Genomic DNA, 62717 nt, shown 5'->3' with positions numbered 1-62717 from the left:
TATCATTTTCCAATTTATTATCATGATTATTATTATTGTTTGAGTTCTACGTGTTATATTCGGTCTGCCTCTGAGTCTGCGTCTGTATCTCTGTCTGTCTATGGTGTCACCCCGTCTGTTTGTGAATCTGTCTGTTTAGTTCAATGTCTTGTCTGGTTCCATGTGTCTGAGTTTCCTGTTTTATTGTGAAGGTCTGTGTCGTATGTGAGTGTGCTCTGTTTACGTTTCCCCTGTCTCGTCAGCTGTGATTTCTCCCCGGTGTGTTCCCGTGATTACTGCCATCTGTGTATTTAAGCCCTGTGTTTCTCTGTGTCAGTGTTGCATCGTACCCTCAACTTGCTGTGTGTTTGTAATGTCCTGTCCTACAGCACCTCGGTTTAGAGTTTTGTTTTTGTAAGTTTTATTTCGTGAATCATTCCTCCAGCAATAAAGCTGCGTTTTCAGTTTATTCCCATCTCCAAGAGTCCTGCAATTTTGGGTCCACCACTTCTGCTTGCCTGCCACACAGCCAACCATGACATGGGTGAAGAAGTAATTTATGTAGTCTGCCACTTCATGAATTGTCTGCCTTCAGCATTAGCATTCTTCTTTTTTTGCCAGTCTTTATTAGCTAGGTTATTACTCTGCATATCCAGTGTCTCATATGTAACTGCAGGCGACAGCTACAGCTGGGTGGACCGAAATTTAATGAGAAGATGTAGTGATAAGTAAAATTTGTAGAGAAGTTTCAGTTTCAGCATGCTAACAGCTAATAAGCTCAATTTAGAACTGAGAACACACTCTGTATAAAGAGCAGAAAATACAAGTGTCAACACAGGCTTTCTATGTGAAAGTTGAGTAACTCCACCAGTTGAGGCTCATTAACCCTAAAGAGAGCTAAGCAGCCCCCTAGTGGACACCAGTATGGCATTTTCTATCTTATTTTGTAGTAACAATTAAAAAAAATTCATGCAACATAGAATTTGTACCCGGAATCAGAACAAGCTGTAAAATCTGGACAGACAGTATTTTTAATGATGGCTACACATATCTTGTTGCATCCTTTCATGTTTTGTAATTTGCTTGTTCCTTTTCTTATCTGTCCCCCTTCCTCCATTGTGTTTGACATTCTCTGTATTTGTGGTTACAGGCCTGACCAACCTGCTGTGTTTGTCTGTTGTTTCTTTTCGCACCAACTAGTCCGGTTGGTGGTCAGTGGGGTCAGGAGGGGTCACTCCTGGTAAAAGTCTGTTACGCCACTGTCAGTGGAAGCTCAAAGGGACTATTTGGATTTCTCTCCAAGGTCTCTAATCGACCTGGCTTCCTTTTCCTTGGAATTTGTGAGGCACATAATGTCAGCATGCAAATTTGACACAGAGACAGTTTAAAGTGACTTTCTGTCTTACTTCAACCTTCATTCTTCTTCTTCTTACTTATAATTCACATTTTGAGGTGAAGGCCAGAGCTGAATTTAGAGCCAGTTGTGTGATGGATGTGTTTTTCTTTTCACTTTTTTTGCTTTGTTATATTGTACCATGTTTTGATTAGACTTATTGTTCAACTTATTGTACATTCACTTTCTGTTACACATCATAGTTATGTTACAACTATTCTTCACATCTGTTATATTATGTGGGACTACCTTTAGCATCAACCCTCATTTTTAAAGTAAAAATGCTTTTACTTTCTTTTCTATTTTCTTTTGTGATGTATAACCTCTATGTTAAAGGTTTAATTCACTCTTTTTGCACTTGCAGAGTCAATATTGCAGAGCCATATTATTGCATGTGAGGTGTTTGCTATTTTGGACACTTGCATTTGCTCTGAGCTAAGCCTGCATATCTTCTTCTTGTGTTGATTTTACTAAACATTGCTTCAGGATATATCTGACATGAGTTTCATTGTAAACATTTGCTATTCCCCTTGCTGGATCCCGGTTTGGTTAAGACCGATGGCTTTGTTTGTTAGTATTTGGATGAATGAGTCATATCATGTTCTGGTCACAACTCGATGTTAAACTTTCAGTGTTAGGACTTCTGAATTCAAGAAATCAGTCCATGCAGGCAAGTGAAGAACTCATGTAAAACTTTTGTTAACATCTGTATTACTGACCACGAGGTTTATGCGGCTCTTTAAAAAGTCATGGCTTAAATAAAAGAACTTCTCTTCTATTTCAATACTTTGTTCGTTTTAGTATCAGAATATTTCAGTAGAGAACCTTTCCTTTTTTGTACTTGCACAGTGGATGTGTTTGAAAGGTCTACACAGACATATTAGTAAAAAGCACCGTCTGCTCTGTCTTGAAATTACTTTCTTCCCTTTTTACATATGAAGTCAAAGAGAAAATTGCTTTTTTAAAGGGCAGTTGAAATGCTTGAATAAGACCACGCCATTGTCGTCTGCTTATCTTTTCAAATGTATTTATTTCTTGTAAAATATCCAGCTTATTATTGTACGATCCAGCAGATCATCATCTATACATCGACTTTATCGATTCTTATGAGTCCAGTTTTGAGGTCTCATTGGCTCAAGTCAAATCCACATGTTGATACTTTTTGTTTCATATTAAAAAATTTAGGTAGATAATCGCTTCTTCCTCTTTTTGTCATTATTCCTCGGATTGGCTGTAGAAGTGCATCATCTCTGCCCTCTCTTCATTGTATCCGTGGGAGTGTTCCTGCTCATTGCCTCCTCTTCCTCTGTCCTCCTGGCAGTGAATCCCCAGCCTCTTCTGCAGCTTCGCCTCCTGGAGGCGGAGCTCCATAGAGTCCACCAGGTCGTAGATGTTATCCAGGGACCACATAGGTGATGGAAACCATGTTTTGGGGTCACCATCCTTCCCCACAACCACCATGCTGAAATAGTCCTTATCGATCTTTAGCTGTTCCCTCATATTGTTGACCAAGTCAGGCGTCAATGACTCAACCTCAGTCTGACTGCGACCTGGGGGAAGGAATGGAAGTCATTTAAATTACACAAAACAGTGAAAAGCGAAAGAAACGAAAACTAGGATAACCCAGATACTTTCAGATTAGATAAAATATTATGACAGCTCAACCTTAAAACCACAGTCAAAACAAAACTTTCGAAAGCATTTCCTCTAGGCTCCAAAAGGGAGAGAGTCCCATATACTTCTATGTTGAAATGCTCGACTTTACAGCAAAAATAAACTTTTACTACCTGGAACAGAAACTTTTTCGTCCTCTGCAGCTAAATTTCCCCTTTGTGTCATCTGTGCTGACATTGATTTTATTTTTGCATTTTTAAAGGAAACATACAAAAAGGAGTCAAAAAATTAATCAAAAGCGCATTTTTGTTTTTGTGCAGCATGTATTGCTATTTATCCATTGGGATCATTTTTGGTCAGCTGTATAGATCTCTTTGCTATAATGAAGGGGGAACTCCAGGCATCAAGGGCCGGTGTCCTGCAGGTTTTAGATGTGTCCTTGATCCAACACAGCTGATTAAAATGGCTAAATTTCTTCCTTAACATGGCTTGAAGTTCTCCAGAGGCCTGGTAACTAACCAATCATTTGATTCAAGTGTGTTGACCCAGGGTGAGATCTAAAACCTGCAGGACACTGGCACTTCAGGCCTAGAGTTCCCTACCACTGATGTAGACTACACCTGCCAACTGCATCTCCATCTCTGTGCAGGCCAAACCACATATCTACATGTGGCAAAAGGTTAGCAGTAGTGACAGCATGATAGAATATAAATACTGAGTGTGTCTTCCTCAGCTACAGGCTTCCTTTGGTTGACAGATGTAGCCTTTTGCAGTCCACAAAACCTGTGAGATCATGCAAGCCACATCAATCTTTTTTCTTTTTTTTTTAAACAAAGAATGCTCTTAAACCAAAATGTTTATTAAACTACCTACCTTAAAATATACAATATTACTAATGATTTCAAACGTGTATGCTCCATTACGTCTCATACACCTGGAATGCCCCACATTACCATGACGTACCATTTAAGGGAAATAACTCAACAGTTCCTGATGCTTTTTCTTCTGTTCCTATCAGCTTTAGCATGGCAAAGTGACGAATACCTGAGAAAAACACAAGAGAAGGTACATTTAGACTCATTAAAAGGGACACATTCAGCACAGATAATCAAAACGATCCTTTTTTATAAAGACAAAGAAATGATTTTTGTGTCGATGAACCTATTTAGCTAAGTGCCTGTCTAGCTATGGTTATATATTTCAAATAATATGGCTCTTGTACCACACAATTTTATAAATGCATAACATTTTTAATACACTAATATTCATATTATAATATTCATTGTTTGATTCTGTCATGATCCGTACAGTTTTGTTTAATGGTATGCTTTTTCAGGTCCGAATTTCACAACCATGACAAATCTACCCATGTCTGACTTCTGGCTTCCTTGTAACACTTCCTTGTTACCGCGGGTCTTTTAAAACACGTACCCAGGGGACATTCCTGTCCTCTGACAGCAGAGAGCTGCTGCTGAAACAAATAGTCATCCTCAGAGGGAGCAGAGATGAGCAGCAGTCTCCTTTTAGAAATGAACCTAGAAATGAAAAATATAGATTTAAACTTGGATACCTGTCAGTTTCATTCAGTCATTAGACCACCTTCTATAAAATGGAAGACCATAGATTCAATCATACTTTTACTCAGTTTTCAAATTTGAATTATGCTACACTTTATATCATGATTTGTGTTAATAAAATAGAAACAAACATAAACTTACACAGGAATCAATAAAGACGAATATGAAGAATAATTACACGATTTAAGATAAAGATAGGAGATTGGACTGTGAAAGCTTCAGAGATCCACGCTCCACTAAAAAAAGGTCGCATTAACCACATGGGTTTTTTCACTGTTGATAATTTAAGGTGACGGAGAGATTAAAATATGCTGACCCTGTTTACAGCAATCTTCAAATTTATTTTGAGCTTGTTTTGTTCTTAGTGGATGGTGCTCACTGCAATAAAAACAGATTAGTTATATTACCTGAGCAGTGGGTTTTCTACTACAGGCTGTCCCATGTCTTTAGAGCACGCTGGTGGATTCTTTCTTTCCTTCTCTTTTTCTCGGTTCCTCGAGGGAAAGTTGTCAATGTAGTCAAACAAAGCCTGGCTTGATGGTGGAGCCTCAAAGACTCTCTGGGGGGGAAGGATAAGAGCAGGTGAGGGATTAGATCTTTAGTCTTTATGGGCATACATAAGCAACTAAACAACAAGGAAAATGTATTGCGATACAACTGTATTATTTACAATTTTTTTCTTTTTTGGTGAATGTCAAAGTTATTAAGTGACCAACACTTGGTCACATAATAAAGTTGTTCCCGATTACTTTAAGTGTTGCTGGAGTCATCAGAACTTTGTCTTCTCCATGCACCCTGGAAGTAGGTGAAGTTGTGCCAGAAATATTTGTTGCTATGAACATCAAAGTCCCATCTTTACCTGGTTAAATAATGGGTTCCTCGATGGGTTACTTTAAGTTCAAATATTGCAATGGTTTTGAAATATGAGTGTGTTGTCCTTTTAATCGCTAAACTTATCTGCTATCAGAAAGCCAAATAAGCAAGAAAAGGCCAAACTTGGAAAGCTCAGGTGAGATTTTCTTACACTGGCCTTGATGTCATAATCTGTGACAGTCATTGAAAAGAGGTCGGGCGACGACAGGCCGAGCTCTGCCCTCAGCAGAGAGATGGCCCCTAAATCCAAGAAGTGCTCTGCTTGGCCACTGAGTGGAGGCTCTGAATCTGGAGAACACACATACAAAGGATATAAATCAATGTGTGCACACACAGATGTTAGAGAAAATACCAAGTACACGTTACAGTGCATGCAACAAAAACAGTAATTATAACCACTATATCCCAAATCAGTGTCTCTGAACGATGTGTGAACTTGAAGACAGTGAGTACACAGGGCTTTTGTTTGGCTGTGTATATTCACCAAGTCCTCTTGTGGAAAGGGACTACTGTGTTAACTGTTAAAATGTAACTACTGAAGTATCACAGTGTAAAGGTTAAACTAAACATTTACTACATTCCGCAGTGCAAAATTAAACTGTTACTTCCTGGTACACAAGTTCAGAGAACTATTACATTTTGCTTAGCAGTAAACCTGAGCTGTTTATGTTATTCTGACTAAACCACTTCATTTTTATTATTGTGTATTGCTATATGCTTTATTAGATACTATCTGCTTTTTTATGGCTGATGGGAACTGTGTATTGTATGGGTTAGTTCCCTGATGATGAATTCCACTGACTTTGTTGTGCTCTTGATTTTGTATTCAGCGTCATACTGAGGCTGAACTTTGTAGTTTTGAGTTAAATGTCTCAACGCACATTGACTGGATTAGGCTAGCATTAAATTTGGTTCAGTAAGGCGCCCGCTCACACAGGTCTACAGATCAGCCTCCAGATAAAAATGTGCATTCTCTAATCACTTAATGCATGTTTAAATATTCAGTCCTGCAGGTCTATAGATTGACGGTGACCCTCTGGCATATATATTTTTCCTGGGGAAAATATATATTCCCTGACTGGTTGGCAAGTGGTTGCAATCGCTTGGTGACGTTGGTGGCAAAGAGGAATATGGTGCTGCACCAAAACTCTCCTTATGATTTCTTTGGTTGATAACAGTTTGCATTGAAGATGTTGTCATTGCAGCAACTCTACTACCAACCACAGTGATCACAAGGAGGTTTTAGTTTCAGCACCTTCTGTACAACTTCTAGCAACCACTCTCGACCCAATCATGGAATACACATTTTTCCCGGAGGACGGGAGGTTGCTATGCCACGTCTCTAGGCCTATGTGACTGAGGGATAATTTATGTCCCTCTGAAGTTGAACTGCCTTACTTTACCTTCAACCATATGTTATTAATAAATGATATACTGATATGGTGACATATGGGAGTTAGGCTAAAATATTAATCGAAGGCTCAAAACAACAGTTCTTCAAAAACAAGTCCACAAACAATTGTGTTCAAAAGTTTACATACATTCATCATGGCCATGAATGTCATGGCAGTTGAGGGCTTTTCAGCGTAACTGGTGCTGAAGGTTCTACATTGTCTTAACTTGACAAGGCCAAGACCTATTAGGTTCTTGATTGACTACAACTAGTAGTTTCTCTTTTCCAGAATAAAAAGAATTTGTTTGATGCCATTAATTGGATTCACCAATATTCAGAACAATGAGAAAGTCCAACGAACTCAGTCAAGATTAAAGAAAGACAATAGGAGACTTAAATTAAAACCTTTTGAAGCCATTTCTAAACAACTGCAGATTCCAAGATAATTAACTTAAATGACTGTAAGTATGTGCCATCACTATGTGGAAGAAGACCCAAACTGTCACCCTCAATAACTGAAAACATCCATCCATCCATTCGCTTCCGCTTATCCTTTTCAGGGTCGCGGGGGGCGCTGGAGCCTATCCCAGCTGTCATAGGGCGAGAGGCAGGGTACATCCTGGACAGGTCGCCAGTCTGTCGCAGGGCTAACACATAGGGACAGACAACCATTCGCACTCACATTCACTCGCACATTCACACAATGGCAATTTGGATTATCCAATTAACCTATCCCCACAAGTTGCATGTCTTTGGACGGTGGGAGGAAGCCGGAGTACCCGGAGAGAACCCACGCAAACACGGGGAGAACATGCAAACTCCACACAGAAAGACCCCGGCCTGATGGTGGAATTGAACTCAGGACCTTCTTGCTGTGCGGCAACAGTGCTAACCACCATGCCACCGTGCTGCCTTTATCACATGATAAATGTTTTTATTTACACGTAATCCACGTTGAGAAATGGGGACGAGACAAACCAGAAAGAAGCAGACCAACACCAACAACCTCCTGTGAGTTTTGTAGGTTATTCCAGGCCATTCCTCACTTTGTACTCATGAGTGTCTGTGCTGTGCTGTTTGAAGAGCAAGCCCCATAGAAAACAAAAACAAAAAAACAAAAAACTGAAATATCAGAATGACTATGACATTCATGCGCAGGGTTAGTGTGTATAAAAACAGACTTCAGACCAAAGGTTAAAATTAATTTATTAATAATCCATGTCTGTACACGCATAAGGCGTATACCAAGATGGCTATCTCTTTACTAACAACCTTAAGGCTTATAAACAGTCTGTGTATTTTACCGTTAGCTATTGTTAGCATGCTAAAATAGCTGGCAATAGGTCAACACCCACGGACAGTTTTGTTACTGTTCAGTTTCTAGGAAGCACTATATTTGCCTTTGGTTGCATGTTAGTAAAAAACAAAACAAAACCAAATACGTGTTGGTTCAGTGAACCCTGAGAGGATTTGTAGTTTTAAAAGCATTCATGAAGAGAACCTAAACAAATGTTGAAATGCAAATACATAACTGGCAACAAAAGGTAAAAACCCTTCCTACCTAGGTGGTAGTGCTGAATTATAAGTGTGCCATCACTTCCCTGTCCAGTAATGGTTGCCACTGTGATCTTCCTTATAGCGAGTTCACAGCGATACTTCTCATTCTCCTCAGTCTGCTGGATATACAGTGTTGCCTCTCTGTTGGGTGTTGAGATCACCTTGTATGAGGCAAAACAAAAACATGAAAATTGGTTCAGGTACAGCCGTGAAAACACATGATTTAAATTCATTAACAATCTGGAGGCAAAGAGAAGTGCAACGATTAGACAAAAGGTCTTACCATCAACCTTCTTGTCCCCTTTAAACTGTCCAAAAACTCCTTCAGCGCTGTTTTATCCTTCTCACTTGCCTCTCTGTTGGACTTTTTCCCCCTTCCTTTTCTTTTCTTTCCTTTTTTCCCTTTGCCTATTTTCTTAGACCTCTGTTTTTCCTTTTTGTTCCCCTTTCCACTCTGACCAGTTTTATTTCCATTATTTTTCTCTACATTTCTTTTCTTTCCTTCTTCCACAGATGGATGAGTGCTGCAATACAATATATAAAAAAGTCACTTTGATGTCCATCCAGCACTAAAAACAGTATTTATGTGCTGTAAGCAGAAGAGGAGGCAAGAAATACCAGATGTGAACACAAATCAAAACATTCAAAGGCATACTCTTCACTCTGTTTCAAAGTCTAACAAAACATACTAACTTAAAAAGACATTACCTGTTTTTCTTTACTTCCTCATTGCTCCTTGAAACAGATGGAAGACTGTTCACCCTTGTTTTCTCCTGTACTTTAGAATTGATGGGATCATTGTTGCTCGAAGGCTTTCTCATTGTAGACGGCTTACGAATTACAAACCTCGACCGACCACTCAGTATATCCTGGATCTTACTCCTCAGAGCAGCTTTTTTGTCCAAAGGTGGTCTTCTTTGTAATGGCACCACAGAAGTCACATTTCCTCTCCTCTGAGGACTAAGTGTCATCTTTTTTCTTTTTTTCACAATCTTCTTTTTGGTGGTTTTACATCTAAAACATGGCATAGAAAACAAAAAATTCACATGTGTGTTCACTTGGAAAACTATGAAATCTTTATCTGTTTTTAATCATCATTTTTTTTAAACTGATGAACGTAAGTGTCAGGGATTGTAAAAAAAAAAAAAATACAATAAAATAAAATGAGGGGGAGTTGTTTAGCAGGAAGTCTGGTGAGCAGATACTGCCCATGGAATAACGTCCTGTTCATGTCATGGTCCTGCGACCATGACTCAGTGACTTTGTGTTTGTGTTCTTTATTGTTATTATTCTCTTTATTATTCATGGGCTGTTTTGGGATGGTTTGTGTTTTGGGATTTTAGATACTGGGTTCTGGGTTTGTGCTCCCTCTATTGGTCCCTGGTGTTAGTGTTCCCCTGTCTCGTCAGGTTAATCAGGTCCAGCTGTTTCCCCCCACCTGTGTGTGATTTCCCAGTGTCTCTCTGTGTACTTATAGTGTGTGTTTTCCTCTGCTCCTCGTCGCGTCGTCTGTGTTCATACCCTGTGAAATCCTCTGCGTGCTCTCCCTGCTGTTCTCCCTTCATGTTCAGGTTTGCCACTCCTTTGTGTAGTTTCTCCCAGTTTAGTTCGTCCTTAGTTCAGTTTTGCCATCTCCCTTTTATGTTTGGTATTGTCAATAAATCACCCTTCACGTCTAAAATAGTGCTGCGTTTGAGTCCTCCTTCCACTCTTCACACGGCCGCTGACCCGGACCGTGACAGTTCACCAATGAATCGCTTCACTTGTTCCCCATCGCTTTGTCAGTTGCTGCATTTGATATTCAATATTCTGGTTGTGTAGATTAGTCTTGCATATTTTCCAACCTTATTAGTCCATAGTATCCTTCTTTCCCATTGGTAATTAATTCAGTCTCTCAGAAGTGAGTTTGACTTAAGCTAGTGCCCAACTGCTTATAGGTGAGTTATAGTTTCTGTGTTCTTGAGTCTGCTAGAGACTACTCTGATCTGAGTGACGTCAATTTCATCATCAGACGGTGAAAGCAAGGCGGTCATACACTTAAGTGACCGGATAAACTAATGAGACTTTTCTTTACCTGCATCAACTACTCAGCAGCCTCCAGGTGGAAGGAGGACAACCGTTACTCAGTCTCTGTAACTGCTAGTCTTATTTGTGTGCGTACGCCATATAATGGTCTAAAGATCTCTGAAACTCTTGTATATAATTGTTTTGCACTGGGTACAAATATCCTTGCACATTTTGTGACTCTTCTGTACTTATTGTTTCTGAATTCACTGCAGGAGCCTGTCTAGGACTGTTTGGCAAACTTCCTGACACGTTCCTCTCAAAGCTCAGAAATATTACATTAATTTAATTTGTGATGTTGACTTGACCATAGATGTGCATGTCAGAGTAAATTGTTGTCTGACTCTCTCTGCTAGCCCTGCAATATACTGGTAACATGTCCAGGGTATATCCTGGCTGTCACTCCATGACCGCTGGGATAGGCTCCAGACCTCTATGACCCTGAACTGTGTAAGTGGAAGAAAATGAATTATTGATGCTAAACAGGACAAACATTTCACGGTGTACAGCTGAAAAGGAAGCATGATCATCATATATAGGACCTTTAAAATTAGTCATCACATAAAAATAAAAGTAAGGTAGTGAAACCTGAGGTGAGATCCTTTTCTGGTCATCTTCTCCAGCTTCCTCATGGGGAACTGATCGATGACCTCCAAAACGGCCTCGACACGCACCGGATAAGGGAAGCGCTCGCTGACCCGTAGGTTCTTCTTTATAACCAGCATGGTGAACTTTTGCTCCTGACATGATTGGTGTTCAACACAAATCAGAAACACATCAACTAGTAAACCACCAAGAAGCATTTCAGTTTAAAAAAGAATTAAAAACGCAATAACTTTTTTATATGTTGCCAAGAGTTTGAAATGAAGCACACTGGTTACTTGGCTGGTAAGCTCCAGGTAGTGCAGCAGTTTGGTAACCGTGTCGGGGTCCAGGTTCTCGACTGTGGCATCTCCTTGAAAAGTTGTTTTCTGGATCCGTCCCTCCATCATAGCATTCTGAATGATAGTTACAATGTACGTATCTCTTTCTGCTAAATGGCAGTTCAGGCCTTTCTGAGTAAGGCAGAGAAAGAAACAATCAAATAAAACAAGTAAAAATTGATGGATAAGCAGCTAGTTTAAATTTTTTTTTAAATCTGAAAAAAGAGTAAATAATGTGTATGTATCAGAATAAATTGCAGAGAAGTACTTGCTCCATTTCTTCTAGCTGTTTCTCCATCATACGAAGATATTGGTCACTGTGGGATGGAGCTGTTATCACCCACAGACGCTTTTTACCTGCAAGGGAAAATCGGTGACTGTAGGGACATAAGAACAGGAACATCTGCTGGTCAATTAATTCCTCTTACCTGCAAAGTCAGCCAGGAAATCCATCTCTGGAGCCAAGCTTGATGATGACTCTCCAACTTTTCTGTTATATCCATCTTCTCTGCTTTCTTCCAGCCCTAATCCATGTTCAATTCCAGGAGGAAGGTCTGAGTAGTCTCCCCAGTCTCGTACATTTGGGTCCAACAGTTCCTTTGGCTTACCGTCACCGAAGCCCTGCCATGCAGCCAGCAAACCCAGGTTGTTGAGGCTCCACAAAGCTGCAATCAGCAACAGATAGTGTGAGGTAAAAAACTGAGGCATCTTCACTGATGTTGCAAATAAATTGGTCTGGCGATCAGCTGGAACTGCTTAGCAGCTCATAAATCCTCATCTGAAGTAAAAATACATATGTGCAGTGTTGCTTTCACCACCGCCTGTTTAGAAGTGATGTGCAGTTATTTTAAAAAAGGGGGAAAAAAAGTATCCAGTTAATAAAACAATAGCCTGAATCCCAGTTCAACGCTCCACTGAAGGCTTTATGGTGAAAAACAGGTGGATCCAACCTGGAATCTGTAAAGGAAAGGGAAAAGCAAAGACTATCGTGGTGTTAACGTCTCTCTGCAGCAGAGAAACTGACTCGAGAGACACTCCTCTCCTTACACACAGACACACACTCCTGGATCGAATTAAACCCCAGACCCTTTAACAGGAAACTCCTGGAATTTTCTGCAACTTCAAAGCATTTTCTCCCAGAAAACTCTCTCTCCCTCTCTGTCCCACACACTACCATACTATTACACACACACCCCACAAAAAATAGTCATTGTTGCATAATTGGCGCCACACATTGTCTTTGGTTTGAATCTCTTCACCAGATGAAATTTCATTGTATTCAGCATGTTTGATTTACACATATGTCACTATCTGTCAGACAAAAGGATGAACTTTAATCACAAACTTTGTTACCGCACACATGATTTGTGAGAGGTGATTTCCTGGGGTTTTCCCAGGAAAAGGGCAAAGACAGTGAAGGTCATAAACTTTGGGAAGTTCAGGCAGTTCAGACCAAAGCCATTTGTTCAGGAGAGTCAAAGCTTTTAAGTGATGGGAAATGGCAATTACCATAAATAACCAAGACCACACTGCAGATGCCGATGTCTAGAAAAGGTCACACCAGTTCAAAATTGTCAATCTGAGACAAATGTCCTCACAGGGCAAGAGCCTTCTGTCAGGTAAAGGCACTCATCTTTCTCCAACCTCACAAAGCTTAAAAACAACAAAGCTAGATAGCTTACAACCACCTTCCTCTCATTAAAACCTCCAAATCTGACTTGAAATAGCTGCAATTTGAACCTATAAACCCCCAGATCTCTTCAAATGCAAACATAATCACTGAAATGGTGACAGAAATTCTGTTTTGCAGAATATTTAGAGCATTCTTAGTAGTGATCTTAGTAATTATTGTTATGTTCACTAACTGGGCAGTTTTTATTAGGTAAACATTGCTACTACTGGGTTGAACACCTTTTAATTCTTTGTGGTGTAGATTCAACAAGGCGTTGGAGTTTTTTTGGTCCACATTGACATGACTGGCATGCTATTACATGGCCAACAGCTTAAACTGACAGGGTGGATCCATGCTTTTCAGGCTGTTTATGCCAGATTCAGATCCTACCATATGAATGTTCCAGTAGAAATGGAGCCTCATCAGAACAGGTAGTCTTTCCAGTCTTCTGTTGCCTAAATACAGTGATAACCATGTGATGTGACTGGCTGATTAGATATTTGCATTAAAAGAGGTTGAACAGGTTTCCCTAATAAAAGTGACTATAAATGGCTTACTCTAGAATTATTGCCCTTATTCTATAAAACAAGCAAATATTTCATGTTTTGTACGATAAATCAAATGCAATTTTTTATATTATATAAATAAAGTATCCACATAAGTATGAAAACTGCACATTGTTAGTATTTTATATGTAATTTCATTTGTAACAAATCATTAGTGGATCTACTGCACATAGCAAGGAAGTGCAACAGGTAGAATTTTTTGTCAGATGGACTGAAAAACACATGCTTTGAAGAGTTATGACTTTTTAAATATTCTTGCACAAGTTTCTTTGCCTCAAAAATGGAATTTAGTGAGAATAGGGACAAAATAAAGACAATGGAAGAATGCAGGCTGTCAGTGCAATTAGAAGAGCTGTCTGTAGGGTGAAATGAAATACAATGAGAACCAGGTGCAGCCACAATGCATCCCGCTCTGTGGTCCTGATAAAGAGAACCAGATGATCACTGTGTATGAGAAATAGAGGATTTGTTCTGTTTACATGTGCTGTGCTTTAAGTGAATGAATGTGAGAGAAAAGAAGCTAAGAATAGCATAAACAAAGACACATAAAGAAGCTGCTATCTTGTTGTTTAAGTGTCAAAACAGGTCGTGTATCAGTTTTTGTAATAATGATACACAGTTAAAAGGTAAAAACAGTAAGAATTCACCTCCCCGTTAGCACAACAATGTGATTTTTCATAGCAAATACATCATTTAAGAGACAATCATGATGTCAGATTTCATTTCAGACAGTGTACCAGCTTACATTTACCATGATGAGAGATCTTTGGGTTAAGACCAAGAATAACAGAGTGAAAGCCTCCTTCCGCTGACTTCACAGCACCATTCATATTACACTTTGCACGAGAACGCTGAATTTCATACAGCTGTGCAGTCTCCAACATACCAAATGAAGCCCAGGTGTTGAGTTTAGTGTTTTATATGTAAGATTACAATGACATGCTAACATAATCAAATGCACAACAGCCTCAGGTCAGTATGAGGTCGCACATGATGACATCACAAGGGGGAGGACACGTATAACATCAGTCTCCAAATCATAAACACAGACAAAAGATTTAAATTTGTACAAATATATTTGTATGCATAGTAAATTGAGATAACTGACCTGCCACGATGAACAAAAAAACTCCAGGGACCCCCAACCTTCTGGTGACCACAAAAAACTTGTTCTAATCTGAATAGAAGAGTATTTTGGAGTCTGGATTGTGAAAAACATTGTCAGCTAGGTTTACTGAAAAGATAAACAACTCAAGGTAAACACCTTAAAAAAGCCCCTCACTAATATTGACCAAATCCTATGAATTGGACCTCTGTGTCTACCTTTGTGACATCATGAATTTTTTGTTTTGCTTATATGATGCCTAGTAGAGCCACAGAGAGGGTCACCTTAAAGCAAGGACATCCTAGTTATTAACAGTGGGCATGCCAAGTATGCAAAGTGCACAGCTGACTTTGTGACTATGTGAGACTGTTACATGTGCACAAATTAATGCACATGAATCGCACACAATTAAATCAACCTCAGTGCAAGTCTCAGCCCTGAAAGTTGGCCCTAAGTATATTTTTTTTAATCCAGGTCCCCAAGTAAGCATCTGTAGACCCATGCAAAAGTGAATTTTGTAATGTTTACTCCAAATGTAGATGGGGCTTCTCATAGCTCAGAATGAATCTTTCTGGGGTAACCTGAGATATAAGCACATGTGGGTCCTCATACATTGCATTTTTCAGTGCTTTGAAAAAATATCCGACCTCTTCCTGCTTTTTATTTGCAGAAAGGAAGGGGTATATACTTTTTCACAGCACTGAGCATGCATTAATGAAACACAGCTGGCAATAGCCTATTTTTTTTGGCTCAGTGCTACTTTGGGGAGACCAAGAATTCCTCTGTGCAGGAACAAAAAGAATGAGAGTATTGGCTGCGGGCTGCTTTATCCACGAAATGAAAGCAAATGCGAATAGCAACACAAAAACTGTACAGTAAACTCTATGAATCAAGCGGAGCCTCATATTTAGTAAACTGTAGTAGAGCGCGCCTCAGTGGGGCCATGCAGAGTTGCACCTTCAACGTTTTTTTATGCATTTTTCAGGTACATTACAGAAATGTGCTCATTAGTCTTTTCCAGCACATGGAAAGGCTTCACCATAACTTTTCGTCTGATTTAAGGCTGTTAAGGCTGTAAATCTGATGACATATAATATGTGGAAAAGTTATCATAAAGCATAAAAGGAAACGTTGACAAGACAGAGAAACGGCACTGACAGTAACAGCGCAACATGCGCCGCCTGATATCCTCTGACGCATCTCCCGTGGTCCAATCACGTCTCTGTGCCGGCCGCTTCTCCTCACTCCTTCCGGGTCGTCGCAAAGTTCGCCTGTGCTGCACAGAGCCGGGGACTGTCTTCAAAGGTCAGTCGAGTTATCAATCGTTAACCTCTCCACTCTCGCTTTCCACCATACATTTGTTTCGGTTTGCATTTCTGCGAGTGTGCGAGGGGCCTTTTTGACTCACACGTCGCCTACATGTATGAATCAGAACCATATGACTTTGTATGCAAGCTAGCGCGCTTTATGTTAGCTCGGGTTAGCTTCCTTACCCCCCTCCCCCCGTTATATATTTTGTCACGGGTATAGACAAAAAGAAGCGAGCAGCCCGCCTGGATTGTGAGCGTGTTGTCTCTTGAGTCGCAGGGGAAGCTGTGTGAGAGCTGGCCCGCCTGAAATGCGTTTAATGCACCAGCTTTTATGCTCCAGATTCTTTGAATGACACCGCTGTGTTGTTGTTATTGTAAGGAAGCCATTGATATGTGGTTTTGTTTTACTGGTGACTCACGAGGTGGTGGAAAGGTTAACGGTGCTCAGAGCGGGTTAAGCATAGAACACAAAGCAGCAGACCCAAGCAGCTTGATGATGATGTTGGTGGTTATTTTTATGTATCTTTAGCTAACTGTTAGCTGAAACTCAATGACGTGGTAGTTACAGGTTAAAAAAAACAAACAAACCCTCAACTACTGCCTTTAAATGATCCACAATTAACTTTTATCGACCTTTATTCGTGTTGTTATTTATTTATTAATTCATACACGTAGTTCAGTTTGCGTTTATGTTGCCACGTTTCATTCAGGCCTGTTTAACTTCAGCCTTGGTTTACTGAGGACTGCTCAGCTTTTGTGCTCCAACTGAATGCCTGAAAAATCAATAATAATGATGATAATAATACTACTAAAAATGTCTAGCATGAATATCCAAACAGTGTATGCACATCCAAGGCTGTACACTGAGAGATCCCATTGTTAATGAGCTTCTTAATTATCAGTAAACATCAAATGACTGTTTTTTGTTTATGAAGTTGTACAGTTTGGTTTTCTTGGGTAGTTTTTGAATATTGTTGGTCATATGTGGCCTGTTACATTTTCACTACTGTTTAACTCTAGATTGAGAGCTTAATTCAATAATGAAATAACAATAAATAACTTAATTTAAAATGTTTGCAGGCATATTCATTAATGTGCCTACGCTATGATTGTATGACTGTATTTAGATTTAATGATGTATTGATTGCTGTTTATAATTTATCACTTGTGTTTTTTGTGTACTAAGACATTGTTATTAGCTCTTTAAACTTTTTACAAAAAAATTACGAACAGCTCAATTAATAGCATTGATTGCAGTTTACACAGTAACTATATTTTCCACTCACAAAGGTGTAGCAGCAAATAATATGATTTTTTTTGCTTGACAAATTACTTGAAATATTGAGGATTCCTCAGTTCATTGAGTCCCTTGAACGCCACTCTCTGCACTAATGATTGGTGCATGTTTTTAACCTTTACTCAAGACATAAAAAGTGGCACAGTAGAGCTTGTAGCCAGTGCGGTCTAGTTTGAACCCTTCTGCACCAGCCTCCTCTCCTAGTTTATCCCAGTCATATTATCTTCTTTTAAAGCAAACATACTACGCCACATATGCTGTTTACTGCCTTTGAATCATTTGGTTTGTTGCAATTAAAATAAGTGATTGTAGTTCTCTGTGGCTTTATTAGTGCACAGTTAGGTTGATATGCGATCAAACAACGCACTCATAATAAGGTGCTGAATTTTAGTGCAGCTATGTGACCTGTTGCATAAACAGCGGTCACTTGCATGTCCTTGATGTGCAAGGGAAGGACAGTTTTCTGTGAAAGGATTTGGCATGTGTGTAGTTGGATTCTAGTTCTGGGATCGAGAAAAATATTCAACATGCTTATTTTTTCCTCTCACTTCAACATAGTTTCATCCTGCAGTTCTTCTTAACCTCTAACCACCCTCCCCTCTCTCTCTTTTCATGTCTCCTCCCAGGAGGGCTGTTGTCTGTCCTCTATAGCTCCTCCTGCAGTGTGAGTGTCAGGTGTGTGTGCGTGCACCATGGCTAGCCTCCTCCGAGTTGTGGCAGCCAGCTGCTCAGCGCCTGTGTTCAGCGGGGTTTCTGCTGTAAAGCTGCAGAGTGGCCGTACCATCAAGTCAACATGTCTGCGTTTTTTTAGGACCCATCAAGCCCTCGGGCGATGTGCTAGTCCAGGTAAGGCACTGCACAGTGAGGAGCGTAAGTTAAAGAATCATTAATGCTATAATCAGTGTGGTGTGACTCTTTGTTTTATTGACTGTCTTCGTAATCCATAAAATGGGCAAGGTGACCCAGGCCTGGAACAGTGTTTTATTGCTAGGTGTAAGCTTTTGTGACCTAGTGTTCCTATATAAGAATAATGCCATGAAATTCACAATTATGTATGATTGGTCATTCTTTAATAGCAGGCTGGGTTTTTCTGCTGTTTCATTGAGACATGTCTTTGAGATATAGGTAGATATTTAACCGCTGATAGCCACAGGAGCAACACCACCTGTAGCATCCATGTCTTTTCTCAGTGTCAGGTGTACAGCATGAGTGTTACAGGTGTCTGCTACGCATTATATAAAACAGATAGAGGGTTATTCAGTTCACCTTAATCACTGTTGCAGCATTCTATTCATGCATTCTTGCATGCTTGTTTTGAAGGTCAGTGTTATGAAATAGTTAATCCAGAGGACAAACTTCAGTCTCATCCAGCAGTTTTTCAGTTTGGAGTTTTGCTTTAGAGTCGGTGTTGCATACTGTTTAAATATCATATAGTGCATAACCCAGTTTCAGGGACATTCTCAGTTTGAAGGCTCTGAGGCAGCAGGTGTGATGACTGTGAAGCCAGTACCAGCTGGTTAGAGGAGCTTTATGTCTGCGTGTGCTGGTTTCCTTTGCTTCATGGTGACATGGGTTGATTTTCTACAGTTCAACTCGCTCCAGTAACAGCTGGCAGCGTTTATTCTGGACACACAAGTGTCAGATTATGATCTCATGTAGGAGGGGCACACATGCTTACGTGTGATTATGCTTTGACCTCCAGAGAACCTATATACTCACAGCATAACCTGAAAGCATGTGTTTACGTGAGACGGGTTTTGTTCTTTAAAGTGGACAAGATCAGACTTTGCTGCATGTTGTGTATGGTGTTGGCATAACTTGCAAGCAAGCTTACAGACATAACTGACTGTGGGATTAGAGTTAGCAAATGAGCACAGCATGATGCTTCTGACTTCTTTTGTAAAATTGTCAGAGAACTGCTTCAGCACTAATCTAAAAAAATAAAAATCACCGTAATCTTATTTGTAAGTTTTTATCTCAGCCCAATCAATGATTATAATGTCCCTGTATAATAAAAGGCTGGTTTGCCGTACGTCTAAGCATCCCCTCCTTTGAAACAACCCAGGTCTGTCAGCCTCTCAGCATTTCCTCTTGTCCTCATTTCCAAGAAAATCGGCACAGTGTAAACATGTTTATTTAAAAACAACAATCACGTGCCTCTGAGGGTCTGCCCTTTTCAATGTTTCATTCATAGGGGAAGGTGTCGAGGCTGCAGGCTCAGGGTTTCAGTCGTGGAAGCTTTCATTGCTCTCACAGTAACGTAATAAGTTATCTTCAACTCATAAGACTATCTTCACTTGTCTTGTCTCTTGTGTCTGCACCGGGTCTTCCGAGCACGTCTATGTTGCAAGTGTTGTTGATATGTGAAGGGATTAACACGGATCACTTTGATCATCATCATCGATCTATCCGTATGTTTGCAATCGGACTACATTAGTTTAGTTTGTTGAAAATGTCACGTTACATATGCGGTAATTGATTAGGTCTTTAGCAAAAAAAGGTAATCAACAGCCCTTGGTCACTGCTTTTAGTGAATGGATTTATCTGCTTTTGTCTACTCAGCGTGCTTATTCAGTAATCCTAATTTTTGCCGGAAGGCTACCTGAGAGCATTTTATTTTGGTAGATAGGGTTCTTATATCAGTACTGACCTTTGATTTATAGACCATATTCACATGGTTGGCTCAGAAAAATAAATTCTGAGCCGTCTTGTGCTGCAACGCTTCCTGTAAAAGTGGCCATAGGATGGGTCACTGCAGCAGCAGGAGCAAAAAAGAGTAAAGGTTCATGTGTATGGGTTGAGGAGGCAGCAGGAAGGAACTGCAGTGGAATTTCCCATAGGAGCCAATAAAGCATGCGCCTGCCTGTCACTTGAAAAAGAAAGTATTATAAAAAGACTCTGACGTTTTCAGTTTGTTCTTTCTGTTGTTTTCTTTTCAGTTTCTCTTTTGCTACTAATTTATCCCTTGTTATTCTCTCATATCATACTCCCCTTTTTATGTCACCATTTGAATCAGTAAATGATTTGATTAGTAAATGAGAGATTCAAAATAACTGCAAAACTGATGAATTTACCAGCAGTCCAAGCTGTAGTTTGTGTTTACTGCTAATTTGCAAATGTCACATGAAGAGAAAAATCTTATCAGGAATGCAAACAAAGGCCGTTATTTATATGTTTATGGTAAACTCAGCTAAGTTGTCCTTTCATGTAGTAGTAGCAAAGATCCATAGCATAAGCAAAATGTTGTGGCTTGTTTATTGTCACTATATCTTTCTGCTGTTTTGGAACATGGCATCTTCAGTCGTACAAACCCAGAAACACACTGCACATTTCTACCATCTTTCTTCATTAAGGATTCAATATTTATTTATTTCACCTTAGCTTTTGTAGCTCATTAAAAAATTTCCTTCAGTTTGTGAGTTTCACCAGATCATTTTCCCCTCTCTAGGTATTCCATACAAACAACTCACAGTCGGCGTTCCCAAAGAAATTTTCCAGAATGAACGCAGAGTGGCGCTATCGCCTGCCGGCGTCCAGGCACTCATTAAACAGGGTTTCAATGTTGTTGTGGAGTCTGGAGCTGGAGAGTCTTCCAAGTTCGGTGATGAACAGTACGCCCAGGCTGGAGCAACAATTAAAGACCTCAAAGATGTCTTAGCCTCTGATGTGGTGGTTAAGGTAAGTCTTAAATAAAGAGAGGGTGTGTTGTGTAGAGAGGGAAGAGGAGGCCACAAAAGGCGGTTGAATGAAACCTGTGCCAGAAATGTATCACTATCTGACTGACTGGTTAAGAAGAGGTAATGAAGGATAATAGAAGGAAGTGGGGGAAAGGAAGGAAGTCATAGTTTTGATGATGACAGCAGCTTTTGGCGTGATGTGTGTCTTGTGGTGTAAGTGTAGGAGGATGTGGAGGGATGACAGAGTATGTGAATGCAGGGAAAAAAAACATGTCACTATCCCAAAACAATTAAACTGTCTGTCTTCACGTCAGACATGGTGGTTGAGGATGAGAAAAAGGCAGCGATTCTAAGAAAATGAGAAGCAGCTTCATGCTTTTACAGGTTCTTATTTGATAATCATTTATAATTAAAGGTTTGTTATTTTATAATCTAAACTAATATGAAAGTGGAAAAATGTCAGAGAGAAGTGAAGGTTGCTGTGGATGACTTACTTTAAACACAACCTACTGGATCCTTACTTCCTTGGATACTATACGTACCAGTATGGACCTGAGTTTTAGTACATTGGTCACTCATGAAAGAGCCTTGGTAACTGTAATATACTACTGATGAAACCAGTGGGTGAGTCTGGACTGGAACTGATGGTGTTAACTTCATAGCATAAAAAAAGTCAGAACTAAAAAACACTAAAACTAAAACACTGCACTGTAGTTGGCTGATGTCGAAGAAAAGGTAGAAATATACATATCTATAAAAATATAGGAAACACTTGCAGTACTCTATAGTAGCTTTGATATATACTCTGGGATAAACTGATCTCGATAAGATCTGATCAGTTATTTCTGGTCACACTACGTTCGTTTTGAACTATGTGAGCTTTGTCTGCTTCCAGGTCCGTGCTCCTATTTTCAACCCTGCTCTGGGTGTGCATGAGGTGGATATGATGAAGGATGCATCTACTTTGATCAGCTTCATCTATCCAGCTCAGAACCCTGAGCTGATGGACATGCTGTCCAAGAAGAAAGCAACTGTCCTGGCTATGGACCAGGTGCCCAGAGTCACCATTGCCCAGGGTTACGATGCACTGAGCTCCATGGCAAACATCGCAGGGTATGTTCACGGTGCCTTCAAGGCATGTATTGTTGACTGCTTGCGTCCAGTTGAATGATCTGCTCCTGTCTTCCTGTACTCTTGTCTTATAAACAAAATGTTGAATTACAGACCCAGACCAGAAAAAGGAAAACATTTCTTCAGATGTTTTAGCAACTGCTCAATTTTTCTTTCTTTTTTGCATGTAGCACATCTATATTCATTGTTTTCTTTGTTATGAATTCCCTGTCTTTTCAGGTACAAGGCAGTGGTGCTGGCAGCTAACAGCTTTGGACGGTTTTTCACTGGACAAATTACAGCAGCCGGGAAAGTGCCTCCTGCAAAGGTGTGTAGTCTGAGTCCGTGTACTTTTGGAGGTAGCATTTCTTTTATTTAGAAGGTATGCGTCTGTGAATGTGACTCTGCCAGTTTTAACTTTAAGCATGGGCCATAACTCTGGTCATCCTTAACTAGTATTTGTACGCCTTCTTTAATAGGTGCTCATCATTGGAGGTGGCGTGGCTGGGTTGGCAGCAGCGGGCACCGCCAGAGCCATGGGAGCCATTGTCAGAGGATTTGATACGAGGTTAGAAAAGTTATTGACTGTAAAATATTATTTGTTATTGTTTTTTGTTCACCAGCTAATATAGTCAGTATTATTAATTTAGTGTAGAACTAGCGGCTACAATGGCAACATCTAATATCGCAGTTAATCACAGCGACAAAGGCGTTGTGTCTCCTTTGGCTTTTTCACAATAAAAGCTGTCTTTGGCAGTTGAACACTTTGAAGCAGCAGCAGTAAAAAGCTAAGAGAAAAGTGAAGGAAATGTGCAGTAATGATGTAAAAAATGGGATAAAATTATGACGCATGCCTTCTTTCCTTTGAGTTCCTTATACCTGCTATACATGGAAAATTCAAAGAAAACAAGGGCTTTGTAAATGTAAGGGCCTTCATCCCTTCATATACTATACCGTTCAGTTTTATAAAGTTAATTCTACAGTCATGCTAATTTTCTGTGTGCAGTGAACTTGCTGTCCTATAGATTTTATTTTACAGCAGTTAAAGTCAGCAACCAGATCTCGGACTTGTCTAAGGAGCTTGGAAAGAAAAGCGTCTGGACTTCTTTGAGTTGCTTGAAGAGAAAGAAGTCCAGACGCTTTTCATTCCAAGCTCCTTAGACTACGATGACCTGGATGACTGAAAACAATCACAGACAGATCTCTGACTATTTGCAGACTTTGTAGACCTAACAGATAAAGTCAAAATTAAAGCCACTATTAAGCCAGATTCAGTCTGCAATCTGTCTGCGATTGATTGGGGTCCAGCTGGCATACTCTGTTTGTGATAATATAGTGATTAGCTGTGATAAATTCAGTCACAACCTCATCAATAATGGGGACGTAGTTGGTGCAGTCGGTAACCATCTGAGTCACGTTCCCTACTGCAAAAACATGCCAACGATTGCATCTGAGAATGGCTGAGTTGTGCTCATTAAGGGTGTTGTATGCTTAACGTCTGGTTGACCAGCTTGTCGCCACAGCTACTGCACAAAATTCAGTGCAATCACTAGACAACCACCAATTTTGTTTTTCCTAGTCACAAGGTTGGCTTCCTATTTTTACTCTAGTGTGACTGAGACATTAACACATGTTATTGCTGTAACACAGTATTCACAGTGTGTTTCTCTTCAAGTTTTATGGACATACAGTGTTTCTCATATTGTACCACATAATCATTTTTAGAAGTGATTATTCTTCTGATATTTTCATGATTATTGTTTTTCTTTATTGAATGTAGTGCTTGTTATCTCTCATATCCCAACTTGATATCTTGATTTGGGTGACAGTTACTTTATTTTCATGCACAAAGTGGAAAATAAAGTTCTCTGATTTCAGAAGGCAGAACTGCTAAATGTTTGGGACTTTTTCCTTTAACAGAGCACAGGAAGGATGGTATTTCCTTCAGTAAATGGTTACCAAATAGTTTTCCATTAAATAATATATTAATCTTTGCAGTTTTTATCACACGTGTAATGTGCTCTCATCTGAGATTTCGAAATTACTAGTAACCTCTCATTTTCCTCTCTCCTAGAGCTGCAGCTTTGGAGCAGTTTAAATCTCTGGGTGCAGAACCACTGGAGGTGGACATTAAGGAGTCAGGAGAAGGCCAGGGAGGCTACGCCAAGGAAATGTCTAAGGAGTTTATAGAGGCAGAGATGAAGCTGTTTGCTAAGCAGTGTCAGGACGTGGACATTGTCATCAGCACTGCTCTTATCCCTGGTATGCAGAGAAGCGCAGTGTCAGGCAGAATAAGAATGTTGGCTGTGGCCACGAGCCCTGTCCTCAGCATCAAGGTTGCATAAAGAGATTTCTCTCCATTTGAAATAGGATTTGAGATGTGTATTCTCGTCTCAACTCTTAGAAAAGTGCCCATTAGCTCCAATAATCTTTTGGTTTTAACAATTTTTAAATGTAGTGTGGGCACAGTAAGCTTAACTGCAGTGACTATGAGTTACTTGCTGGGTTATACTTTGAGATTGAGGTTCCATTGAGGCTGATGTGATATGATACTTTGTAAATGTGGGCACATTTTAATCATCTTTCCAGTGATGCATTAATAGCCTAGTCTTTCTGTTTTAACAATGCAGGTAGGCGGGCACCCATCCTAATCACCAAGCCAATGGTAGAAAGTATGAAAGATGGCTCGGTGGTGGTGGACCTGGCTGCCGAGGCAGGTGGAAACATTGAAACCACAGAACCTGGAGAGCTGTCTGTATACAAGGTCAGTGCATACACTCTTCAGACGTTCTCACACTTAAACAAAAGGAAGTTTTTGTTTGGTTTTCTTTAATTGATTGGCTTGGTTTAATTTTTTTAAATATTAATTTTTTTGTTACAGGGCGTGACCCATGTTGGCTACACAGACCTACCCAGCCGTTTACCAACTCAGTCCAGCACTTTGTATTCCAACAACATCACCAAGTTGATCCGGGCGATCAGCCCTGACAAGGAGAACTTTTACTTTAATGTCAAGGACGAGTTCGACTATGGGACCATGGATCACGTTGTCAGAGGATCTGTTGTCATGGAGGTATGAGGTCTTGTGCAGTCCAAAGCCAAACGTGCTGGTATCGCCAATGTGATCTTTGGCTGGGTGGACATTTTCTGCCTTTTCTCTGGCTGTCCTTACCTAATATTTTCTAGCTGTTCTTTACTGGTCCTTTCCATCCATCCATCCATCTGCACATGTTGTAGGATCATGTCTCAGTCACTAGATGTCACTCTTAGCATGCATTCTTCTTGCATCATAGTCTCTATAGAGCTGCAAATGAAGCAGTGTCCTCTCATTACACCAAACCCCAAGGCAAATTAAATCTTTATGCCACATGATATACTCTAATTTCTATGTTATTTAAATATTGCAGTCAGAGGTTCTCATTTTTGCTTTGTCTAATGATTTACAAGCAACGCTACCATCAAGTTTATTTTTCACCTCCTGTTTATGGAATTCTTCTAAGAATTTTAGGTTAAGCAAAGTTAATGCAATAATCAGCTGAAATATTGACTACAATATGGATGTCCGTATGCAAACCACACTACAGCTGCTGCAGATTTCTTCAATCCATGTTTTTTAGCACAGGAAAAGAGAGATAAGAGATTATTTTGCTTATATTAGTCTGTAATCTTATTCACTTCTTCAAAAGAGCAGATTTCAGAGATGAATTAACTCATATAGTAATGGTCTTACAAATGCTGCTGAAACACAGCAATTTTTTATTGTACCTGTCCATTAGCTTGCCTCATTGATCTGAACAGTTAAAAGGGTAAAGATTGACCATTCGTGAGGGGGGTCAGGGTAGAGCTGCTATCCCTCCACATCGAAAGGAGTCAGTTAAGCTGGCCTTGGGCATCTTACTGGGATGCCTCCTGTTATCACCATCAGTGAGGTCTTTGCTTGGACTGCTTTCATGATAAGTGTCATATATTAAATTCATAACTTTGCACCGTTTTTTTTTTTTTTTTTAAATCAGACAAAGATCATCACCAGCTGAGCCATAAAAATGGTTTGCTCTTTTTGTTTCTCTATTTGTCACCTCCAGAAAGGAAAGAACCTGTTCCCCGCTCCTCAGCCTCTCAACGTGCCCGTCGCAGCGCCTCCTAAAACGAAGAGCGTCCAGGAACTGGAGGCAGAGAAGGCTGCACAGATTTCCCCTTTCAGGGCCACACTCACCAGCGCTGGGGTTTACACTGGAGGTTGGTTGTTGCAGATAACTGTGGGTGTACCATTAAATTTAGATTTAGGGTGGAGTAATTCAACTAAAGTGTTCTTTAACACAGTTTACTCTCATATATTTTAACTGTCATCAAAGGGTCTTAGGGGAGGTCGAGGTCTTTCAGCTTTTTGTTAACAGTTGGAATGTGTACAGGAGGCGAGAAGTGACAGACGCAGGTTACAGATGCACACACCGGCACCCTGTTAGTGTCAGGAAGTGTGCATTGTAAAAACAGCATCACGCTGAGTGTTGGTTTGAAGTAGAGCTGTGGTGAGGTGTTCCTATGGTGCCTCTGTGTCAGTGCAGCACATGTAGTGGATGCGGTTCACACATTGTTTAGGTGCTTGAGTAGTTTCCTACTTAACACCAACACACAACTACTGATGTTAGCTCCTCTTAATCAGTGTGGACTGCCTGTAAATACCCATTTATCTGCAGCCATTTAGATCATCATGGATGTGCATTCAGTGTGTAAAAGAATAGTCGCCAAAGTAATAAAATAAACTTGTCTGCTAAAGTGAAGGGAATTAGGACAACATGGGTGGTCAAGTGCCCACCACATATGCGCCCTTTATTTTTCCAGTTACGTATATTTGAGATTAAAATGAAGACAGAACTGTTTTCTTAGACTTCAGCTCCAACATAAACCAGTCCTGACAGTTTCAGCTCCTTCTATAGAATATTCCAGGAAAAAGAGCCAGCACATTTAAAACACTTTCTCCACCTAATTCTGTGAATAATAAATAGGAGCTTCTCAGTAGGCATACATTTTGCATTTCACTCTTAATGTGTCCTTCAGCTGTGCAGTCAGAGCTACTCTACTTCTTTTATTTCCTTAACTTCTCTTCTCTCTGTGCCAGGCATCGCCACCCTGCTTGGTCTGGGCCTGTCAGCTCCCAACGCTGCCTTCACTCAGATGGTCACCACCTTTGGTCTGGCTGGCATCGTGGGATACCACACAGTGTGGGGAGTCACTCCTGCTTTGCACTCTCCTCTCATGTCTGTCACCAACGCCATCTCAGGTCAGTTATTTGCGATGTGTCTCATTACAGTTTGTGAGTTAAACTTCCCATAACGGAAGTCATTTTTCTGTCTAGTATGAATGAAGTCATCGTTTCTCCCCATCTGTGTAAGCACAAATCACAGATCCACACAGTGCCTGATTTATAGCCGCGTGATACACATTTATCACGTTTACATTTCTAAGAATAATTGTAATTACAGACATGAATATTGATGTTTCCTTATTCAGTCTGAATCACACGAACCGGTAATTTTATGCACTTCTTGACTGGACGCTGGATGTTTTAACTAATAAAAAAAGAACTTTTTTGAAAGTTTGACTTTAAGCTGTTTAACCAAAATTATTAATCATGTGTACTCACAAGTGTCATTAATCCCCACTGACACCCGTACATCTTTACTGTCCAGCAGAGTAGAATTTACTGAAACACAACATCCTCTACCTCGTGGTATATAGATATAGAATAGCAATACATTAATTAAAAAAAAATAATAATAATAATAATATATATATATATATATATATTTTTATAAGCATTAACCTTAATCTTTGATCGATCACACCCAGCTGGCTGCTGTAACCCTGCTGTTGCCTTTTTGCCCTTCGTTCTAAAACTTTCAGGATCGAGTTCTTATTGCGGCTGCTGCTTAACACAGAAGGGTTAAGAGGTTAGAGAGGTAAATGGTACGTGTGTGTTCTCACAGCTTTGATCACTCCACAGCTACACACTGAGGTAGGAAGTAACACGCCGTTGGTGATCTCTGAGGGTCAGGGAAGTCTTTTGCTCGTTTACTCGTGTGCACAGCCGGACATCAGAGCTCGCCTGCAGAGCCAAGCAGTGTAATATCTAAGAGATAGTTTTCACTTTCTTTGAAATTTTATTAGCGACACCTATATATCATTTACCCTTCTGTGAAGTTTGTCCAGTGCTGTCTTAAATGAGATGGCTCGAAAAGGCACATGGGGTTCATGGGGTTCGTCGCTTAATATTGGTAGAACTTGATAGATTTCCCGAAACGTTTTTTTGTTTTTTGTTTTTCTTTCCATCTTGTCTGCTCCCTTCACCTCCTTTCCCCTCTCACCTTCCTCTTTGTCCAGGTATTTTTTTCCTCTCATATTTGGCAGGGACTCACTGGCTTTTTTAAAAACCTCTGTCACTGACTGTGGTTATGGAAACAGTGAAACCTGCAGAATTGTTGTTGTTGTGCCAGGCATCATAAAGACACACACACACAATAACTTACAGACATTAGGGAATCATGTTGGAATTTAGGGTTGCAATGAGGGACAGTTTTATTCTTTTCAGGACATTATTGTGTTACAGCCAGTAGTGACTCCGACTGGTGGGTCATCTTAGATTCTTCAGATACTGGTTTCACATCCAGTGGCTCATTGAAATGTATCTTCATATCTGGTGACTTATAATAAGGCTTTAATCTACTTGAGAGCCCTGATTTACTGCCTGAAACCTAATGTTTGATACATAGACACACACACAGGGCGTTAGGCCACCCAGTGCAGACATCTGTTGATACCTTACAGTTTGCATGTGTCCACTGATGCCTATTGGCTTGCTTTTGGGCTTATCCGTTCATTAAGTTGGACAGGAATGTCTTTGATCTCCACCTACAAGATGTAACTGCATCTGTTTTCTTTTCTTTAAAAAATAAAAAATCAAATTCTCATTTTCCCCCCTTTTTCCATTGTTAGTGACTAGTTGCAAGGAGTTAACTAGTTATTTGCTGTCCTCCTAGTGACTGATCAGTTTATTCTGTAGGTCCAGTTTAGTTTTATTTATTTAGAAGTATTTCAGAACAATTAGCTCAAGGTGCTTTCTATATTAGAGAGAAAACCCCAGCAGTCACATGCACAAGCCCTTGGAGATGGTGGGAATGAAGAACTCCCTTTTAATAGGAAATCTCCAACCAAAACAGGCCTAATGGCACTTTTATCCTCGCTGTTAACCCCATCTTGTTTGTTTCTCCTGTGAATACTGCAGCAGCGGCTTGTGTGTCATTGGCGAGCATAAAAAGACGTCGGTTTTATCATAACAGTGGCACACAAGGCGACCAACATGGCGGGTATACTGGAGTCTTAAGGAGGGGCACATTCTTGCCATGACTAATTACAGCATGGACTTTTTTTTTTATTGTGCAGCTCAGTTCCTGTTGACAAGTGGCAACATTGCTTTTGTTTGTTTTTTTGTTTTGGTTTTTTCAGTCAGGTTGCATTTGCACACATTATTCATTGATCAGGAGCAGAAAGAAGTAAAGACCGTAGTGCCCTAATGTAACTCTTTGTTGAGTCGTCAAGGCTTCTAACATCAACATATATATGTTGACATTAGCTGTAGGTAAAACAAAAACAACACACACAAAAAACCTCCCCTGAGAAAATGCAAAAAAAATCCCATTCAGATTACGTTTAGGAAGTGGGCCCACCTGGTAATTTTATTTAACCATTTAACCATAACAGATACCCATCTATATGGCAAACAAAAGGACAATAAACATTAAAATGAGTATGTGACCTAAAAAAAAAAGTAGAAAGAGGGAAGGAAACTTGAAGAATAAGCTTGAAATAATCAAGGCCATGCTTAATACGCTGCAACTTAAAAGCTAAAAGTTTGTTTGTTATCAAATTTAAAGCAAAGTTGGAATTCTAAGGACATTTTTAGATATTAAAAAAAAGAAAATACAGTTAAAAAAGGCTGTTAGTTAAAAGAGGTGAAAGCCAAAGAAAAATGTAACACACCTACTGGACGTATATACTTGCATCTCAAGAAATTTGCATGTGGTATAAAAAAGTTTAAAACTATTTGGTTGTTAAATTTAAATAGTACCAACTTCAATGTATTATGTAACTGTTGCTTGTTAAAACCTCAGTATTCAAATTTGACTTGCTTACATTGTATTAGTATCTGTCGGTCTAGTTCAGCACACGCAACCACATTCATGCAGAAGACCGCTGACTTGACAGATGATTGTTATCAACGACCAGTGTCGAGGCTGGCTGTTTGCAGAATGCTGTAGTAAGCAAATTAATGGAAAACTGACTGGATCAGCGTGGTTGGAAAATGTGGACAGTTACAGGGATCATCACTAGGTTACATACGTAAATACAGAACATGGATTCAGTTTGTGTGAGATGTATACAGAGTGCATACGGTCACTTTGTTCATGAGAGTGTAACATTAATCATTATTAAAAGAAGATTGATTAGTGGCACCCTGACTCATTTTTTGCTGGTTTCTGTGGGGTGATTAAAAACCAACTTTAAAGTATTAATGCTCCAGGTTATCCTGCAACAGTGGTTTCTATTTGCGACAGCTAATTTAAAATGAGGTTGTATTTACATAAATACAAGTGGCGAAAGAGTGTTTGGCAGCTTTAAAAGTTGAAGCCGACATACAGGCGTGTTTATAAAGCTGCATTTTGTCTGAGAAAAAAGGAGGTCAGACTTCCTTTTTTCCTCATTTGAAAGTCCAATCTAACACTGTTGACTTCAAACACACAAACACACACACTACCTGTTAGTCAACCAAAATAGCACACAGTCACAAGCCCATGTGAATGCAGGCTCCAATGGTAGTTGTGCATTGCATCCTACTGCCTGTAAATCATTACAGGACTGATGTTATCGAGGTTTCCTGAGTCTCTTTTGGTAAAAACGCACACACTCTTTTCCTTTCCATCCATTTTTTTTATCTCCGTATCTTTTTCCTATCTGGAAAACAAACAGTATTCCGAGGAAACTGTCTGATTAAACCAAATCTAATAAGTGTCAAGATTAACTTTTTATTTTTTCGACAACTGAATTCATGTTTTGAAGTTCTGTGCTGTTTTTGTGACATCTTCACCAAATTTTTGAACACCCCCCCCCCCCCCCACTGTATTATGTGTATTATGAAAGCGTAGGTTCATGAATACTGAAATGTCTGTGGTCTACAGGTCTGACGGCTGTGGGTGGTCTGTCCCTGATGGGAGGGGGCTACGTCCCAACTTCGACTGCTGAGACACTGGCTGTGCTCGCTGCCTTCATCTCTTCGGTCAACATTGCTGGTGAGTCACCCTAACACAGACACCTCACGGTAACCCCTGCCAGTTACAGCAACCCAGAGCCAATAATATATCATCTTGGGCTGAAGATTGAGGTGTTTAATATTGATTGTGCAATAACATCATTTCAAACCCAAGTTTTGCAGCTGCCCTCTCTGCCCACCTGCTCAGCCCAGAGTCGGTGGCTCTCGCTCGGACCACACACATCCATTCCTGCTATTAGCCTCAATAATTTCCATTATAATGACAAACTGTTCCTGGAGTCATTATAATACTCATCGCTCTGTAATAGTCCTGGGAAAAACAGAGTGTTCCTCCAGGGCTGAGCCATGATTTAGTTTTAATTTCTCCTATTAGCTCACTGCTAGACACCAGGACAGACTTTGATGCAAGCAAATAAACAGTTGAATTGCATAACAGATACATTTGGTTTGTTTGTTAAAATATACTGATGCGTCAGTTGAGTGTTAGAGATGCAGAGGGCATTAAGTGGAATCTTACCACAGATCAATCATTGCTTTCAAATGCATCACTGTACAAACAACTTTTTAGCGCTTTCACTTAACTTTGCTCTTTCTTCTGAAATACCACAGCCTTCATTGACATACCTACCAGTTATTTTTTAATGTTCCCTTTGAGTTGGGTTCCTCAGACATATTTCATAGCAGTATACCACATTACCATAACCCCATGGGAACAAACTTAACACGCCATGGAAACGGACAAACACAATAAAGACAGAGCGCAATTAGGTCTATGTAAAATGTGAACATGCTGCCTTATCAATTCCATCTGTTAGCAAAAATCTGAAAAATGCCTGAAAGCTCCAGTGTGGTGGTTGCACTGCAAGAAGGGTAAAAAACCCAGAGCTACGTTTTTCTAAGCTACCGAACTGAAAAAATAAAACCAAAAACATGCAAAACTGGGATTCTGATATCTGCATGTTCAACAGGCACTTTCTTGCTGATAAGTCAAATATTCAAATGCCTCTTTAAAGCTAATATCAACTAATTGGCCAGTTTATTACGTATACCTGTTTTACTGCTCACTAAAAGCAAATTACAGTAATAGAAGCAAGTAGCAAGTAAGTATTAGTAGTAAATAACTACTTGTTACAACCAAAGTACGCAGAAAAGTATCAAGAATGAACAGCACGTCATATCTTGAAACATATGGGCTTTAGCTGCAGAAGATCACACCAGGTGTCACTCCTGTCAGCTAAGAAACAGGAAGCTGAGGCCACACTTAACACAGGCTAATCAAAATTGAACAACTGACAATTGGAAAAACGTTGCCTGGTCTAGTGAGTATAAAAAAGCTCAAACTGGTGTCTTGAACAAGAAAATTGGTTCACTGTACTCCATAGTGAGCAACTGTGTGATGATGTCATGTCAACATGGACTAGAATCTCTGAGGAATCTTTCCAGCACCTTGTTGAATCTGTGGACCAAGGAATTAAGGACCAACCAAGTATTAGCAAGATGTACCTAACAAAGTGGCCATTAAATGTAGTCATGTAAGCGAAGCAAAAGCATTTTGACATTTTAAAGATTGTATAATTGATGTTTTAACATTTTGAGTATTTAATTTGTTTGCTATCACGTGATAGCACGATGAGCTTTTTTAACAGCTAGTTGCCTTTTTCTTAACTTTATTAACGGGTCAAAGTTTTTACTGGTCTTGTGAAATACCTCATCTTTTACTGAAAATAACAGGCTAAAAATGTTGTATGTACATTCTTTGGTTACCGGCAGCATTCCCAGCACAGTATTTAGCAGATGTTATCATGGTGAGGTGCTAAATGAAGTAAGATAAGCAGTGTTTATCAGAATTTCACAACTCTGTTATTGCTTAATCTGACACAGTAAATCAATATTATGCTGTCTGAATGAGTTCAAGCACAACTCTTCCAGCATGAGCGTAAACTCTTAATCTTGTTTATAGGCTGTTTTTCTTGCAAGCTTTCCAAATATAGTGCCACTAGCCCCATTTTTGGTTAAGAATTACCCCCAAAAAGAGACCAATACTGGCTCAGCCCATACACAGACGTTCCTCCATATTAATATACAGTTAGATCCATATATATTTGGGCACTGAAACAAGTTGTTTTTTGTTTTTGTTTTTTTTAAAAACCTGTTTACTGAAACATATTCCAATTATAGTTATATAATGGACATGGATATGATGTGTACACTCAGTTTTCATTTGAGGGTGTCTACGTTCAAGAGGTGTAGGACAAAAAATGAACGACACTCTCCAGGAGGTAGGCGTATCGATATCTAAGTCTACAATAAAGAGAAGACTGCATGAAAGTAAATACAGAGGGTTCACTGCAAGGTGCAAGCCACTCACAAGTCTCAAGAATAGAGAAGTTTGACTGGATGATGCAAAAAATCAAAACAAAAAAATCCCCAGCAGTTCTGGAAAAACATTCTTTGGAAGGATGAAACAAAGATCAACCTCTACCAGAACAATGGCAAGAAGAAAGTATGGAGAAGGCGTGGAACAGCTCATGATCCAAAGCAACCACATCGTCTGTAAAACACAGCAGAGGCAGTGTGATGGCTTGGGCGTGCATGGCTGCCAGTGGCACTGGGACACTAGTGTTTAGTGATGATGTGACACAGGACAGACGCAGCCGAATGAATTCTGAGGCGTTCAGAGACATACTGTCTGCTCAAATCCCGCTAAATGCACTAAAATTGATTGAACAGCGTTCCATAATACAGATGGACAGTGACCAAAACATACAGCCAAAGCAATCCAAGAGTTTATTTGAGCAAGAAGTGGAATATTTTTGATTGACCAAGTCAGTCACGTGATCTTAACCCAGTTGAGCGTGCATTTCACTTGTTGAAGACTAAACGTCCATGAGTTCAAGACTTCAGACTGTTATTGCCAGCAAAAGGTTTTCAACCAAGTATTAGAAACGAACGTTTTATTTTCAGTTATTTAATTTGTCCAATTGCATTTGAGCGCCTAAAATGAAGGGATTAGGCTTAAAAAATACTTCAGTTCCTCACATTTTATGCAATCTTTTTGTTCAACCCACTGAATTCAAGCTTAAAGTCTACACTCAAACTGCATCTGAGTTGTTTCATTTAAAATTCATTGTGGTAACGTACAGAACCCAAAATTAGAAAAAAGAAAGTTGTCTCTGTCCAAATATGTAACTGTATTGACCCAGTCTGGTCTGGAATAATAGTCGATTATTAGTACATGTTTTAAATGGGACATTATGTGACTAAAATTACATGTACGGGACAGAAAGAGATGCTAACCTCCGATTCACCCCTCTGTGTATTAGTGCATGTGCATGCACGTGGCTACAGCCATGCCAGAGGGGAAAAGGGAGGCATACATGCAGTAATGTGATCTTGTCCTGTAAAGCAGTAAGACACTGTCTGCTCCCGGTTTGACACTTTTGAGGTTTTCTGCTTGAAATATTTACCCTGACATAAAGTAGACTCATTAAATTCCTAACATTGGTTATTGGGCTTGGCAACAAATTTTAGCTATGGCCTATAAAACACCTGTTAGTCTAAAAATGTAGAAACTGTTTTTCAGGTGCGTCAACTATTTTTACTCTTTTTCTTCTTCTTCTTGTTTTTAGTTAAAGTTTTTTGTGTTTTTCTGTATAAATGATTATTTTGTTAATTTTAATTGACTTAGCAGTTGTCAATATAAGTGTCTTCATTTCCTCATCAGGTGGTTTTCTGGTGACTAAGAAGATGTTGGACATGTTCAAACGTCCCACTGATCCCCCAGAGTACAACTACCTCTATTTGCTTCCTGGTGGTGTCTTCGTCGGAGGCTACGCTGCTGCCCTGCAGTCTGGATATAACATTGAACAGGTGAAAGAGGACATTTAAGTTGTGTCCGTTAGTTAAAGTGTTTTCATGTTTTCTCACTGAAGCTATTTTCTTTATCCATGTGCATTGATGCAAAACAGCTCATGACTATATAAAAGTCCTTGAGACCTCCAAAATGTATTCTTTGATTCCACAGATGTTGTGCAGGAACTCTAAGTAAAATCACTTGGACTTTTCTTTTTTTTTTCTTATTCATCCTGTGGTTCCTTAATCCTTGTCCACCCTTCTTTTCCATTCTCGCTCTTTCCCTGACCAGATGATGTACTTAGGCTCAGGCTTGTGCTGCGTTGGTGCCCTGGCTGGCCTTTCTAACCAGACCACAGCCCGTCTGGGTAACACTTTAGGTATGATGGGAGTCGCAGGCGGGATTGCAGCCACTCTGGGTGCCCTCAAACCAAGTCCTGAGCTCCTGGCACAAATGAGTGCAGCCATGGCTGTGGGTGGCACTGCTGGTGAGTCTGTTTGCATTTAGAGTTGCAAATAAAAACTTTAAAATTACCAGGATCTCAGTACTGATTACTGATGACATGCAGTCTGATATTCATCTAAGTCACAAATGGAGATAAAAACAGTCTGAGTAAAGCAATGACACAGAGACATTTGTCTTTATTTAACATGGTGAGTAATAAATTACACTGCAAGCTTAAAACCTACTAATGTCTGGTGTTCAGATTTAAGACATGAGATTTGATGCGTGGGCTGCAGGAGGTGCCATTCCTGTAAATAAAGGCATGCAAAGTCTGCTCCTCTTAAGGAAAACCTGCTTGGCATTTAACATGCTTTGATTGCGACAGCTTTCACAAGATCTTAGAAGCATTACTGAGGTAAAAAGAAGTGGGAAAGGCTAGAAAACTACAGGGACCTGAATGTTCATCAGTCTACAATGAGCCAAATTGTTTTAGACGTACTGCAAAGATCATCCCAAGGTTTCAGTGCAAAAAGAGGTAAGCACAAGGGTAGCAGCAAAACACCTGCAGACATCTTCACACACACACACACACACACACACACACACACACACACACACACACACACACACACACACACACCTTGCAACAATATAATGGATATATATCTTAATGAAATAATGAAGCTAAATTGTATGAAGTAACTTTGTCAAGGCAGCAGTCCATAACCTTGAGATTGGGAGAGGTTGGGTGTTGCAGCAGTTTTGATGCAAAGCAACAAGCACACAAGTTAATTAGCACCAGAAGAGCTGGAAGACAATGAAACAAGATTCAGGTTTTGATTAGGTTTGACTCTAATCCAGCTAAGATCCTGAGGTATGACCTTTAGAGGGATTTTTTTGATCTTGACATCCCGGGAGTTTTGTATGAAGGAAGGCTCCACTGTTCCTCGTCAGCATTCTGCATGTTGCAAAAGCACTTACTGGACATACTCGATTGTTAAAGGATGTTCCACAAGTTACTGAATTCAAGAGTTAATGTTTAACTCTTTTCAGCTTCCACCATAACTACTTAATGTGTTCAATTAAGCAATGAAAAGCACAACTATTTGTGTGTTAATTAGCTTAGTCAGGTTGTATTCAAGTTGATTGAAATCATCGTAACTCCAAATGATTCACAAACTCCCTTCTTGCAGCTGTGCATAGATTTTAAAAGATCGACTTGTCCTTCTCCCCTACACAGAAGTAGGAATGTCTCTTGACTCCAATATATTGAATGCGGCTTTTGCATTGTTTGCATGTATTCTGGCCTTGGCTACATTAGGTTAGCAGGTGTGTTAAGAGCAGTGATATTTACATCATGACTAAATCTCTGCCAGACAAAGCAGATCTGTCAGAATGGTCAGCATCACACATTACTCACTTTCTCTCTCTTTGAGGATTGTTTGATCATTTAAATGCTAATTGTTCCAGCCACAAAGCCGAAACCCAGACTAAACTATCTACACAGACAATAATGCTGTTTTTCTTTTTAACCCCAGATACGGGAATGTATTTCACACACGCACATGTACAGAAAGTGTAGACCAACTCACACACACGGAATTTCCCCAAGCAAGCCTCATCAGCAACACCTGGCTCTTTAGATGGGCCCACTTCCCAGCAGTCCTGAGTGCATGTGCATGTGCTTGTGATTTGCATGTTATTTGTGTGTGGGTCTTTCAGGGCCACTAAACTTTATTTACTTCTTATCTCTCCTTCTCTCTAGGCCTGGCCATTGCTAAGAAGATCCAGATCAGTGACTTGCCCCAGCTGGTGGCTGCTTTCCACAGTTTGGTTGGCTTGGCTGCTGTGCTCACCTGTGTGGCTGAATACATGATTGAGTACCCACACTTCGCCACAGACCCTGCAGCCAACCTCACCAAGATAGTTGCGTATCTTGGAGCCTACATCGGTGGAGTCACTTTTAGCGGCTCTTTGGTAGCATATGGCAAACTGCAAGGTGAGAGCTGCAGTTGCATATACTAAATATTGAATGGAAAAGAAACATTTACACTTGCTGATGTACAGGCACACTTTGGAATAATGCTGACATGTTATTATAAAGCATATTTATTACACTTTTGATCATCCTGGTTGCCAGAGAGGAGGCAGATACAGTCCATCATGAGATGCTACTTTTAGGTGCACGATACATATTAGGAAAACCATGGATCTGGGTCAGCTGTGATCTGTAAAGCTACAGTTAATGTTAATTTTGCAAAGCTCTTTTTAGAAAAATATTTTTTAAGCTCAGATGTGCTCTTTCTTTACTTTCTTTCCAAGAGCCAGATTAGAAGATCACTGCCAATCTCGAGTCTCTGCATTAATTCTTCAACTGGAGCTGGGAGTCATTGAGCTTTGCTTAGCATAAACACTATATAAGCAAAAGTAAACTCCTTGTTTAAGTTAATAAGAAGTCTTAATTATGGGTGGCAACCTCAATGCCTGAAAAATGAAGCTGGTATGGAAGTGCCAAAAAGTACAGTTCTCTTACTGGCCACTTGAGGCTGCTCCTAAACCACCTCAGTCTCCAGAGACTTCCATGTTAAAATGCCCAGCTTACAACAGTTTGGTCCATTATGGATAGTTTCCCGCTTCATAACAACTTTGTACTGAGTGAATCCGTTTAGATACTGTTAAGGCCAAAAGTTAGGGATGTGGTTTCTTTGGCAGATGTGCCAACACAGAGTGTAGATGCAGATAGCTTGAAGCTAGGTTTCACACCTGCTACTCAGATTTACTGAACTAGACTTCTCAGCCATGCTTTTGCTGTTTGGTAGGAACAAGTGATGTGGATTACAGTGTGGTACAGACCATCTAGGAAGTTTGTGTTTTAGCTTCAGTGAGTGAATTCTTGTATTTTGTTATTGCTGTGTTGTTTCAGATAAGCAGACATGTGTGCATTGCAACTTACTAACCATACTTGCTAGATAAGAGAACTTGGAACTGTTTTCTTCAGGTACCTTCTGACTATAAAAGTCCAAAGCGTTACTGTTGAGACCAGGTGCCATCACGGCAGCTCCATCCATCTTTAGTTTCTAGTTCCTGTCTGAATACTGCAATTCGTTTAACTCACTTCTTGTTTTTGTTATAATTGAGATGATTGAGCCACGATCGAGTTGGCAGTTCGTCTTGTAATCGGAAGGTTGCCGGTTTGAGCCCCGGCTCAGACAGTCTCGGTCGTTGTGTCCTTGGGCAAGACACTTCACCTACCTCCCTCGCTTCTGTCAGTCTGCCCCAGGGCAGCTGTGGCTACAACTGTAGCTGCCTCCACCAGTGTGTGAATGTGAGAGTGAATGAATAGTGGAATTGTAAAGCGCTTTGAGGGCCCCGAAAAGTGCTATATAAATGCAATCTATTATTATTATTATTATTATTATTATTATTATTATTATTATTATTATTATATTTCATATGTATGGTAAAGTTTTATTTGCGATTGTTTTTCCTAAACATGACCAGTTAACTGACCTGCAATTATTTTTTGACATTTGGAGGTGAAAAATGATCAAAGAAAAAAAAATGTTATCTTTATTGATTAACAAACTTAACTCTAACCTGCATCGACTATATGCACAGACACACATATGCACACTTTGCTGTCAGCTTGATCATACTGTGTTTATCCACATAAGGAAGTCTGCTGCTTCGTGTCACCGCTGCTAGCTGTGAAGCGTTAAAAAAGAAGCCCAGTTCATCAGGTTCATGTGCTGGCTCCAGTCCTTGTAATCACACTGTAATTTCCATGTTGACTGAAAGTGTTTCATAAGGACAAATTATGCATCTACATGGCATTCAGTTAATGACAAGTCTCAAGTGGTGGTTGCGAAGGAAGAAATCTAAAATGATAAATGTCACACATACAAAAAAAAGCTACTGCTAGGAGTTTGAGTGTACACCTAACAGATTTTTTTTTTTTGTTCTCACCACTTTTCTCCACATGCAGGTATGTTGAACAGCGCTCCTCTGATGCTCCCCGGTCGTCACGCCCTGAATGCCACTCTTATGGCAGCAAGTGTCGGTGGGATGATTCCCTACATGCTGGATCCAAGTTACACCACAGGCATCACCTGTCTCGGATCAGTGTCTGCTCTCTCTGCTGTCATGGTATGCTGTGTTTATGTATGAAGTCTGTTTTTTCGCTCTTAAAAATCACAGATTGAGAAGTTATTTCATACCGACAGACTGGACATGATGGTAAAAATTTTCACGAGTGGTGAAAGGGCATAAAGAAGTCAAGAGAAATGATGCCAGAGAGGTGTAGAAAAGAGACAAAACGAAGGGATTTGCTCATAAATGTCAGGAGGCTTTTTGCACAGGAAACAGTAGCTGCCCAGAAATTCAGAATGGAGCAGAGAGTTGGCAGTGGCCAAACTGCTGGGTTAATATTCTCCACTGTCGTTAAGCTTAACGTTTGAAATTCTGTAGAAATCAGAGACAGACATCTTCAATGCAGGCATTTCTCCATAGCAGTGTCAAATGTTAAGCATGTGACAGTGAACAATAACAATAAACAACAACCCCACCTACTTTTAAATCTATTTTTTACTGACAGTCTTTAGATTTACAATTAGCAATAGTTATATTCTATGAAGTTAGACTTAGGATCTATAGAGAAGCGTTTTACAGTGTAAATAATAAAGGAAAGTGATAATTGTTCTCTTTAGAGAGTCTTTAGGCCTTCAAAGTTTCATTTACTGATGCTGAGTACTTTATACATTAAGTGAAGCCAGGCAGTACATGTTAAAAACGGAAGAAATTTTATGCACAGCCGCGTGTTGGAGTTTCAGTTTTTACACGTGCCAATCCCCCTAAAAACATTAGCATGTCCCTGGAGAAGGTTGATGGATATCATTTCACAGTCTGTTTTATATTTCTGTCCTCTAATCAGTCGTTCAAATACAGTATAATGCATCATCTACTGTACATGTGTGCGTTTCTTAACACTTCTGGATCCTGCTGAGGCTTTCGTAACTACAGTTGGCTCTTATTAAACGAAAGCTGTTCAGATGATAGCGGGAATGGAGGACAAGAAAAATTTGATTGTGAAAAATATGTCTAAAACTAGGATGATGTTTTTATCCATTGAAAATAAAATGTTGTTTATTTAATTATTACAAAACACTAAGTGGACAGGAGTTTCATTCTAGTATATTTAAAAGTTTGTAAGGTTTTGTTTGAATGTGAGTGTCTCAACACTAGAGTGCGACTATTGCATATATTACATTACTTAACCTTAATCCTAACATTGTAACATTCAGACATTAACCTAACAAATTATTAGTTGTATTTTGACAGTCGGATTTTATGGATTAGCACCTACCAAGGGAAGTAAAAGAAAGAAACATTAGTCTTGCTCTGTGTGCACACTGCTGAGGAAGGACAGAGATGTTTTCATTGTGTACCAATCTCTGTATAAACTGTAAAAGTCACACTGGATCCTGCTCTGCTCTGTTTCAATAAAGCACCAAGTTCATGTGCAGTATCACGGAGCAGGAATGTGCAGGGCTCGGCTCTATACACTCAGAGTGAGGACTAAGTGTAGAGTTGACACGACAGAGCCCAAGTTTTGGCACTCACACACGCTACAGGATTGTTTGGTCTGTTGTTCGGTGGCAGCTTATGATGTCATAATATGTCATGCATAATGAAAGTTTTGTGGTTAGAAATTAGATATCATTGCCCTGGAATTAAAATGACACAATGCTTTTTTTCAAGGTGTTACAGGTGTATACACACCACAAATGGGTCATTGTAGCCTGTTGGTATGTGGTTGCTGAGCAACGCATTAAAGCTACTTTCAGCTGCTACTTTGTCACCTCGGTGGGTGGGTCCATATCTGTTCTGGGTTTTTTTTGGTTTTTTATACCAGATGCTCTTCTTAATGCAGTCCCAAAGGGATTTGTGTCTCCTCCCAGAGTCAAACCCGAGATGTTTTGTTTGTTAGGTAAATGTGTAAACCACTACATTATGGAGCTGCTGCACTGGCTTCATAATATCTGATATAGACAAGAAACGTCAGGGGCCTTTGTGCCAGTTTTAGCTACTCAACTCCTGATTGTGTTGGAGGAATTTGCAGTGATGATTTAAGAACTCCGCTGCTGCGCTGCTGTATGTTCGCAGCACAAAGTTCTAATATTGGCACATACTGGACAACATATATGCAAAAATCGCGGCCAATATCATTCGACAACGTCAGCAAACGTGTCTGTCAGTTGAGCTCATAGCTGCTCTCAATTTTGCTGCTCTAACGAATACTTAAGATGATCACAGGAGTGGGTTTAACCACACATTTCCTACTCCTTTCTTCCAGGGTGTAACACTGACAGCAGCTATTGGAGGTGCTGACATGCCGGTGGTAATCACCGTACTCAACAGTTACTCAGGCTGGGCCCTGTGTGCCGAGGGCTTCCTTCTCAACAACAACCTGCTGACCATCGTCGGAGCTCTCATCGGGTCATCTGGAGCCATTTTGTCATATATTATGTGTGTGGTGAGTGGAGCACAGACTCAGCATCTCATGTAGCAGATAGTTTAATGTGGTTTTTCCTTATCTGTCCACCAGGAGGGACTCTTAACTTTTCCATTATAGCAAGACTGTGGAGTGGCTTTTCTAAATATTCCGGTCACAAATGTGTGAAATTCATTGCCATGTTTTGTTTTAGACAACAGCGTTTAGTGTAAAGTAAATATGAAAGAAAGTATCTTAATTTCCCCCCCTCCTCTAGGCCATGAATCGCTCACTGGCTAATGTGATCTTGGGAGGCTACGGCACATCTTCCACCGGCACAGGAAAGCCCATGGAGATCACAGGGACACACACAGAAGTCAATGTGGATCAGACTGTCGAGATGATTAAAGAGGCCCAAAACATAATCATCACTCCAGGTAAGACATACACACACAACCCTATACTCACACTGAGGATTTTATGTGAGTGGAAAAATACAGTACTTTGACTTTGCCAGTCTCTTTTTTGCCATCATTAGCACAGTGTGTTCTGTTTATTTAACCTTTTGTTAACCCGTGTTACATCATTTTGCTGGGTTAATTGACAAGTCCTGGTGGAGCGCACGTGCACGAACACACACAAAAGCACATGCACACACACGTAAACCCGCTGTTAGGTTTCTGTGTGGTCGTCAGTGCTCGTAAATAGACATTCTGCAGTGCAGCTTATGTATGCAAGGTCAAAGGGGGAAATTAGATGGAATGAGGCTATGTTGGTTTTTTTGTTGACAATTCAAATACCACACTCCAAATTGGCTTCTAGTTCCTTTTTCAGGGTTAAAGAGTGGGTTCCAGTCTTTGTTCCAGCTATATGATTTTCTTTGTTTCACGTGTTTTCAATATTTGTCTAGATATGTGCCTGGACAGTCTCGGTTGTTGTGTCCTTGGGCAAGACACTTCACCCGTTGCCTACTGGTGGTGGTCAGAGGGCCCGGTGGCGCCAGTGTCCGGCAGCCTCGCCTCTGTCAGTGCGCCCCAGGGTGGCTGTGGCTACAATGTAGCTTGCCATCACCAGTGTGTGAATGTGTGTGTGAATGGGTGGATGACTGGATATGTAAAGCGCTTTGGGGTCCTTAGGGACTAGTAAAGCGCTATATAAATACAGGCCATTTACCATTTGAACCTCCCACCTGGACTATAACGATTGTCCTTGGAGCTGCTGCTCTAAACTCATTATTGTGTGGCCCACTGACATTTCGGTCCCCTCGTCTAGACTGTTGTTAACCATTCGCAGTTCCAAAGGGTTGTTTCGCTCACGTGGGTACATGTAAACACAGACCAAAGGCATCTAATCTGCAAACTGGTGATTCCAGTCACAGCGCTGAGTGCCTGTATACAAAAATGAAGTCTTCAGAGGAAACCGCTGCAATTTACAAGAATTGCAAATTAAAGTGGTCACGTGGTCAAGTGAAAAAGAGGTGATCCATGGAGAGAGTGGCATCCAATTTAGGTTAAACCATCCCACCCCCGCTTCTTTTCTGGGAATAATGGCAGATGAACAGGAACACGCCTGACAGCTAAAACCAAAACCAGCCCCCCAAAAACAGATATATTTTCTTAGCCTTTTCTCAAAAATGTTTCACAAACAAATCAACACCAAGACAGGATGAATAATAAAATACCAGACATTTCTTCAGTTGGTCTGTTATTACTTATTTCCTGCTCCATATTTTGCAAGGTTTTGAATGATTTACATTTCAGAGTAATAATCGTTTATCTTGTACTTGGACCAGCTTCTCGGGTCATTCATTGCTGTCTTGTTTAAACCAGCTTTCTTCTGATTGGCTTCCCCTCAGAAACAGAAGGTTTGAACAACAGGTGGGTGGGGCTTCTGTGCTAATGGCCAGAGATGTGTGCTTGAAATTATCATATGGAGGATATCTCCTCTCTTTGACATCATACAGACTCAAGAGTAGAAAAAACTGGCTGAAACCAGGCATTTTGGGCAGCTTCCAGCTAGTAGGGACACATGCTGGACAATATGAGCTTTTAATAAGTAGCAATCAGGAATAATTAGGAATCAGTCTACTTGAAAAGATTCCAGCGCAAATACGATGATTAAAATCATTATCGTTCGCTTATCTGAAGTTGACTCACCTTGAAAGCAGGCGAGGTGAGTCAAGGGTATTCCAGATGTTCTTCTCCCTCTCACAGTTCTCCATCTCAAACTCTACTCAGGCCATATGATAATATAATCTCACCAGTGAATTCTGGTACTACTTTGGGATCTTCTTCAAGTTTGTCATGCCCAGAAAATCTCCAATTGGAGGCACTGTGACATCCAGATGTCTTGGCTCCTTACTCTCTCTTTAAGGCTGATTCTAACCACCCAGTGGGGGAAATGCATTTCGGCTGCTTGTGTTCTGGTCATTACAAAGATCTCATGATCATGGGTGAGGGTTGGGACGTAGATCGATTGTTAAATGAAAGCTTTGCCTTTTGGCTTGACTCTCTCTTCACTGTGACACTCTGTTACATCTCCGAAATTACTGCTAAAACCGTCGCCGATCTGCCGGTCCAACTCCATGTGCTCCATGTTCCTATCACTTGTGAATAAGATCCCAGTCCTGGGAACTGAAATCCATTAAAACAAATTATAAAACAATCTGTTGAATAATTGGCCGTTTTAAACAACATCAATCAGCTATCCAGACTTTGTTGCAAAGTCTGGATGTCAGCAAGCTTCTAAAATTCCACTTAGTGTTAAACATTCAAACATTCTTAATCTTAGATTTGTTTTCAACTCTGTAGTTTTATAGTTTTAAGGCCTTTTCACTGCACATGTGCCATTTGTCACCTGTGATGACAGGTAAATGTAAAACTTATACAGCCAGACTGTTTCCACTGGAGACAACGCTTCATATGTCGCTGTACAGAACCCAGTACATTAAAATGTGCAGAACAATCGGAAATTTAATTGCTAAAACATGACAATAGCCAGAGTATAGAAGTAATATTTTTTATGGCTATGCCTGCATAACTCACATCAGCCAAATGCATGGTTTGTTGAGCTGTGTGAGGCAGCAGTAGTTTGGTGTTGTTTCTCTGCAACAGCTTTCAGTCAGTGCCCTTGTTTTCATTTCACCAATTCCCTCTAAATTGAAGCTGTCACAGTCAGTTTGCCTGACATCTGTGGAAATGATTAAGACACTGCCCCGATAAACACGGTGCATTCTTGGCATTCATCCGGCTCGTGTCTTCATGGCCTGGGTCCACTTGTTGTTCTAATACGAGAAGCTCCACTGAGAATTTTGGAAGCGCAGAGGGATACAGTAATTTTGACAGAGGGAGGCAGAGAAGTGAAAAGCGCTACATTTTTTCATTTTTGAGCTGGGTGGCAGTGGGTCAACCAATTTTCTGGAGATTTTTTGGGGGGTGGGGTCTCTGTTTGTCTCCAGTAGAACTGTCATTTTGATTGGTGTGCTGTAACATGAAAGTTTTTGACTGGTTGTTGTGACAAGGTTAGTAAACATCACCGGACCGTTTGACATGTGTTTGTGTGTGTGAGCAACAGCGTGAGTTTAAAAAAAGAAAAAGAAAAGAAAAAATCAAGTAGCATACTCCAGAATTATTATCAAACATGAGATAAATCCAAGGCTGGGAGGCAGAAGTACTCTGTGTATTGAGTTTTATGCTACATTGACATTAAATGTCAACATGAATTTATGTAAGAAATCTTAAAATGACAAAAGCAGGATATTACAAGGAAATAAAGTGGGTTAAAAAATACTCTGTTTTTACTCTTTGGTCATTCAGTTCATTTTCAAAATATTTATATTATTGGTGAGTCATTAAAGCAGCGTAATTAGACTGCAGAAATTAGATTTGAAGATTAGAAGATTGTTTCAGTCACAGAGACTGAGTGAGATGAAAGGGATTTTACAAATAAACATTCAGGCGCTGTGTTGGCTGCCTCACTCTAGCTACGCTCCTTTCCTGCATGTGCTTTCTGTAAGCTATATAGCTGTAACCACAAATATGTTTTGGCTAAATGTAAAGGGTTTGTTTGTGCTGGGTATATATAATCATCTAATTTTTGTTGTCTGTTACTGCTTTGAAATCTATTTCAGGTTACGGTCTCTGTGCTGCAAAGGCCCAGTACCCCATTGCGGACTTGGTGAAGATGCTCAAAGAGGCGGGCAAGAGTGTCAGGTAAAGGAATGATAAAGTTGACTTTTTTAAAAGTAGATTTAATTTGTCAAAATAAACTGCTGCCAAACGACAACAAAATATACCATCAATTTTGTTTATGAACAGGATTTTTATGGGTTGTAAATCTTGAGCATCTCTAGGTCATTTTCAACATGGCTGCTACTTTTAGATCTACTTTTCACTTGTGCCTCAGTGAGAGGCACCGAACCTCCTTTAGTGCATCAAAATCAAAATGTCCCATCCTTCTAAGTGATTTCCATTTTTGGAAGTTCCATTGAGGCAAATCAAATGAGCGAAAATTATATTTGTAGCAAAACCCTCCTTTGTTTTGAGTGCACTCTGTGCCACCACATGATGACACACACCACAGTCCAGTTTCTTCAGACACCACCTGGTCTAACTCCTCACCTGATGTGCTGCCTTTGGCATTGGAAACGAAGAACTTTTTAACCGAAAGCTGCTGGAGGCTCAGTCCCAGTGATGATCCTCTACGGGAAATTTGGGTCCGTTTCGAGCTAAAGCCGATGTTCGCTGTGCACAAGTTTAAGGTCTGTGGTGATATCACATAACGGGCAGTGCGTGCGTGTGTGGTGGTGAGTGTAAGTGGTCAGATTTGGACTTCAAATGAGCCATCTAAAAATGGTAGCTGCACTGGAAGCTGTTTGGGTATATCGATACATAATGTAAAAGTTATACTACGAAGGACATGACCAACAAGCGGAGACTGACAAGGGCAACAAGACGTAGTGGGCATGTGTGTGTGGTAAAAAAGGAAATGCGAAAGAGAGGATGCGAAGGACAAGGTACAGTGGAAGCATGTGTAATTGTCCTGCCTCTGTCGTTTGATCGTGGCTCTTGCAGCTGCTATTGCTTAGAGCATTTGTACTTGATTAGAGGAAAGTGGGTGGTCAGAGAAAAACAGAAAAAACCTCCTTCACTCTGATCTCTTTCTTTCATTTTTTTAAACTTTGTTCTGTATTATTAAAACTCTTTTTTTGTCACTTATTTTCTTACTCTTTGTACCTGCTTTTGTCACCTCTTCCGCTTGTCTTTTTCATCCAGCCTCCTCCTTTTTACAGGGTACTAGCAATATAACACTTGGCCACAACTTCTGCTCATCCAGACCAAAACTACTGTGTTCCCCACTGTCGTCCTGTGCATGCAGACCGTATCGAAATACACAAAAGGCATAAACTGACTTGCTAATTCACCCCAGAATCAGCGGGCCATCTGCTGTCTGTATCCGCCGAAGCTCATCAAACAAAAATAAAAGATCAAACCTCCAAATAGTGGCCAAAGTGATTGGAAGGTTTCAGAAAAGGAGAACCAGCCACCAGTATTCAGTGGCTGGTGCTAATTTCCTACCATGATTACATTACATGGCTAATTGAGTTTGAGAGCTGTGTATGCCCAGAAACACACTCAACAAATAACACTGGTGGGGGAGTGCAGTAGGTGTGTTTGTGTGGAACCAGACTGTAATCACACTCATCAACTCCATTTGTCCAATTCTCTTTGATTTAAGGAAGTTGATGGCAGTCAAGAAGAACTACGAACTAAGTTTGTAGTAGGTGGGACTGATTTGAAGTATTCATTTTAATGCATTTTTTTTCACCCTCAGGTTTGGTATTCACCCGGTTGCTGGCCGCATGCCTGGTCAGCTAAATGTGCTGTTGGCTGAAGCTGGTGTCCCGTATGACATTGTCCTGGAAATGGAGGAGATCAATGAGGATTTCCCTGGTGAGAACTAGTTATTTCTGTCATTTAAAATCTGTACATTGTCATTAATTCATCCATAAATGCTGCTGCCTTTTTACAGAGTTTACAATCAGACCCATTTATATTTACGAATGTAGGGTTAAAAGGATAGTTTGACTTCTATTGGAAAACCTTCAAAGGCCTTACATAGGTGAGAACAGAATTATTGGCCCTCTCATGAAAACCAAAAGTATTGCCCACGTGCTGTTACAACAGAGCAAGGAATTTTTAACACAGCTTTCTAAGCATCCCAGTTTTATTTTGGATGCTTACATTAGTTTTAGTTTGCACACAGAAACAAAGTTATTTCATAAAAACTACCAGGGCTAAAAGTATTATTAGCTGTTGGTCAGCTGTGTGTCCTTTTTGGCTGGTAACAGCCTGCAATCGCTTGTTTTCATTTTTAACAAGTCTCACAAATGTCTTCTGAGCAATTCCAGCCCATTTTTATTTAGTGACTCTCTCAAACGCCTTTAAACGTGATGATCTTCAGGAATGGGTCTTGACCTCCAGTTTATCCCACAGATTCCTTCCACACTGATGAGATTCACAGTTCCAGGCACATTAAAGCATCCCCAGAGCATAATAGTCCCATGTTTCAGTATTAAATGAACAAACAAAAATGAGTGGGTAAAGTGTTTGGTATTTTACCTAAAAATAAATAAATTGATGTGAAATAATGGAGATGTGTTCGTACATCCTATCAGAAACTGACCTGGTCCTGGTGATTGGCGCCAATGACACAGTTAACTCAGCGGCCCAAGAAGACCCCAACTCCATCATCGCTGGTATGCCCGTGCTGGAAGTCTGGAAGGCGAAGCAGGTGAGAAATCTGGCGCATGCATGAGTGATAATAAGATTTATCCTGAAGCACAAAAACACGAAGAGGAACAAATGGAAGCGTTAACAGTTCGACTGTCTGCACCTGCAGACCTGCTTCATTTAAAGACGCACACAAACCTAAAGAAGACAAAAACACACATGTATAGACATATAAACCCAGGCTCTTACAGACTGTTGCAGTTCCAGGTGCAGTCCCATCCTGATCTCATTACTGAGACTGTGTCCGTGTGGAATATCAACATTTGGAGCATCCCACTGGCACTGATCAGAGATCTGTGATTTATACAGTGCTCCCACTAGTTTCCACACAGGAAATAAAACAGGACATTCTACCTAACCGCACATGCAGCGACACACATACAGATTTTAAATCACTATTTTTTAAGTGCTCAATTACACTTTCATCACACACCACTTTTATAATTTAAATAATCTTTGGCTTTGACTCAGAGACTCATTCTTACTAGGAATTGCCTACTAAGAAACTAAGGGTAAAAGTTGGAGTGTTTTTAGCGTTTTTCAACGACCATTTCGTTTAATGGACCATTTTGAAATTTCATTGTCTAGACAACTACTTCAGCTTAGTCCTCCAATTTTTTTCTTTGTCATAAAATTCATAGTGGTCGGAAAATAAGAGAGAACACCATCACCACTTTTAAATATCAGTATCAACAGAAATTTCAGTTTCCTTAGATTATTTTGGATTTGACACCTGAGAAATATGAGAGTGAAGTTGAATGAAAATGTGTTTTGTTTGTTGTTTTGTTTCCATAAGCTTGAATATCTGTCAAACCATTCTCCTAATTTGGACTGTTTTAAACGATATTATGTTCCTTGTATATGAGAGGCTGTAAATAAAATATCATCCCCCTGCCTGCAAAAGTTTGCTTTCTGCAGACGTCCAAATCTGCTGTCAGAGATTGGGGATTCAAATATTTCAGAGATTCAAGCATCCATAATTCTGTGTTAATTGGAGCTACAATCCTTTGAGTCCAGAGCCATAGTGCCGTAGATTTACCCTGAAAAAGATTGCATCACACAGAAAGCAACTTTAATCTCTAATGGTTAGATGAGAAGTTTTTTGATCCTCCTTCCCTAGTTGCCAGATTTGATTCACTGTGACGTTCCAAGAAATTCAAGTTGAACCTTTACCATTTTGATCCATGCACGTGGCATGGTGCAGATTTATGCGCTATAAGTCGTGCGGCAGTGCCTCAACCATTGTTAATGGAGGGATTGAATGGAGAAGATGAGGAAAACACTTTTTGCAGATGGTCCTTATAAACTTTTTCTTCTGTTTTGTCATCTGTTTGTTGTCCAATCAGAAGCTTACCAGCCTGTGTGAATTTGTCTCCTTCCATAGGTGATTGTGATGAAACGCTCCCTGGGTGTGGGTTACGCAGCTGTTGACAACCCCATCTTCTACAAACCCAACACTGCAATGTTGTTAGGCGATGCTAAGAAGACTTGCGATGCCCTACAAGCCAAGGTCCGCGAGTCCCAGTAATGTGCCCCCTGCCTCAACCAGGCACCTCCGCTGAGAGCACACACATGGAGAGAGAAAGGACGACAACAATAAGGCTTAGTTTTTCCAAAAGTATTCCAGCATTCAGTTCATCTTTGTCCAATTTGTAACGCAGCCAAGTGAACAAAGATGATTAATAGGGTAAAAGCTTTTCTGCAAACCCTTTCTGTGATCTATAAATAAAAGCAAATTTTCTTTTGCAATCAGAGCTGAATAATGCAGATATTGTAGATTTATCATTTCCTAATGAGGTAATGCACAACTCTTTTATTTCTAGATCTTAAAGAAAGGGTTTGTCAACTTTCTGCATGTCTTCTGTTTAATAAGGGGAGCAGCTGACAGCGAGGCATCTTCATTACAGAGACGTATATTAATGTAAAACAGCCACAAATGTAGATAAGATGTTAGAGATGATGCATTTCACTGTTAAGGTGTTTTAGAAAATAGCCAATAGCTAAAAGAAATATTAGACTTGGATTGGAATTTAAAAAATATGATGGTGAATCACAAGAGGAGGTATGACAGACTTAAGCGCTAACATTTTACCACCCTGTAAAGATTCCTCGCCCCTTTTTCCCCCCAATTTGGTTTTGTTTTAGTCATGTGTTCCCTTTGATAGATCTGCTCTTTTTCTCCCCTGTACAAGTAAAAGGGAAAAAGGCAGAATAGTGCAACATTTCAGTTCCAGTTTTATACTGTATTGGGAGATTTTTTTTGTATTTGGTCTAATAATTATTTTAGAAAATGTCTGTATTTAGTGCTGTTTTGCTTTTTCTCTTTTCACTTGAGTGTATCTCGTGACCTTCCATCAAGAAAACAGCTGAGAAAAAATCCATTCAGACTTCTTCTGTCAGATGAGCAATGCAATAAACCAAAAGGATCTGAACGTTATGTGTGCCACCACAGCTGTGCAGAACGCTAGTGAAGCCCGTCTCACTCTTACAAACACTCTGATAGCCGACTGGATTTTTATGATGTGTTTGAGCCAGATGTGTTTCTTCTTTCTGTGTGGTTCAGATATTACAGTACACTAAATGCTATCCTGCTGGCCTTAATGGTAAAGAAGGTTTAGTTTTTCTCCTTTTAAGTGAATGTGGCTCATCCACTCCAATGCGTGCCCTCATTATTGCTCTGCGGTGAAATGAAGGTTTGTAAAGTAGGGCCATATGTCAGTCGGCCTTGTTGCGTCGAGTCTAAGCAACTAAGCAGTTATTTAATTAAAATTGTTGCCACGATCCAGCAGATATGAGGTGTCCGTTATCATGAAGTACTTCTAAAATCTTTATTTCTTCCTTTCTTTTATTAAAGTCCAAAACACAAAAAAAGTGCCAAATGGCCCCTCGAATTCGGAAAGATTTGCGTTATGAAAAAACACTTGAGTAGATCACAGACCGAAAAAAGATGGCAGCTTCCACTTTCTACCTATTGTGTCACAACTGAGTCACGTTTGAATGTGCTCCATTTATTTTCTGCTGCGGTTGCACTGCTGCAGCAGATCAATTGGCAAGAATGTATATTGTGGCGTAATTTGAACTAATATGTGAGCAGTCTTCATCACTTTGTAATCTACAAGTACTGTATGCATTAGTTGTTATAGTATCATCCTGGGACCTGATATGTTGACAACTGTCCTACCTCTCCATGAAATGGCCAATACCTTTCCACAGGACCTTCACCTGACCAGTCACCTATTACATAATCAAGCACAGGATCAGGACAGACAAATTCCAACCAAACACAGGACCAATAGCCTTCTGTTTTGTGTTTATGTTGCATTTTTTTTAACCACCTGACCTCAGTTTGCTGCCAGCATGTTTGCTTCATTGTGCAAGTGTAGAGCTGCACATGTCACTAGTGCTCATGAGGGCCTATCGTTCTCACGTCTTAGCTTCCACAAGGAAATGCATTCTTTGTCTGATATCGAGCAAATTAAAAGTGATGGAAAATCTTGATAATTCTGCTAGTATCCCTCCCCCCTTATGCCTGTTGTGTTTCTTCTTCTTTTTAAGGAAAGTATTTTTGTAAAGAGGCAGGGCAACAATGAGCTTTTAAAGTTGTACAACGTTTCAGTGCACCATGTTATGGAGACGAACTGATGAAATGTACTGTGAACTTGTTTTTTCCCCTCTTTTGTTTGTCATGGAACATTTTCATCCCTAATAAATCTGTATTTACACAAGTTTCCTGAAAGCGTAATTTCTTCCCTGACGTACACTTAAAGGTGAAAGGTGCAGTTGAATTCCCTTAAAGTAAACATGCTGATCTGCAAGGATTTCCCTGAGGTCCGCCACAGCTGTGAGGCTAATGGTACCAGCCCAATCTTCTATGGCAGAGTTGAAAACTAAAATACTTGCAGCAATTAACTAAATGAAGGATCACAAGCTGGAGGAAGGAGTTTTATCCACACACAGCCATTGTTTTAGATTTAGTTTTAGATTCTGTTACTCCAGCTCACCATGCTGTTATCACTTTTACACTTACAGCACATGTTCATGAGATTACATCGCCTTTGATATTCCATTTGTGAACAAAACAAGGAAACGCTGCATTTTGAAGCTCAGAGTGTAATTAGAGTAAACAAATATGTCATCTTGGAAAAGTTCAAACTTCTGTTGGGTGACATATTAATCAATGCATGCTCTTGTTTTTTGTTTTTTAATCTGTTTTCTCTTGACTAGATAAAAGTCCTGTGCAGAACTAAGTACATGTGATGATTCGGTAGCTGTTAGAACCACCTTTAGAATAAAAATTGAAGTAATCAACAATGTGAGAGATTTTTATCACTCTTGCATTAACATTAAATAATGTGCAACTCTCTTAAGGCCCCATCAGAGCATTTCAACCTTCACTGGGTTTTTGTAACACCTTGTTTTTTTGTTTTTCAGCCTTTCTGTTGTAGATTTGCTGCTGTGCTTGGAATCTGTAGTGTGACCCTGTGTGACCAAGATTTGGTTGTTGGACAGATGGCCTCACATCTGACTCTAGAATCCTGTGGCAGGACTGCGTGAACAAATTGCAAATTGCCCAATTGATAGCAAAGTGTCAGGGTCCCCAAATCGTCACCCCTGTGCTTCACAGATTGTATGAGATGTTTGTGCTGATATGCTTCGTTTTTCACCAAATGAATTCAGTTCGGTCTCATCCGTCCAAATTTGTTTGGACATTTACTTAGAAGTCTTATCCTGTTCGGATGTCTTCTCCTGGGAAGATCAGCAGCTGTCTTGAATGTTTGTGGATAATATTTCTCATCGTAGACTGATGGCTGTCAAATTGTTTGGGATTGGCCTTATAAACCTTCCCAGATTGATGGGCAGCAGCATTTTCTTCTCTAAGGTTTCCTTTGTATTTATTCATTTATTTATAAAGTATTGCTGAAAAACATGACTAACATTTTTGTGTTATAGATAATAAAAACAGCATGAAAAATTTAGCAGCATTTTTGCTTTGATTTTTAAAGCATGAAAGGAAACTATAAAGACAAATACATGCTTAAGGCAGCGCACTGATCGCTTCAGATGATAAGATGGTAGAGTTCACGATAAGATATGATACATTTCGTGATGATACTAAAAGGAAGACAGCCATAAAAATAAGACACTGAAATACAGCTGGGAAGTGACGTAACTCCGGCCACAAACATGATTCAAATTGTTGTTTTCCTTTAAAAATTAAGGTATAAACAAAGAATAGTCCTGGTTCTCTGAATGGCAGCGGGTAGAAGATGAGCACAATGGGTAGGAAAGCCACTTTAACTCTAACTTCAAGGTGTCCCTCTTTTGCAGAATGGGATTGCATGAGTCTGTGATGAGGGTTTTTACAATGACTGAAATGTAAATATCAGGCTGTGTGATATTTTCACCTACAAGCGGCACTTGATTGCTATTCATCAGCAAAGAGTAAACTAGAGGCACTTAGAAGGGGAGTGGTACCCACATAGATTGAGTTGATTAAACTGTAGATAGATGGACATGGGGATTGCATGTGTGCATGATGAGGGTGGTTTCATCCTGTAACAAGTGCCACTCAGACAGGCTGTTATCTGGTTGCATGCTTGAGGAGATCTAAGGAGAGCTGTCACTCCCAGAGCACAGGCTAACTGCTGTGATAATTATAAAAGAACAGGTTTGGAAATCACTGTCAGGGAATTCCTGCATGTTTATGTTTGTTTGTTTGTTTTCTTCTTGAATGCAAATAGAAAGTATTTTTCATATGTCTGCAACACGCATCAGAAGGACTTCAGGTCATTGTAAAGGTGTGCGTGTGTGAGAGTGTGTGAGAGAGGGAAGATCACTGCAGAGGTGACAGTCTCATCAGCTGAAGTAGGGACACGCTGCCAGTATTTACTCAGAGCGCAGCATGTTCCAGACACAATAAACCTCCATCCTTCCTCCCAGCAGGGATAGTCTGCCCTCCTTGGAAAAAAACACTCACACACACAGACAATTTGCTTAATTTGTTTTTCTTGGCCTTGCATGCGATTTGATGTGGAAGGTATTTAATTATTTATGACAGGAGTGTGTTTTGATGAGAGAATACTTTTTAATCTTTTATCTGAGAGAAATCGCAGATAAGTAGAAGTATCACAATGTGAATCTCAAAAACATTTAAAATATGGCATGCAGCTGAGATGAAAATAAAATTAGATAAAAGCAGTCATCATAAAGCTTGTCCCTCAACACTCATTGTTTTATCTTGTTTTTTTTAGTCCAACGCTCATTCATTACATATGTATTCATACGAGCGCATGTTTCCACCTTATCTAACACTCTGATGGATACATCAGGGGCAACTCAGGGTTGCCCAAGGATACTTCAACATGCAGACTGGAGATTACTTCCTGAGCCACAGCCCCCTCTGCCCCCAATTTTATGAATAAAATTATAGCTTTGTACTTTTGTTTGTATTTCAGTTTAATGTTTATTAGTTTCAGTTTAAGCCTTTTTCATTGCTATAATATGAAGAATATTTATCAGAGGCATGATTTCAGATGGATACCACAATCACATAGCACTTTTGAAAGCGGCTGACTCACAGTCAAACATCCTGAGTCTCAAGAAAACAAGATGCTCCATGAGCCAAATGTAGTGTAAGTACTGAATTGTCTGTATATAATTATGAATGCATATAGATTAGACTGATTGTGTATACATGCTTGTAAATAAGTATATCCATGCGTGTGTAGAAGTGCTTATTCGTGAGCAGCAATGTTCAAATACTGTTTTATTTCTGTTTTTCTTTTTAGTTTTTACTTTATTTCTTAACTGTGTGAGTTATTATGAAAAAAGTCTCTTGAGGCAGGTTGTTTGACCCAAGTGACAAAAACTACGACTAACAACATCTCCCGTGTTTATCTTTATTTGAACTAGCTGGAAAATATGGTTTCAGTTAGTTCTCATTTTTATAAAGTCTAGTTTTTATTTCAAAAACTTCTTTAAATCATGGGGTATATCGATAGTCACATAACTTACAATCTTCTGGCATCACATTCAAAGTGAATTGATTATATCACGTGGTGAATCTGGCTGATCTTACTGCACAATGGAAACGAAAGGCAGACTGCCTCATGCCCGACAAAAGTTCTCGCAGTGAAAAGGAAGCTTATGCTGCACACAGATCTGAGTTGGCGTGTGTGTCTGTGTGTTTACTTTCCTCTGTGCAATAGACAGATATTCTCTTGAGTAAATGAGGCAATCTTGTTGAAAGGCATGTAAATGTAACTGTGTGACTGAAGGGTTATGTGGATGGGTCCTCCAGCATAAAGTTGGGCTGTGTCATGAAACCTTTCCAGAAAGTGTGTTTGACATGTCTCGCAATGTGGTAATCTACTGATGTGCAAATAAGGACAAATGTGTCACTTGTCCACACCCTAAGCTCACCACAGACAGAATTATTAAACATTTTTAACTGGAATCCCAAATCAGAGCAATATGTTCTAACTGGCTCGTTAATATTACAGCTTTGCTACAGGAGAAAAAAATGAGCTCACATACAACTACCTTTGAAAGCTTTGACACAAAGCTAATTGTGTTAAAGCTTTTATTAACACTTCAAGTGGTAGTTTCTACCAGTGTTATCCTATAGATGAATAAACTCCAACAGCACCACAATAAATGTACCGAAAAAGAAACTCCAAAAATAGAGCAAACTAATTAAAAATGTCAATGGGAAAAATCCAACATTAAATTAAAGCTACTCATACATGTCCATGCTCAAGTCCTTTTAGATTATGTAATTTCAAATGTTTGTGTCTGTAAATGTGATGTTCTTTTTCATTAAATTAAAACAATAGGATGCTGTCATGTTTTAGGTGCATAAAGGCTAAAATCAGGTTATTTTAGCACGTTGCTAGGTGGTTGCTAGGCATGCTGACCCCATAATGTCTGATTTAGATAAGAACCTTCAGGGGCCTAAGATGTACCTGTGTGACACATTTGGTTGGCCACGTCTTGATGGTCTAAGAAGAGTTTGCAGCCAAAGAAAGCGTGTGTGTGTGTGTGTGTGTGTGTGTGTGTGTGTGTGTGTGTGTGTGTGTGTGTGTGTGTTAGAGCAAAAACAAGGCATTGTGAAGTGAATGGTTGCTTGTAAATTCAAACAGACAAAACAAAACAAAAACAGTAGATATAGTAGATGAAAGACAAAGTTATCTACCATCTTAGCACGCCTTACACTTTAAGTGGCCCTCTCTCGCTAAGGTGTCCTTGTAGAATTAAAAAAAGGTTTCATAAAATATATTCTTCAGAAGCTTTTATTTTTATTTTCAAATGAGATAAGCCACTATCTGTCCAGTACAGGCTGTAAGCTAAATCAAAAAGGAGGTGCACAATGCTACACTATGCAGCACCAGTCTTCTTATATTTACAGATAGAAATGATAACGTGTCATCAGTTGCTGGTAAGATGTACCAGAGGAAGCTCTTTCATCCTTGATCTTGGGCATGTTCCCTCTTCTAATGTCTAATCTGATCGTCCTAACAGCTTGTTTGGAGAAACTGCGCTATTGAGCTGTGTTTTAAAAGCACCCAAACCCAGGCCTCTTGGATACATCGCCTCATGAACTTACACAAACATACGCCGTGTATGCCCCAGAATATCCTAAAGTCGCTTTGACTGTGGCAGCCAGAGATGGATCTACACGCACAAATCTGGCTAGCGACCAAAACAACTGGCCTCTTTACTCTTCAGTTTGATTGCTGTTCAGGGCTGGTTAACATAAACACTGTGGGAGTGTGTCCTTTTAAGCTGCTTTTATTGTCCAGCTGCTTCTCAACTTCTGGATGTAAATTGTTGAGAGGTCGGGATGGAGGGATGAGAGAAGAGGAAAATAAGGTGGGAGTGAAAAGAGGTTCGAACTGGTTACTGTAGTGGCAAAGAAAGAGGGGATTTTCTCATAAGTACGACAGTATTCATTTAGATTGGTGTGTGTGTGTGTCTCTTTGTGTGTGTCTGTGCATCTGTATGTGTGTGCATATGAGCCATTAAAGCATCACAGAGTTCAGAGAAACAAATTGTTTATTGAAACATCTTCCCAGACCGCTTAGCTTCAGTTTGTTATGGTCTTGTGGCTAGTGGAGAGTTGCAGGAGCAAAAAAGAAATTCAAAAAGAAACAAATTGTATTTACAGTGAATGGTGAAGGAAACCCAACCTTTGCAAATTAAGCAGGAATTTACTGAAAAAAAAAGCTTTGCTGAGGTAGCCTCACTGAGTTGGAAATCCTTGAAAGTATGTCTGCTATGCAACTTTGGTATTTTTCACCACGATATTTATCCAACTATCCATTTTTTTTACTGCAGACTTTTCTCTCTTCTGCCACCTACTCCAGTTCTTCCGGGGGGGACACTAAACTGCTCGCAGACCAACCAAGAGACATAATCTCTTCAATGTGTCCTGGGTCTACCTTGGGGCCTGTTCTCTAAGCATGCCTGAAACACCTCACCCAGAAGGCATCCTGATCACATCTCTGAACCACCTCAATTGTCTGCTTTTCATGTGGAAAAGTACTGGCTCTACTCTGATTCCCTCCAAGCTACAAGCTCCTCACCTATCTTTAAAGGAGAGCCCAGGCACTCTTCAAAGAAAACTTTTTTCTGGCGTTTGTGTCTGCGATCTCATTCTTTTGGTCATTACCCAGAGCATAAGTCAGGGTGGAAAGATCAGCCGCTAAATCGACAGGAGTACTCTATGTGCCAATCATGTGTTCTCTTCTCCCCTCGCTTGTGAACAAGACCCTGAGATACTTGAACTTTTCCCCTTGGAACAACAACACATTCCCAACCCAGAGTGGTCACTCCACCCTTTTCCAGCAGAGAGCCATGGCCTCAGACTTCGAGGTGCTAATTCTCATTCCAGCTACTTCACACTTGGCTACAAACTGTCCCAGTGTAACCCGGAGGTCATCGTTAAATGAAGCCACATAAACTACAAAAAGCAGATACACAATCTTAAGATCACTGACACACTAATTGTTTTGACTGAACCTAGAAAGTCTGTCCATAAACATTATGAATAGAATTGGGGACAAAGAGCAGCCCTGGCAGAGTGTAACACCCATCAGGAACAAATATGACTTGTTGCTATCAGTTGTGACAGTTCTTGCTTGACTAAAACATCTGGATTATGATAGACTCTCTGAAACACACTAAGTTAATAAAATGCACTTATAATTGATTGAAGTCATATTTTTCATTGTCTGAATAATAAGACTGTTACTAAAAAGTGTACTAATAAATATAGTTGTGATTTTATATTTGGTTGTTGGGGTTTAATATTTGACTAATTATTTTCAGCTTATTCTTGCATCCCCATTCTTTTTTAACTGATTCTCCATTTAGTTACTTCCTGTTTATTTTGTTTGTAATTTGTCTCTTGAGTCTTGCTGTTGGTTCGACTTCCTTTGTTTTAGTCTAAATTAGTTTCAGCTGCATCTTGTTAAACTGATGTTTCCATTTTCCTTGATTACATCATGTATGTATATAGAGCCCCAGGTTGCCTTTGTCTCTCGTTTGTCATTGTTGGCGTTTCTTTGTTGTTGTGTCCCATGGACTCAACCTTTTTTTTTTTTTTTTTTTACCAACAAGCTTGTGAGTTATTTTGCCTGCTTTGGTGTCCCCTCTATTGGGTCCTTTTGTCCTACAAATACTGACAACCACTCTGCTGCCATGTCCACTTATGTAAATATGATCAAAGCTAGATTGGCAAAAACCGTGAGCAAAATAGTAAGTTATGTTTATGCTAAACGCATCCTAGTACAGGCCCTAGCTGAGCGACATTTTATTTAGCACATTCCTCCTTTTCTTCAATTTTTAAAATCTACTTATGCATTTATTGTACTTAACTATCCTGCCTCACAGTCATTTGACATTTTGGGTTGAAGAACAAGTCAACAATTTTGCACAGGCTTTACTGCATGGTTAGCTAGCTAGCTAACTCAATACGATAAGCTTGAGTGATGTGAAGGTTTTCACAACAGCGTAAAAAATAGGGGTACTTTTAATTTTCTTTTCAACTCTGCACCCTGAAGTAAAATAGTTCCCAGAAGTTCAGTTTTCAAGGGGTTTTAAGTCTCTCTTTCTCAATTTTCAATGAAAATTGAGACCTTTTCTGGAAACGAACATAGAACTTGATTATAAAGCATTGCTTAATTGTTAAAACAAAATCAATCATTAATGTCTGAACCATTGTTACTGTTTGAATCGTTCTTCCAGAAAGTTAATGGTTATTACCACAATTAGTAGTACTACTATTAAAACTGGCTCTATTACTAACACTTTTGTTAATGCATCTTTGATGTATAGCAGTTTGTCTGCGATCTGAGTCATAAGACAGTGGTAATAAAATCAGTTGTAGCTGTAGCTGCAGAAAAATCAGAGTGGCAGATGTGTAATCATCAGGAGAAAGACAATATACAAATCAAGGTTTGAGCTGTAATTGGCTTAAAAGCCTCTGTAGATACTTGTTCCAGAAATTCCTGTCATAATGAGGCCCTTAAGCCTGTTTCTGAACAATCCCGTCCCATCTCATAATATAAAACATGGTTTTCATGTTTTCCACTTTCTGGCATAATTGAAGCAAGATTTTTATCATTTTGTTGTAAGGAATTCCATGTATGCATGAATTACTATCATGATCATTCTTATTCTTATGTGCACTTAAATGTCTTGTTGTATATTGTGGTTATTGATTTAACATGTCACTAATGTTTTTTTTCCAAAAAGGTGTCTGTCATCTAAGATGGCTTTCACCAGAAGGGGAATTTTAGAGTTTTCATTATGAGATGTTCCAAGAAATGAAAGAAAAAAATAAGTTGAGTGTTTGGGAGGTCTCAAGCTTTCATTGGTGGTTTGTTAGAGAGATAGATACAACAAGTAAGACTGGAGAAAAAGAACAGATAACTGGGACCTAAAAAGAGGATATCTTCCTCTGTACACCCCCTCTACTTCCTCACCTTTACCCCCTCTTGACAGTGATGTGTCTTCTGACACTTCTTCTTGGTATCGGCTTCAGCTTAGCTTTGTTGGTGAGTGCAAAGAGATGACTAAAAGACTTGGAACAAAGAATAAAGGAATAAGTTGAGACAAAGGCTTGTGTGGAGGAAGACTAAAGAAAAGAACACTGTGGATGTGTGCATGTAAGTGTGCACATGTTTGAGAGGAAAAACCTCTTCAATGGGAGTCGGGTAACCTCTTCAGTGTCAAAGGGCCTCATCAGCAATGCACACAAGAGAGGCTGACACAATGGAAGAGGGAACGAAAGCTAGATGGGGTTTCACAGCCGAGGCAGAAAAAGGAAAACATTGTATCTTTTCCCTCCCCGTCTCGTTTTTTTCGCAGTCACTTTCTGTCTCCTTTTTAAGACTACAAAGCCAAAAACACCTGAGTCCCCTATGTGGTTTATTTGCATGTCTGCTCAGTTAGTTGGGTGAGAGAGAAACAGAAGCAGCCAGCATACTTTACTTGCCTACCTTCCAGACTCTCTTTGAATGCTCTCCAGCTGTATGGTGGTCTATTCAGTGATCAGTGGCTCACATGAAATGTTTGATCATCCCAGTCTGAGTGGATATCTGATGAAACCTCTATGTTAGCAAGGAAGAGACCCCGTGTGTTGGCTTGCTGGTATTTTTAGCTCATATTGGTGTTACACATAATTTCAAATAATGGCAACTAAAATGCAACAACATCCTCTTTTTATCTGACCAAATCATCTTAAGATAAAACTTCTGTTAAATATTCAGCACAAAAAGCAAGACAATATGTATTTGGCTGATTATTGTTTTGTTGGAGCAATGCTTCTTGGCAATCCTGGTAATCTTAAACTCTTATACTATAAGCCTTCTAATTTTACACTTGCATGCTGCCACATTTGTAGGTTGAGTAGCAGAGTTGAGTATGTGGCTTGGGAAACTGCCAAAAACCTTATTCTGACTAGTTTTGAGCTATTATTGCTTCATATTGACACTGATTTTCCTGCACTTCTGGTGAAAACTGCAGTATTATCACTTGAGGGCAGAACTGCTGACAAAAGATGGTGGACATCGGAACTGCATTTCAGTTCAGTTACCTCACCTTTTGAGGTCAATTTCTATATTATCGAGTTGGTAAGACCATCAAACAAGAAAGCTGGGCAGCTGAATGATATTGCAGCATATGAGCAGCCTGCCTCTAGGGGAACAATATAGGAAGTACTGAAACCAGCAACTAAACTTTTAAAATGCACGATATTGCCAAAAGTATTTGCTCATCTGCCCTCATGCACATATGAACTCGAGTTCATATGCATGCAAAGGGTTTAATATGATGTCGGCACACCCTTTGCTGCTATAACAGCTTCCACTCTTCTGAGAAGGTTGTTTAAAGGTTAAAAGGTTACTCGTGGTGCTTGTGGGCTTTTCATATCCATAGGTTACTAAGCACAGGGTTGACATGAATGATTTAGCCTACTGTAATTAGTGAATGTAAGATAACTTAAATTATATATAATCAACTGTTGCTTGCCTCTTAATACTAGTAGTATTAAGAGGCAGTATCCTTTGAGTGCTTGTGTAGCAAGTACATAAGCTAAAATAATTTAAGTTGGTTATGAGTAGTTGGGCTAATTCAGAAGATATCAGATTCGGCTCTAGGAGGTGAGTGAAGTACAATAAACATACAACCACAGATATTGTGATT

The 62717-nt window shown here is 39.8% G+C and overlaps 2 protein-coding genes across 3 annotated transcripts; one reads left to right on the top strand and one right to left on the bottom strand.

The window, feature by feature from the left end:
- Positions 1–2384: 2384 nt before the first annotated feature.
- Positions 2385–12497, bottom strand: ccdc80l2 (coiled-coil domain containing 80 like 2). 2 transcript variants are annotated; one of them, XM_080875174.1, is made up of 12 exons: positions 11802–12497; positions 11642–11730; positions 11332–11505; positions 11039–11190; positions 9095–9400; positions 8670–8910; positions 8391–8547; positions 5588–5724; positions 4971–5122; positions 4418–4521; positions 3950–4030; positions 2385–2922 (listed from the first exon to the last, which is right to left on the bottom strand). In XM_080875174.1, exons 1-12 carry the CDS (start codon positions 12079–12081, stop codon positions 2588–2590), a joined length of 2208 nt encoding a protein of 735 aa, XP_080731300.1. In that variant the 5' UTR covers positions 12082–12497; the 3' UTR covers positions 2385–2587. The 2 variants fall into 2 exon arrangements, with proteins under 2 accessions (XP_080731300.1, XP_080731301.1); XM_080875175.1 differs by lacking the exon at positions 11802–12497 and having other exon boundaries at positions 11332–11501; positions 11642–11736.
- A 3448-nt stretch (positions 12498–15945) lies between these two features.
- On the top strand, positions 15946–52735 carry nnt (nicotinamide nucleotide transhydrogenase). The gene is made up of 22 exons (XM_080876280.1): positions 15946–16021; positions 17950–18169; positions 20772–21001; positions 21896–22113; positions 22351–22438; positions 22590–22678; positions 24185–24372; positions 24741–24874; positions 24992–25183; positions 26193–26346; positions 27227–27388; positions 31341–31451; positions 35157–35302; positions 35577–35772; positions 37495–37728; positions 39715–39875; positions 42082–42261; positions 42497–42656; positions 46349–46430; positions 48052–48170; positions 48896–49011; positions 50395–52735. Exons 2-22 carry the CDS (start codon positions 18016–18018, stop codon positions 50536–50538), a joined length of 3258 nt encoding a protein of 1085 aa, XP_080732406.1. The 5' UTR covers positions 15946–16021; positions 17950–18015; the 3' UTR covers positions 50539–52735.
- Positions 52736–62717: the final 9982 nt, after the last annotated feature.

This window comes from Rhamphochromis sp. 'chilingali', assembly GCF_963969265.1.
Source record: "Rhamphochromis sp. 'chilingali' genome assembly, chromosome: 2".
Lineage (NCBI taxonomy): Eukaryota > Metazoa > Chordata > Actinopteri > Cichliformes > Cichlidae > Rhamphochromis > Rhamphochromis sp. 'chilingali'.
The sequence above is the reverse complement of the archived record's forward strand: the minus strand, read 5'-3'. Positions and strand labels throughout refer to the sequence as shown.

Coding starts and splice junctions, on each gene's coding strand:
- ccdc80l2 (XM_080875174.1), bottom strand. CDS start 12,081: ATGCCTCAGTTTTTTACCTCACACTATCTGTTGCTGATTGCAGCTTTG. Junction 11,191..11,331: donor ACCTGGAGCTTACCAGCCAA/GTAACCAGTGTG, acceptor CAATCATGTCAG/GAGCAAAAGTTCACCATGCT. Junction 8,548..8,669: donor AGGGGACAAGAAGGTTGATG/GTAAGACCTTTT, acceptor GCCTCATACAAG/GTGATCTCAACACCCAACAG.
- nnt (XM_080876280.1), top strand. CDS start 18,016: ATGGCTAGCCTCCTCCGAGTTGTGGCAGCCAGCTGCTCAGCGCCTGTG. Junction 39,876..42,081: donor CTGCTCTCTCTGCTGTCATG/GTATGCTGTGTT, acceptor CCTTTCTTCCAG/GGTGTAACACTGACAGCAGC. Junction 42,262..42,496: donor TGTCATATATTATGTGTGTG/GTGAGTGGAGCA, acceptor CCCCTCCTCTAG/GCCATGAATCGCTCACTGGC.